General features: G+C 48.1%; 3 protein-coding genes across 5 annotated transcripts in view; 1 reads left to right on the forward strand and 2 right to left on the reverse strand.

Moving 5' to 3' along the window:
• The window catches only part of RAB3IL1 (RAB3A interacting protein like 1), a 21,652-nt gene extending 19,581 nt beyond the window's left edge, over positions 1 to 2,071 (reverse strand). The window contains exon 1 of one of the 2 annotated variants that reach the window (XM_018043058.1): positions 1,822 to 2,071. In XM_018043058.1, the coding sequence (XP_017898547.1) occupies positions 1,822 to 1,973 (152 nt within the window). In that variant the 5' untranslated portion in view covers positions 1,974 to 2,071. The remainder of the gene's footprint in view (positions 1 to 1,821) is intronic. The other variant, XM_018043060.1, reaches the window with a different exon arrangement.
• BEST1 (bestrophin 1) lies at positions 32,557 to 43,562 on the forward strand. Of its 2 annotated transcripts, XM_018043337.1 has the most exons (11): positions 32,557 to 33,182; positions 34,135 to 34,322; positions 35,737 to 35,831; positions 36,309 to 36,542; positions 37,146 to 37,300; positions 37,688 to 37,765; positions 38,256 to 38,408; positions 38,625 to 38,705; positions 39,170 to 39,321; positions 41,419 to 42,057; positions 43,036 to 43,562. In XM_018043337.1, the coding sequence occupies exons 2-11, from the start codon at positions 34,171 to 34,173 to the stop codon at positions 43,052 to 43,054; spliced, it is 1,758 nt and encodes a 585-aa protein (XP_017898826.1). In that variant the 5' UTR covers positions 32,557 to 33,182; positions 34,135 to 34,170; the 3' UTR covers positions 43,055 to 43,562. The 2 variants fall into 2 exon arrangements, with proteins under 2 accessions (XP_017898826.1, XP_017898825.1); XM_018043336.1 differs by having other exon boundaries at positions 41,419 to 43,562.
• On the reverse strand, positions 43,518 to 45,992 carry FTH1 (ferritin heavy chain 1). The gene is made up of 4 exons (NM_001285609.1): positions 45,879 to 45,992; positions 44,320 to 44,466; positions 43,905 to 44,030; positions 43,518 to 43,808 (listed from the first exon to the last, which is right to left on the reverse strand). Exons 1-4 carry the CDS (start codon positions 45,990 to 45,992, stop codon positions 43,650 to 43,652), a joined length of 546 nt encoding a protein of 181 aa, NP_001272538.1. The 3' UTR covers positions 43,518 to 43,649.

The raw sequence follows: 70,676 nt of genomic DNA on the forward strand, positions 1-70,676 counted from the left end.
TACTTTGCGACTGAACGACAACAATGCGTTCAGCCACCCCTTCTGAACACAAACCATGGGCCGGGGATCCAAAAGGAAGCTGCATAGACACAGGCTCTGTCCTCCCGGGGCTCCAGTATTGTGGCAAGATAGATAGCGGGGACCTCCACTCCCAGGGCACACCTTGCAAAGTGCATAGTGTCTTACTTCAAAATAGAGAGCGATGGGCCAGTGGTTAAGATGCTGTACTTCCACTGCAGGGGTCATGGGTTCCATCCCTGGTCAGGGAACTAGGATCCTGCATGTTGTCTGACTGGGCCAAAATGAAAAAAAAAAAAAAAGAGAGAGAGAGAGAGAGCAGTCTTCCTTTCCTAGGTGGGCAGGACTAGGAAGGAACAGGAACAGGACTTGGTGAGTGGAGGGCAAACCAGACTTGATGCCTTGCTCTCATGCCCCCTGGCACCTCGTGCAGTGAACCTGACTTGTGCAGTCCTCCGTGACTTTTTCATCCTGCCCAGATCTCTCTCCTTCACTCTGTAGGGCATTCGTTTCCACAACTGTGGTTTCCCAAGGGCAGCGACCTCCTTGGGTCTGTGTTTCTCCACCCACTGCAGTCCAGCCCAGGGTCTCGCCCAAAGCAGTTGTCATTATGTTTGTTGACAAATCCTTCACCAAATAAGTCTTGAGCAACTGCTGTCTTCCTGGACCTTGCTCTGCTCACTCTTTGGGGGAGCGGGAAGAAGGACACAAAAGGAGCTCAGGACAGGGAGCTTACCCTCCAAGTCTTCACAAGCCCCAGCAGGAGATAAGACCTGGTCCAAGTCCTGGTAACCCAGACTGGTGGGAGTTAATGGGTGGAAGGGGTGTCAGCCCAGGGCTACAGCCCCAGGGGAAGAGTCTTCAGCCGGGGAGACCCTTGAGCGAGGTTTTGAAGGACAAGTGAGGAGTCACTGTCACCACCCTAATTACTAACCAAAAATATCCCATGATCTACGCAGCTGCTTAGGACTCCCAAGGCCTCACTAGCTCCTCCCACAAATGCTCCTCGGTTGCAAACCATGGGCTCAGAGAAGTTAAGGAAACTTCTGGATGTCACATAGCCAGGGAAGGAAGGGCTGTGGCCCCTTAGGCCAGTTTCCTGAAAAGACAGCCCAGAAACCAGAGGGCTCTCTGGAAGCAGCAGCTCCATGGGGTCGGGCAATGAAGGGAGCCCATTAGATGCCTGGCAGCTAGTGGAGAAGGAAAATAAAAGGCGTGTCCTCTGCCCCCCAAGTCACCGCCTTCCCCAAACGCCCCCTCTCACCCCTGCCATCGCCAGCCTGGCAGCGCTGGCCACAGACCCCATCTGGGAGAGACTTGCCAGCCCGGATGACCTAGGCCCTGGATCTAGACTTCCGTTCACTGTGTGACCAAAGATGAGTGTCTTGCCCTCTCTGAGCCTCAGATGCTACATCTGTACAACCACCAAGTTGGAGGAGACAAATCAGGGCCCTCCCTGGTGGCTGACCTTGTAGAAGGCTCCTGAAATTCCTCCTAGTTCTGTGCTTCCCAGGTGGCACTAGTGGTAAAGAGCCCGGCTGCCAGTGTAAGAGATGGGGGTTCATTCCCCGGGTCGGGTCGGGAAGATCCCCTGGAGGAGGAGGTGGCAACCCACTCCAGTATTCTTGCCTGGAAAATCCCATGGACAGAGGAGCCTGGCGGGCTACAGTCTATAGTGTCGCAAAGAGTCAGACACAACTGAAGCGGCTTAGCAGCAGCCCCGATCTGGAGCCCCGCCTCTCCCCCTCCCCCAAGGCCCCTGCTGAGTGGTGAGACTCCCCCTTCCCCAGGTCTCTAGCTCACCTGTCTGTGTCCGAAGGCTGCTCTCCCAAGTTCCCCTCGAGTGCAGGGCCCAGACCTGATGGAGCATAGCGGACAGTCCCTGAGCTCACTGCCAGGAACACAGGACATTTTCCTCGGGCTGGGCACTCAGCAGGCTTCTCTGCGGGGTCCATGGCTGGAGGGCCAGACCCAGGGTCCCTCTGGAGTCAGCCAGGCCAGGGAGGTGGCAGGAGCCTTCTCCCCACCCCCAGGCTGAGGCTCACACTAACCTTTGCTATCTCTGAGGAGCAGCGGCCTGTGAGGGAGGCGCCTCTCCGACAGGCCTCTATCTCCTTAAACCCAGTAATTATTAACTCCCATGGCTCAGCGGGCAGCAGATGATGCCGGGCTCTCCTCCCAGGGAAGGTGAGATACCTCAAAGGGAGGCGGGAGCCTCGCTCTAGCGTGCCCAAGGCCTCAGGCTTTTCCAAGGCCCATAGTTCGGGCAGTCTGTCCTCTCCCTGCCCAGGTTGGCAAGTTGGAAAGAGCTTGTCCAGCCCTGGCCCTGTCACTGGCTGGCTCTGTGGCCTCATGTAACACCACTGCCACCCCGGCCTCCCTGTGGTCCCTGCCCTCAATATCCCCTTAAAACTTTTGTGTGTTAGTCACTCAGTTGTGACCCCGTGGACTGTTGCCCACCAGGCTCCTCAGTCCCTGGGATACTCCAGGCGAGAATACTGGAGTGGGTTGCCATTCCCTTCTCCAGGGGATCTTCCCAACCCAGAGATCAAACCCAGGATTACTGCATTCAGTTCAGTTCAGTTCAGTTCATTCGCTCAGTCGTGTCCAACTTTTTGTGACCCCATGGACTGCAGCATGCCAGACCTCCCTGTCCTTCACTGTCTCCTGAAGCTTGTTCAAACTCATGTCCATCAAGTCGGTGATGCCATCCAACCATCTTATCCTGTGTCATCCCCTTCTCCTCCCGCCTTCAATCTTTCCCAGCATCAGGGTCTTTTCCAATGAGTCAGTTCTTCGCATCAGGTGGCGAAAGTATTGGAGTTTCAGCTTCAGCATCGGTCCTTCCAATGAATATACAGGACTGATCTCCTTTAGGATTGACTGGTTGGATCTCCTTGCAGTCCAAGGCACTCTCAAGAGTCTTCTCCAACACCACAGTTCAAAAGCATCAGTTGTTTGATGCTCAGCTTTCTTTATAGTCCAACTCTCACATCCATACATGACTATTGGAAAAACCATAGCTTTGACTAGACGGACCTTTGTCAGCAAAGTAATGTCTCTGTTTTTCAATATGCTGTCTGGGCTGGTCATAGCTTTTCTTCCAAGGAGCAAGCGTCTTTTCATTTCATGGCTGCAGTCACCATCTGCAGTGATTTTGGAGCCCCCCAAGATAAAGTCTGCTAGTGTTTTCATTGTTTCCCTGTCTATTTGCCATGAAGTGATGGGACCGGATGATGCCATGTTCTTCGTTTTTTGAATGTTGAGTTTTAAGCCAACTTTTTCACTCTCCTCTTCCACTTTCATCAAGAGGCTCTTTAGTTCTGCTTCGCTTTCTACCATAAACATGGTGTCATCTGCATTGTGGGCAGATTTAACCACCAACAAAAGGGACCAGTCAATGTAGCAGTTAGGAGGAAGGCAGACCTAGAGTCAGACAGGTGGGATTCAACCACTGCCAGACGTTTGGGCACTGTAGGCTCACGGTGCCTCTGTTTCCCCAACTATGAAATGAACCATCGCCCTCTAAGGCACAACAGGCCAGCTGCTATTGCCTAGACCTGGCCCGTATGCCCCTCCTTCCCACTATCCTTACAGTATCCCCTTCTCTGCAGCCTCCACGCCATCACACTGCTCTCTGATAAACTTCTTTCTTTTGCTCATATCCCCTCCTCCAGGAAGCCTTCCCCTCTGGATTGCTTTTTCCTCTGCAGGCACTGGACTGAAGCCCTCAGTCACATGGTCCGCCTGGTGTCCTAACGAGTGTCCCAAAGCACCATCAGACGCCCCCACACGAGCTGAGTGACCCCATGGGCAGAGGCTGGGCTGCACTCATCACTAAATCCTCAGTGGCCTCTTGCCTGGCGCACAGTCAGCCTCAATCCACCCGTGTGATGGTGTGAATGTTCCATCTTATCTCATTTGGCCTGAATTCTAATCTGGAGTTCTGCCATTCCCTGGCTGTGTGACCTTGGGCAAGTCACTTAACCTCTCTGGGACTCAGTTCTCATAGCTATAAAATGAGGACAATTCTCCCCTGTGAAGTTGTGAATATCAATAAGATAACATTCAGACAACTTCCCTGGTGGTCCAGTGGCAAGCTTCCACTATGGGGGTGGGGGTGGGGGTGGGGGTGGGGGGGTGGGGGTGGGGGTGGGGGTGGGGGGGTGGGGGTGGGGGTGGGGGGGTGGGTTCAATCCCTGGTGGGGGAACTAAGATACTGCATGCTGTATGGTGCAGCCAAGAAAAAGAAGACGATAACATTCATGAGATGTCAGCCACAGTGGAGACTGAGTTTCCTGTTGCCTTCTTCCTTGCTTTCCCTCTTCTTTCCTGTTAGCCCCTGAGTTCCTGCGGGGAGAAGCTGCCAGTTCCTGACTAGCAGTCACACCCCGCCTGCCCTGTGGATGGATAACAATATCTCCCACTCAGGCTCTGGGATTCGAAGCTCTCTCGGCTTAATGCAAACCAGATGCTGGCCTTTCTTTCCTGGCAATGAATTTTCCATGGCCTGCTCCCAACCCCTTCCTGTTTTTGCTCCTCACTGATCCCCCTGCTAAATTCTCTGTGCCTCCACCTTCCTCTGCAGGGCAACCTCTGGGCCCACCTGGAAACAATTAATGAAAAACAGGATGTGTGAAGGAAGGGGAGGGGGTTGCCTCTCCATCACCCTGACCTGGCAGGGGACGAAGGGGCTGAGCCTGGCTGGTGACAAGAGTGTACAGGCAATGGTCCCGCTCTGCCATCCTCTCTGAGGGGAAACTGAGTCAGAGTTGTTCTGGGGATTGTCGAGAAATGTCTTTCCACTTTCTGGACTTGTAGGCACAGCTGGCACTGCAGGGAGGAGCTATGTGGACTTTGTCCTTGGCTGTGACTTAGGAAAATCAGAGGCAGAAGAAGCCCAAAAGCCTCTCCTGTTGGAAGTGAGGAAACTGAGGCTCGGAGACTCCTCCCGGGTCACTGGTGGGTCAGACACACAAGGCAGCCAGGTCTGCGGCTGCTTGCCCGGAAAAGCTGTTGTCCAAAGTCAGCTCTCGGTGTCATTACCGCCTGCCCTTCCCCCAGCGGCCTCGCCAAGCCCAGTCACGAGGGGACGCTCACGAGGCTGCCAGCGCCCACTGCCACCTCCCGGGGTGAGGCGGCCACACGCACCTGGACCCTCCCCACCCTGGGAAGACCGTTGCCTGACTTCTTCCTTCCAGTGTAGCAGGAGGGCATGTTGGGGGCTCTTGATCCTCTTGGTCCTGGTGAACCCCCTTAAAACAACCCACAGGCTGGCCCTCCAAGTGAGAATGCAGCCATTTCCATGAAAACAACCGCCCAAGGGCTCCCTGAGAGCAGGGCTCTGGCCCCTCCCTCCGCCAGCTGTGCAGAGTGTTTGGACAACTGGATGGAATATTTGGCAGGGAGAGTCCTCCCTGGATCTCTGAGCTCAGATTTCAAGAGGAGGGGAAAGAGAGGATGCTGGCTCCAGAAAGAGGCTCAAGAGGCCATTTGTGGGCTTGGAGGCCCCCCGCCCAGGCCTGACCAATACCGCCGCCTGCCCAGCCCCCTGTGTGGTGGTGAGCTGGAGTCAGGCCCCTGGGGGAAGGACAGGACAGAGGGTGGAGGGAGCAGAATGGTGTCAGAGGTTTGCGGGGGCCAGTTGGGTGAAGTCAGGCCCAGGGGACAGTCTGGGCTCCGGGAGTGGCCGGGCCAGGACAGCGTTTTGGTCCCACGACTGCGATCAATCCGTCTACCAACACTCCCACTTAACAGAGCAGTTGGGGCCCAAAGGGGGAGGCGCTCGTCCCAAGGGACTCAACATGCTGGGTACAGAACTGGGCTGGAACCCAGGGCTCCTGACCCTGAGCTTGCTCTTCTCACTGTCCAGATTATCCCCAACCTCACCCCCAGCCCCCAGCTCACACACACACCCCAGCCAGTGAATTGTCGTCCTTGCTCTCCCCAAACAACGCAGGCAAAATAACCTACTTGAGCACAGTCCTGTAGGTTGACGAAGAATACACAGAGCTCCCCATCAGCCGGGAGTGGCACTAACCCATTGTGAACAAGGGGTGGAGGCCTTGAGAGCCAGGGTTCCTGGGCCGCCTCCTGCTCTGGGGCTAGAGCTCCTCCCAGGTCTCCCACCGCAGCTGCCCAGTCTCCCAGAGCCCCTTGAGAAGACACACAAGTTCTAGACCCAACTGTCTGGAAGATAGTCTGAGCCTCAGTTTGAAAGTGAAAGTGAAGTCGCTCAGTCGAGCCCGACTCTTTGTGACCCCATGGATAGTAGCCTGCACCAAGCTCCTCCGTCCATGGGATTTTCAAGGCAAGAGTACTGGAGCGGGTTGCCATTTCCTTCTCCAGGGAATCTTCCCAACCCAGGGATCAAACCCAGGTCTCTCACATTATAGACAGACGCTTTACTGTCTGAGTCAGTTTACCCACCTTAAAATTGGGAGGATTGCCCTTGCTCTGCTTGACCCAGCATCATCTCAGGTGCTGATGGTGAGGGGCAGGGTGCACTGGCAGGGTCTCTTTGGAGACTTAAACATTTCCCAGGGATAAAGCCACTAAAATTCACAAGTCCTACCAAAGTGCCTGGAGGCCTGAGCTGGATTACTTGAAGTGGAACCTGTTTGCCCACTCTATGCTCCAGAGCAGGAAAGCTCAGGCTACCTAATGGAATTAAAACCAGCCAAACCTTGAGGGCTTCCCCACTGGCTCAGCGGTAAAGAATCCACATGCAATCAATGCAGGAGATGCTGGTTTGATCCTTGGGTTGGGAAGATCCCCTGGAGAAGGGAATGGCAACCCATTCCGGTATTCTTGCTGGGAAATCCCTTGGACAGAGGTGCCTGGCGGGCTACAGTCCAGGGGGTTGCAAGGGTCAGACACAACTTAGCGACTAAATCACCACCACTACTACCAAACTTGATGGACAAATATGATTGGGAGAGAGTATCACCCCAGGGCAGCTGGTGACTCCCTTCTGAAATGGCTGCATGTAAGATGGGGACAAGCTGGTTTTAGAAAAGGCAGAGGAAGCAGAGATCAAATCGCCAACATCTGCTGGATCGTGGAAAAAGCAAGAGAGTTCCAGAGAAACATCTGTTTCTGCTTTATTGACTATGCCAAAGCCTTTGACTGTGTGGATCACAATAAACTCTGGAAAATTCTGAAAGAGATGGGAATACCAGACCACCTGACCTGCCTCTTGAGAAACCTGTATGCAGGTCAGGAAGCAACAGTAGGAGCTGGACATGGAACAACAGACTGGTTCCAAATCGGGAAAGGAGTACGTCAAGGCTGTATATTGTCACCCTGCTTGTTTAACTTCTGTGCAGAGTACATCATGAGAAACGCTGGACTGGAAGAAACACAAGCTGGAATCAAGATTGCCGGGAGAAATACCAATAACCTCAGATATGCAAATGACACCACCCTTATGGCAGAAAGTGAAGAGGAACTAAAAAGCCTCTTGATGAAAGTAAAAGAGGAGAGTGAAAAAGTTGGCTGAAACCTCAACATTCAGAAAACAAAGATTATGGCATCCGGTCCCATCACTCCATGCGAAATAGATGGGGAAACAGTGGAAACAGCGTCAGACTTTATTTTTGGGGGGCTCCAAAATCACTGCAGATGGTGATTGCAGCCATGAAATTAAAAGATGCTTACTCCTTGGAAGAAAAGTTATGACCAACCTAGATAGCATATTCAAAAGCAGAGACATTACTTTGCCGACTAAGGTCTGTCGAATCAAGGCTATGGTTTCTCCTGTGGTCATGTATGGATGTGAGAGTTGGACTGTGAAGAAGGCTGAGCATTGAAGAATTGATGGTTTTGAACTGTGGTGTTGGAGAAGACTCTTGAGAGTCCCTTGGACTGCAAGGAGATCCAACCAGTCCATTCTAAAGGAGATCAACCCTGGGATTTCTTTGGAAAGAATGATGCTAAAGCTGAAACTCCAATACTTTGGCCACCTCATGCGAAGAGTTGACTCATTGGAAAGAGTTTGATGCTGGGAGGGATTAGGGGCAGGAGAAGAAGGGGACGACAGAGGATGAGATGGCTGGATGGCATCACTGACTCAATGGATGCGGGTCTGAGTGAGCTCCGGGAGTTGGTGATGGACAGGGAGGCCTGGTGTGCTGCGATTCATGGGGTTGCAAAGAGTCGGACACGACTGAGCGACTGAACTGAACTGAAGATGGGGGCTATGCTTGGATCTTTGACTTCATGATATCAGACTTAGCTCATCCCGGCAGCCACCCTTGCAGTCCTTTCATTGCATTCTCTCTGCATTTTAAAGAGCACTGCCTGGTGGCTCAGACGGTAAAGAATCTTCCTGCAATGCTGGAGAGCCAGGTTTGATCCCTGGGTGGGGAAGAAGATCCTGGAGAAGGAAATGGCAACCCACTCCAGTATTCTTGCCTGGAGATCCCATGAACAGAGGAGCCTGGTGGGCTACAGTCCATGGGGTTGCAAAGAGTTGCATGTGACTGAGCAACTTTCACATTGTAAAGATGAGGAATCGAGATCTGGAAAGGTTAAAGGGTTTGGCCATAGTGAACAAGGGAAGGAGCTAGGGTTTTCATCCAAATTTGTCTGATTCCAAAAGCTCATGATCTGAGACTTCCCTGGTGGTCCAATGGTTAAGACTCTGAGCTCCCCACGTATTGGGCACAGGCTCGCTCGTCGGGGTTCTAAGATCCCATATGCCTTGCAACCAAAAAACCAAACCAAACCAAAACATAAAACAGAAGCAATATTGTAGCAAATTCCATAAAGACATTAAAAACTGTCCACACTGTACAGCAACTGAGTGCATGTGTCGCAACTGCTGAGTCTGCGTGACACAACTCCTGAAACCCACGCACTCTAGAGGCTGTGCTCCATAGCAAGAGAAGCCACCGCAATGAGAAGCCCCAGCACAGCAGCAAAGAGTAGCCCCTACTCGCTTCAACTGAGAAAGCTCGCACAAAGCAACGAAGACCCAGCGCAGCCAAAGAAAATAAACAAACTTTTTAAGTTTAAAAACTGTCTACATCCCAAAAAACGTAAAGAAAAACACTGGGAACCCGGTAAATGTGTTCATCCACTTCAACAAATATTTAATGAGCACTTCTGCTGGATACTGGGGAGATATTAGTGGATGTATAAAGTTTCTGCACTCATGCAGAGTGTACAGTTTGGGGAGGGTGTGTAGGGTGATTCACATGTCTCAGTTTTTTAGACACTATGTGACAGGTACAAGGACAGGAAGTACATTGAAGAACTCCTAGACTTGGGGCTTGGGAAAGAGTTTACAAATGGGAGTGAGGGCTATTAAAAGAGATGAATCTGGTAAGGGAGTCAGAGGCCAGATCACAGAGGGCCTTGTAAGCTGGGCAAGGAGTTCAAACTTTATGGGTTTTTTTTGACCTCACCAAGGAGCTTGTGTTATTTTAGTTCCCTGACCAAGGATTGAACCCAGGCCCTGGCAGTGAAAGCACCAAGTCCTAATCACTAGACCACCAAGGAATTCCTAAGGAGTTCAAGCTTTATACTTTAGGAAAAAAGGGAGTCATCAAAGGGTTTAAGCAAGAGTGTGATGTGATCAGATCTACAAGTCCAAAAGATGGTTCCTATTGATGTGTGTGGAATGGATTGGAGGATTTCTGCTTCTTCTCATATGGTGGACTTAGAGCAGCGAGGAACTTTCTTGCTACAGAAGAATATTCCGCAAAGAGAGGCCATGATTCCTTGAGGCCCTGTTCTCTTCCACGATCTCCAAAATCCACTCCCTGACCCCAAAGAAAGTTAAAGTAAGGAGAGTCAGGGGAGCTGGATCCCAGACAAAGAGGACTGAAGTTGGTGGCACCCTCTGGCTCCTGGCAGAAGCAGACGCAAATCCCCTTCGGAGGAAAGTGTCCAGTTTTAAGTATGAACGATCCATTGGTTAATATCAAGCAATGAGCCCAGGATCAGCGATCACCAGCACAGGAGGCTAGTGCTAAGAGTGAGACTCAGAAGAAACAACGCAACAGAGTTAAATACTATGGAACTCCAGATATTGAGGTCTTACATACAGTATAGAAAGGTTCTGTATGAACCTCAGATAAACAAGAGATTGTGGGGCCCTAAATGGGAAACCTTGAAAACAGAAGGGCTAGCTTTGCGGTTTAGAGCTAAGATGGCGCCTGGCAGAGGAGATGAGGGCGTGGTGTAAGTTGTTTGTCAAAACTTTTGATTGGCTTTCTTGATTTCAGTGCACGTGAACAGCGGGTGATCACCATGGACTCTTGTTACAATGAAGTGCATGAAGACTTGACCTTTAATGTGATTGGTGCAACTATGGTATATTAAGATTTGACCTTTAACGTGATTGGTGCAACTATGGCATATTACAATTTGACCTTTAACGTGATTGGTCCAACCCTTGGAAAAAACCCCTTGCTTGCCTATATAAACCAAGAGTTTGTGGCGATAAAGTGGAACTTCTTCGCCCGAACCCTGTCGGGTCTGATTGTCACTTGCTCGCAGAGGGGCTGGGTTGGCAGACAGCAGGCTCACCTCTCCTTGGGACCCCTCGGCTTTGCTGAGGGAAGTTCCACTGCCTCTCTCTTTCTTCGGAGTGCCCCCCCGCCCATCGCAAGAGATCATCAAAGAGAGCTAAACAGATTTTTGAATGACGAGAGGAAGTCTAGATATATATGCGGTCATACTAAGTCGCTTCAATCATGTCTGACTGCAACCCTATGAACTATAGCCCACCAGGCTCCTCTGTCCATGGGATTCTCCAGGCAAGAATACTGGAGTGGGTTGCCATGCCCTCCTCCAGGGAATATTCCCCACACAGGAATCAAACCCACTTCTCTTAGTTTCCTGCGTTGGCAGGCGGGTTTCTTTACCACTAGCACCACCTGGGAAGCCCCCTAGCGTTGGTAGTAAAGGCTAAAACATGAAGCTCTAGAACAAAGCTGATTGAGAAGCAATTAGGTGGCTGTATCCCCTCCCTTACTTCATGCCACTGGGCAAATTCTCCTTTCTATGTCTAGCTAAGACTGGAAATTTGTTTTCTAGAGAGGATAAAACAGAGACACTGCATGAGTAACTAACGGGATTAAGTGACTGCATAGAAGTTGAAAACTGACACTCCACCCCCCACCTCCCCAATCCTCTTCCCTTACCTGGCAGAACCGTGGCAGTCAGATTTTTACCCTCCAGGCAGCAGGTTGGATAAGCCTCCCCTGGGAACTCAGGCCAACCTAAAAGAGGACTAAAGACCCTAAGATTAGTTGTTATCCATGAACTGCCCCATCAGAACACCATACTGGGAAGGTCAAAGTCAACATGCTTAGAGCTTCCCATCAATTTTTAAGCTCTCATTCTTAATAATGAGCAGACGACAGCCAAGAACTCTTAGACAATGAAGGAGAACCTCCAACATGAAGGAAATCAAACCTGATAAGCAAAAAAAAAAAAACGCTTGCAAGAAACAGAGATTCTGAGAAGGAAAACAAAACAAACAAAAACATAGAAAAATTAATATCCCTCAGAGAAAGAAAAAGGTATTGCATTCATGAGACAAGAACACAAATTTATAGAAATGAACATTGAGAGAACAAAAAGAAATCTTGGGAATTAATAGTGTTTTAAAAATACGATGGCAGAAATTAAAAATTCTGAAGAAGAGTTGAATAATAAAGAAGATAAAAATATTAGAAAATTCAGGGAGAAATTTAGGAAGCTCAACATCTGCCTTATGAGGATTCCAAAAAGAGAGAATAGAAGAAAATGGAGATAAAGAATGAAATGAATAATTTAAAATCATTTCCCAAACTGAAGTATATGATTTTTCAAAAAGGCCCGCATTGTGCCTAGTAGAGTCAATGAAAATACTAAGATACATCAGTGTACATTTTCAGGAAACTGAGGACAAAAAGAAAATCTTACAAATTTCCAGAAACACAAAAATAATCCCAACAAAGAACCTAGACTCAGAATGGATTTTGACTTCTCAATGGCAATACCAGAAGCGAGGAAACAAGGGAGAAAAATACCTTCAAAAGTCTATGCGTGCTTAGTCGCTCAGTTGTGTCTGGCTCTTTGCGACCCTACGGACTGTAGTCTGCCAGGTTCCTCTGTCCTTGGGGACTCTCCAGGCACGAATATTGGAATGGGTTGCCATTCCCTCCTCCAGGGGATCTTCCCAACCCAGGAATCGAACCCAGGTCTCCACATTGCAGGCCGATTCTTTATCATCTGAGCCACCAGGGAAGCCCTCAAAAGTCTGAAGGAATATTACTTCCAACTTAGAATTCTATGCCAACTAAATTATCATTCCGCATATACAAGGTCTCAAAAAATTTAACGTTCACGTACTCTTTCTCAAGAACCACTGAAGGGGACTTCCCTGGTGGTCCAGTGGCTAACACTCCACACTCCCAATGCAGGGGGCCCAGGTTCAATCCCTGATCAGGGAACTGAGCCCACATACTGCAAGAAAGGTTGAACATCTTGTGTGCTGAAGACCTGGCACAGCCAAATAGACATTTTTTTTTTAAAAGAAAAAACCACTGAAGGATGCACTCCAATAAAATGAGGGGGAAACCAAGAAAAAAGTCCTATAGGTCAGGAGACTGGAAAGCCAGCACAGGGCTGAAGGGAAGAGAATCTTCAGGTGATCTTGAGGACAGATGCGGGGATCTTGTGAAAGCAAAGATGGCAATCAGACCAAACTGGAAGAAAGAAGATCCCAAACTGGTATGTTAAAAGTAGTCATTACATGCCTTCTGCCACTGTCTCACCACTTTGAACTCAAGAACTCTTACGGGGTATGTGCCATTAAAACAGAAGAGTAAAACCATAAGAAGGAAATACAGAGGATACAGGAAAACAAGGACCCCAACCAGGAGAATGCGTAAGACTATTCCAAGGACAACAGCAAGGTCCCAGGACAACGGCTATGGGGCGATATGGAGAGTAACCAGCCTAGGAAGAGGTGAAAAACGGTCACTAGGAATAACGTCTCCAGGGAAAAATCATTGGAATGGATAGATTAACTGATGTGATTGAAAATACTGAAAGGTGTAGGAAGAATTAGCAATAGCTACACAGAAATCTGAAAAAAAATTTTTTTAATGACAACTACTAACTTTAGGGAAAACTAACAGCACTAAATATAATTGTTTTAGTGCTCAGCTATGAATAATATTTGAGTAGGCATAAAAATATTAATGCCAAATCTTCATCTAAATACTATTTTTTTAACCCATGGTGATATCAAAGAATTAAATTCTTCTGTATTAAATAAGGGGGCTTCTCAGGTGGCTTAGTGGTAAAGAATCCTCCAGCCAATATAGGAGATGTGGGAGACGTGGTTTCCATCCTGGGTCGGGAAGATTCCCTGGAAGAGGAAATGTCAACCTACTTCAGTGTTCTTTCCTGGAAAATCCCATGGACAGAGCAGCCTGGCGGTCTACAGTCCATGGGGCTGCAGAGTCAGACACGGCTGAGCAGGCACACACCAAGCACTATCAAATAAGAAGTCAAAAGATTAAACAATTAATAAAAAGCTGTCAGGATACACATGTTATTTAGCAGTATGAAAATATGTAAATTCCAGAAGTAACAGCTAGTAAAAAGACAATACATAAAATCATTTCTTAGAAAAATAAGAAAGACATGAACGTGCCTTTCAAGGAAGAGGTACAAATGGCCAATAAGACTTTGAAAAGATACTCAAGCCAAATCATCAGTAATCAGGGAAATTCAAATAAAATCACGATTAAGCACTACCTTATACTCAATAGGATTGGTAACAATGAAGAAATCTAATTCTACCAAATGATGAACAAAATGTGAATCCACAGAAACTATAGTGTTCATAGGAGTGTACACTGGTACCACTCAAACACATTTGCACCAGGAAACATGTATCTATACAAGACTGTTCATAATAGCAATCCAAATGCCCAATGAGCAGAGGCTGGATAAACGCATTGTGTTATCATATTAGCATCCTATAGCAACTATAACAAGCTCCAGAGGCTTAAAATAACAGAAATTTGTTATTCCACCATTCTGGATGCAGGAAGCCCAAAATTAGTATCTGTGGACCAAAATCAAGATGGCAGTAGGTCTGTGCTTCCTCTGGAGGTTGTAGGGGAGAACTTACTCCTTACTTCTTCTGGCTTCTGGCTATTGTTGTTCAGTTGCTCAGTCGTGTCCAACACTTTGCGACCCCATGGACTGCAGCACCCCAGGCTCCTCTGTCCTTCACTATCTCCTGGAGTTTGCTCAGACTCATGTCCATTGAGCCGGTGATGCCATCCAACCATCTCATCCTCTGTTGCCCTCTTCTCCTCCTGCCCTCCATCTTTCCCAGCATCAGGATCTTTTCCAATGAGTCTGCTCTTTGCATGAGGTTGCCAAAGTATTGGAGTTTTAGTCCTTGCGATGAATATTCGGTGTTGACTTCCTTTAGGATTGACTGGTTTGATCTCCTTGCTGTCCAAGGGACTCACAAGAGTTTTCTCCAGCTCCACAATTTGAAAGTTTATGGGCGTGGCTGGCATTTCTTCTCTTGCAACCTCACCATTTCTCCATCATCTTCTCATTGCCTTCTCTTGCCTGTGTCAAGCCTCCTTCTTCCTCCCTCTTATGACACACATGATTGCATTTAGAGCTCACCTTGATAACCCAAGATAATCTTCACCTCTCAAGATCCTTAACTGAATCACATTCGTAAAGACTCATTATATGTTACTTCACATAATGTAACACTAATAAGTTTCAGGAACTAGAATCTTTGGGGAAAGGGAGGCATTTATGACCCTTGCAGAATCTGCCCTCTGGCCCCAAAAGATTCTTGTTTTACACAAGCAAATTACATTTACCCCATCTCAACATCTTCAAAAGTCTTAACCCATCAAAATATCAACTCAAATCCAAATTCTAGATATACAATCAGTTCAAAATCCCTAATCTCATCATCTAAACCAGGCACAGGTGAGTCTCTGGGTATGCTCTATTGTGGGGAGAAAATTCCTCTCCATCTCTGAAAATATGAAACTAGAAATAAGTTGTCTGTTCCCAAAGTATGGTAGTGGGCCAGGCACAGTATAACAGCTATAGGCATTCCTATTCCAAAAGAGAGGAAATGGAAGAGACAAAGGGCAAATTTCATTCGTTTTTCCCAAGGCTTAGGACATCCTTGGTTCAGATTTCTCAGCCTGAGGCTCTTCTTTTTGAGTCATTCTTCCTTTTTCTTAATGGTAAGTGCATGCCTGAAACTGAGTTGTCCTGTAAACCTATTTCCTGCAAGTAGAATTTGGGGAGTACAATAGCCTTCCTTTATTTCATTGTTCCTTCCAGTTCAAGCTGGGAGCATTTCTGCTGGTATAACATTCTTCAGGGACTTGTGTGTCTCCTTTGTATGTCACAGAGACTCACATCATTAAATAAGGGTCCCCCACGGATCTTTCCTGGAAAATATCATCTCTTATTTCTGACTTCTGCTGAGATTATTGAGAGGATCCATGGGTCATAAACCTAATATTCTCAACACTAGCAGAAAGCTGTCCAACCATATCTATGGCCTGCTCTCTAGAGCAGTTTTCTAACAGTAAATCACCTAATTTTAGCATTTTTTGTAACCTGGATAGGCTCCAAGTTTCCAAAAATCATGATATACTGGTTCCTTTTTGCGTAACAGTTCTCTTCTCAGTATCTTTTTCTTGTCACATTTTACTATAACCAGAAAAAAGAAACCAGGCCACATCTTTAAAGTTTTGCTTCAAGATGGCCTCAGCTCAAATTCAAGTTCATCACTTAAAAGTGCTGCTTTCCACCACTGCCAGACACAATTCATCTAGACTTTTGCTACTGTATAGCAGAGATCACCTCTCCTTCAGCTGCCAGTTACATTTCCCTCATTGTGTAAAGAATCCGCCTGCCAGTTCAGGAGACATAAGAGACAAAAGAGACATGGGTTCAATCCCTGGGTTGGGAAGGTCCCCTGGAAGAGAGCATGGAAACCTACTGCAGTATTCTTGCCTGGAGAATCCCCATGGACAGAGGAGCCTGGTGGGCTACAGTCCTTGGGGTGGCAAAGAGCTGGACATGAGCGAAGTGACAGCACGCACTGGCAGAGCCTCCAACATTCATCCTTCTACCAACAGTTTGCTCAAGGCGATCTAGGCTCTTTTCTATCATGCTTCTCAAAATCCTCCCGGTCTCTACCCATTATCCAATTCCAAGGCCATCTCCACATGTTTAGTTGTCTGTTACAGCAGGCAGCACCCCACTCTCAGTTCCAGAAATCTGTATTAGTTTCTATGGTAACTGTAACAAATTACCACAAACTAGGTGGCTTTAAGCAACAGAAATTTATTTTTCACCATTTTGGAGGCCAAAATTCCAAAATTAGCATGAGTGGGCCAAAATCAAAATGTTGCTAGGTCTGTGTTTCTCTGGAGGATCTAGAGGAGAATCTGTTCCTTACTTCTTGCAGCTTCTGGAAGTGGCTGCAGGCACTTGTTGGCTTCACTCCAATTTCTGCCTCCATTATCACATTGCCTTGTCCTCTTCCACGCAAGTCAAATTCCCCCTTACTCCCTCTTATTTATTTATTTGGCTGGGTGGAGTGTTAGTTGAATCACATGAGGTTTCTTTAGTTGCCCCAAGGCAGATGGGATCTTAGACTCCCGACCAGGGATCAAACCCCACATCCCCTGCATTGCAAGGTGGATTCTTAACCACTGGACCACCAGGGAAAACCCTCTTCCTCCCTCTTAAAAGGACACATTTGATTGCATTTAAGGCCCACTCTGATAATCCTGATAACCTCCACACACCAAAATCCTTACCTTAATCATATCTGCAAAGATCCTATTTCCATGTAAGATAACATTCTGGAATTAGGACTCAATATCTCGGGAGGGATATTTTTCATCCTATCAAAGTTATATTCTTATGCTGGAATATTATACAGTAGTAAAAAGGAATGGATATTTATGTGACTCTCATTTCTCTACCTTCTAGAATGTAAACTCCTTAAGGCCAGAGTCTTGTTTTATTCATTGCTATATACTCAGTCTCTGTAGAGTGACCACCAGGTAAATGGTATCCAATAAATATTTGCTAAATGAACTATTAAAATGGATAATTATGAAGAATATGGAGGCAAATAGAAATGCTTATTGTATAATATTAAGTGAAAAAATGCAAAGTTTATATATGAAATAATTATTATGTTAAAAAATTCTGTGTTTAAAAAAAAAAAAATCTGAGGATGTCAGTGAAAATGAAGTAGGGAACTCCAAGAATCCATTCCTTCACAAAAACAGCTAATACACTGGCAAAACTATCAGAATCAGTTTTATCTGAACTCTGGAAATAAACTGTTTGGAGTTTATCATAATAGGGGTTAATTGAGCTTCTTGGATGTGTAGATTTTATCTTGCATTGAACTGAGATTTTCATCCATTTTTCCCTTCAAATATTCTTTTCCCCAGTTTCTCTTCTACCTCTCCTTCCGGGATTTCCATTATGCATATGTTAGTATTCTTGGTGATGTTTCTCAGATTAGGCTCTATTCATGGTAAAAGGCCCAAACCAAAAAGAGAATCCTTAAAGCAGCAATAGAAAAGTGACTGATCACATGCAAGGGAATCTCAATAAGACTCATATTTTTCATCAGGAACCTTGGAGGTCAGAAGGTAGTGGGATAAGTTTTGGAAGGAGGGGTGAAAAGGTTAATGAGGAATTCTGTATCTTGTGAAACTATCCTTCAGGAATTAAGAACACATTCCCAGGACTTCCCTAGTGGTTCAATGGTTAAGAATCCACCTATCAATGCAAAGGACATGAGTTCGATCCTTACTCCAGGAAGATCACAAATACCTTGGGGCAACTAAGCCTGTGTGCCTTAACTACCGAGCCCGTGCTCCACAAATACTAAAGCCTGTGCACCCTAGCCTGTGTTCCACAATGAGAGAAGCCACCGAAATGAGAAGCCCATGCATAGCAAAGAAGAGTAGCCCTGTTCATCATAACTAAAGAAAGGCCACACAGCTTTCTGCTGGTCCAGTGGATAGGACTTTGTGCTTTCACTACTGAGGGTCCACGTTCAGTCTCTAGTCAGGGAACTGAAATCCCACAAGCTGTGTGGTATGGCCAAATAAATAAATTAATTAAATAAAAACACATATAATCTAACAATATGCTGTCTATAAGACTTTCTCTAGCTCAAGTAGGTTGAAAGTGAAAGGAAAGAAAATATATTCCAGAGACTAACAACAACAACAAAAAAAGAGATGAAGTGACTGTAATAGAAAAAATAGACTCTACGGCCAAAATTATTATGAGAGACATCATATAAAGAAAGAAGGCTCAATCCACCAAAAAATATAATAATTATAAACATATATTCATTTAACTTCAGAGCCTCAAAATATCTGAGGCAAAACTTGACGGAATTAAAGGGAGAAATAGTTCAACAATAATAAAGACTTCAGTATTTCACTTTCAATAATGGGTAGAACTACAGTTGATCCATAAACAATATGGGTTTGTAGTGCATGGGTCCACTGTGTGTGGACTCTTTTAAATAAATGCATACTATGGTACTACACAACATATGTTGGTTTTATCTGTGGATACAATTGTTGTGGTTCAATTGGAAGTCATTCCAACTCTTTGCAACCCCATGGACTACAGCACACCAGGCTTCCCTATCCTTCACTATCTCCCAGAGTTTGCTCAAACTCATGTCCATGGAGTCTTTGATGCCATCCAACCATCTCATCTTTTGTCGCCGCCTTCTCCTCCTGCCTTCAATCTTTCCCAACACAGGGGCTTTTCTAATGAGTCTGCTCTCAGCATCAGATGGCCAAATATTGGAGTTTCAGCTTCAGTATCAGTCCTTCCAGTGAATATTCAGGGTTGATCTCCTTGCAGTCCCAGGGACTCTCAAGAGTCTTCTCCAGCACCACAGTTCGAAAGCCTCAGTTCTCAGAGCCAGCGCTGACCTTCTTTTTGGTCCAGCTCTTACACCTATACATGACTACCGGCAAAACTACAGCTTTGTTTATACGGACCTTCGTTGGCAAAGTGATGTTTCTGGTTTTACAGAGGCCCAACTATATATTTACAAACTGCATGGAGAATTGGTGCCCCAACCCTAGCATTGTCCAAGGGTCAACTGTACTATACAAAAGACAAACAAGAAAATAGAAGATCTGAACAATGCTACAAACCAAATAGACCTAACTCTACCCCAAGAAAGCAGAATACGCATTCTTTTCAAGAGTACAAGAAACATTCCCTCAAAGAGACCATATTTATAAAACAAAACAAGTCTCAGTAAATTTAAAAATACCGAACTCATATGAAGTATTTTCTCTGACCAGAATGAAATTAAGCTAGAAATTAATAAGAAGGAAAACTGGAAATTTTGTGGAATATATGTGGAAATTATTATTAATATCTTTTGCAACCCTGGCAGTCCAGCGGTTAAGACTTCACACTTTCACTGCAGGGGGTATGGGTTCAATCCCTGGTCAAACGTCTCATATGCTGCACAGCACAGAAAAAAAACAAAAACACAAAACAAACTAAAAAACCTTTCTTAAAAGCCCAATGGATAAAAATGAAATCACACGGGAAATTATATGGGATAAGTGAAAACTCAGCATACCGAAACTTACAAGAACTGCAGTAAAAGCAGTTCTCAGAGGGAAAGTTATAGCTGTAAATAAACATCTATATTAAAAAGAAGAAGATTTCAGTTCAGTGATCTGAACTTCCAACATTTTTTTAATGAGCACAAGGGAAATTTACTGAATCATGTAACTGAGTGTCTGGCAACAGAACTTGCTTCAGACGTGGATGATTCAGGGGCTAAGCGCTGTCCTTAAGATCTAGTGTCTTTCTTGTCTGCATCTTGGCTTGACTATATTCTCAGATTGGTGCTCCTTCTTGGCAGCAAGATGGCTATGGAGTCTCCAACCTCATATCTCTTACTCAAGTCCAGCCCTAAATTTCCAAGTTAAGGAACTAGAAAGGGAAGAACAAAACAACACCAAAGTGAGCAAAAGGAAAGTGAAAGTCACTCAGTCGTGTCCGACTCTTTGCGACCCCCATGCACTGAATTCTCTAAGCTGGAATACTGGAGTGGGTAGCCTATCCCTTCTCCAGCAGATCTTCATGACCCAGGAATCAAATTGGGGTCTCCTGCATTGCAGGCGGGTTCTTTACCAGCTGAACTACCAGGGAAGAAAATAATAAAGATTAGAGTGGAAATAAAGGAAATACAGAATAGAAAAGCAGCCGAGAGAACCAGTGAAAACAGAAGCACTTCTTTGAAAAGAGCAACGAAATTAATGAAACTTTTGTTAGAGCAAGGGAAAAAAACCTCAAATCACTAAGATCAGAAATACATGGAGGTACATTACTATCACCCTTATGGATATAAAAAGGATTATAACAGAATACTCTGAATAATTGTTTATCAACAAATCAGATTACCTAGATGAAAAGGACAAATTCCTAGGTACAAATGAACTACTAATACTGACTCAAGAAGAAATAAAAAATCGGAAGAAGCCTATAACAAGAGATTAAATCAGTAAGCAAAAAAAGAAAGTCCAATAAAGAAGAAATAAAAAATCAGAAGAAGCCTATAATAAGAGATTAAATCAGTAAGCAAAAAAAGAAAGTCCAATAAAGAAGAAATAAAAAATCAGAAGAAGCCTATAATAAGAGATTAAATCAGTAACCAAAAAAAGAAAGTCCAATAAAGAAAAGCACAAGACCAGACTCCTTTATTGGTGAATTCTCTCAAACATTTAAAAAAGAATTAATACCAATCCTTCTCAAACTCTTCCAAAAAAATAAAGGAGTGTGTTTCCTAGTTTATGCCAGTATTACTTTGATACTAAAGCCAAAGACCTCATAAGGAAAGAAATTTATAAGCAAATATCCCTTATGAATATAGATTTAAAACTCCTCAACAAAATACTAGAAAAAAATTTTTCCCTCTTTTTTTAAAATTAAACAAAAGATTCCTTAAATACTAAAGTGTGTTACAGTTTTCAAAACTTTCACACTAATGGTTTCTTATAATTCCACAGTACCTCCTTTTTTCCCCAGCCCCATATTGTCCCAAATAACCAACTGATACTAATCCCAGGAAAACAAGTGTGGTTCAATATATGAAAATTAATCAATGTAATATACCATATTAATAAGATGAAGAAATCAATTAATTCGGCTGTGTCAGGACTTACTTGTGGTACAGGGGGTCTTTCTTATTTTTTTAGATCATATTTTTCATTTTTGAAAAAAATTTACTTATTTTTGGTTGCACTGCATCTTCACTGCAGTACGCAGGCGCTTTCGTCTGCAGTGCCTGGGCCTGTCTCTAGTTGTGGTGCAGGAGTTCCGCAGTGCCTGGGCTTGGTAGTTGCAGCACTGGGACACCAGGGAAGTCCTTTGAATTCGTTTTTGGCTGAACCATGAGGCATGCGGGATGCAGGATTGCAGCTTTTTTCCCCAGCCAGGGGTTGAACCCTCACCCTCCGCAGTGGATGCATGAAGTCTTAACTACTGGACTGCCAGGAAAGTCCCTAAGGGTAAATTTTTATAATCTTGGATTTAGCCATGGTTTCTTAGACACGACACCAAACACACAAGCAACAAAAGAAAAAATAGGTAAACTAGACTTCCCCACAGAGAAGGCGATGGCATCCCACTCCAGGACTCTTGCCTGGAAAATCCCATGGACAGAGGAGCCTGGTAGGCTGCAGTCCATGGGGTCGCTACTAGTCGGACACGACTGAGCGACTTCACTTTCACTTTTCACTTTCATGCATTGGAGAAGGAAATGGCAACCCACTCCAGTGTTCTTGCCTGGAGAATCCCAGGGAAGGGGGAGCCTGGTGGGCTGCTGTCTATGGGGTCACACAGAATTGGACACGACTGAAGCAACTTAGCAGCAGCAGCAGACTTCCCCAGGTCGGTAGGTGCCCAATATGCTACTGGAGATCAGTGGAGAAATAACTCCAAAAAGACTGAAGAGATGGAGCCAAAGCAAAAACAACACCCAGCTGTGGATGTGACTGGTGATGGAAACAAAGTCTGATGCTGTAAACAGCAATATTGCATAGGAACCTGGAATGTTAGATCCGTGAATCAAGGCAAATTGGAAGTGGTCAAACAGCAGATGGCAAGAGTGAACATCGACATTTTAGGAATAAGTGAACTAAAATGGACCAGAATGGGTGAATTTAACTCAGATGACCATTATGTCTACTACTGTGGGCAAGAATCCCTTAGAAGAAATGGAGTAGCCATCATAGTCAACCAAAGAGCCCAAAATGCAGTACTTGGATGCAATCTCAAAAACGACAGAATGATCTCTGTTCATTTCCAAGGCAAACCATTCAATATCACAGTAATCCAAGTCTATGCCCCGACCAGTAATGCTGAAGAAGCTGAATTTGAATGGTTCTATGAAGACCTACAAGACTTTCTAGAGCTAACACCCCAAAAAGATGTCCTTTTCATTATAGGGGACTGGAATGCAAAAGTAGGAAGTCAAGAGATACCTGGAGTAACAGGCAAATTTGGCCTTGGAGTACGGAATGAAGCAGGGCAAAGGCTAACAGAGTTCTGCAAAGCGAATGCACTGGTCATAGCAAACACCCTCTTCCAACAACACAAGAGAAGACTCTACACATGAACATCATGAGATGGTCAATACTGAAATCAGATTGATTATATTCTTTGCAGCCAAAGATGGAGAAGCTCTATACAGTCAGTGAAAACAAGACCGGGAGCTGACTGTGGCTCAGATCATGAATTATTTATTGCCAAATTCAGACTTAAATTGAAGAAAGTAGGGAAAATCACTAGACCACTCAGGTATGACCTAAATCAAATCCCTTATGATTAAACAGTGGAAGTGAGAAATAGATTTAAGGGACTAGATCTGATAGACAGAGTGCCTAATGAACTATGGAGGGAGGTTCATGACATTGTACAGAAGACAGGGATCAAGACCATCCCAAAGAAAAAGAAATGCAAAAACGCAAAATGGTTGTCCAAGGAGGCTTTATAAATAGCTGTGAAAAGAAAAGAAGTGAAAGGCAAAGGACAAAAGGAAAGATATACCCATGTGAATGCACAGTTCCAAAGAATAGCAAGGAGAGATAAGCAAGCCTTCCTCAGTGATCAATGCAAAGAAATAGAGGAAAACAACAGAATGGGAAAGACCAGAAATCTCTTCAAGAAAATTAGAGATACCAAGGGAATATTTCATGCAAAGATGGGATCAGTAAAGGACAGAAATGATATAGACCTAACAGAAGCAGAAGATATTAAGAAGAGGTGGCAAGAATACACAGAAGAACTGTACAAAAAAGATCATCATAACCCAGATAATCACGATGGTGTGATCACTCACCTAGAGCCAGACATCCTGGGATGTGAAGTCAAGTGGGCCTTAGGAAGCATCACTATGAACAAAGCTAGTAGAGGTATAGAATTCCAGTTGAGCTATTTCAAGTCCTAAAAGATGACGCTGTGAAAGAATGCTTTATTCAATATGCCAGGAAATTTGGAAAACTCAGCAATGGCCACAGGACTGGAAAAGATCAGTTTTCATTCCAATCCCAAAGAAAAGCAATGCCAAAGAATGCTCAAACTACCGCACAATTGCACTCATCTCACATGCTAGTAAAGTAATGCTCAAAATTCTCCAAGCCAGGCTTCAACAGTATGTGAACCATGAACTTCCAGATGTTCAAGCTGGATTTAGAAAAGGCAGAGGAACCAGAGATCAAATTGCCAGCATCCGATGGATCATCGAAAAGACAAGAGAGTTCCAGAAAAACATCTATTTCTGCTTTATTGACTATGCCAAAGCTTTTGACTGTGTGGATCACAACAAACTGTGGAAAATTCTGAAAGAGTTGGGAATACCAGACCACCTGACCTGTCTTCTGAGAAACCTGTATGCAGGTCAGGAAGCAACAGTTAGAACTGGACATGGAACAACAGACTGGTTCCAAATCGGGAAAGGAGTACATCAAGGCTGTATATTGTCACCCTCTTATTTAACTTCTATGCAGAGTACATCATGTGAAATGCTGGGCTGGAAGAAGCACAAGCTGGAATCAAGATTGCCGGGAGAAATATCAATAACCTCAGATATGCAGATGACACCACCCATATGGCAGAAAGTGAAGAAGAACTAAAGAGCCTCTTGATGAATATGAAAGAAGAGTGAAAAAGTTGGCTTAAAGCTCAACATTCAGAAAACTAAGATCATGACATCTGGTCCCATCACTTCACGGGAAATAGATGGGGAAACAGTGGAAACAGTGACAGACTTTATTTTGAGGGGGTCCAATATCACTGCAGATGGTAACTGCAGCCATGAAATGAAAAGATGCTTGCTCCTTGGAAGAAAAGTTATGACCAACCTAGACAGCATATTAGAAACCAGAGGCATTACTTTGCCAACAAAGGTCCATCTAGTCAAAGCTATGGTTTTTTTCAGTAGTCATTTATAGCTGTGAGGGTTGGACTATAAAGAAAGCTGAGCACCAAATAATTGATGCTTCTGAACTGTAGTGTTGGAGAAGACTCTTGAGAGTCCCTTGGACTGCAATGAGATCTAACCAGTCCATCCTAAAGGAAATCAGTCCTGAATATTCATTGGAAGGACTGACACTGAAGCTGAAACTCCAATACTTTGGCCACCTGATGTAAAGAATTGACTCATTTGAAAAGACCCTGATGCTGGGAAAGATTGAAGGCGGGAGGAGAAGGGGACGACAGAGGATGAGATGGTTGAATGGCATCACCAACTCAATGGACATGAGTTTGAATAAACGCAGGGAGTTGGTATTGGACAGGGAGGCCTGGCATGCTGCAGTCCATGGGGTTGCAAAGAGTCAGACACGACTGAGGAACTGAACTGAACTGAGACTTGCTCAAAATTTTAAAAATTTTGTGCCTCAGAGGAAGCTCTCATGAAGGTGAAAAGACAACCAAGAGTGGGAGAATGAGATGTTCAACGTCATTTGTCTTTAAAGAAGTGCGAACCAAAACCACAGTAAGGTACCGCTGCACACCCACTAGTATATACACATTTCTTCTAAAATAGTCAGTAGTCCAGTAGTCATGTACAGATGTGAGAGCTGGACCATCAAGAAGGCTGAGCACTGCACAATTGATGCTTTTGAATTTTGGTGCTGGAGAAGACTCTTGAGAGTCCCTTGGACAGCAAGGAGATGAAATCAATCAATCCTAAAGGAAATCAATCCTGAATATTCACTGGAAGGACTGATGCTGGATCTGAAGTTTGAATACTTTGGCCGCCTGATGTGAAGAGTAAACTCTTTGGAAAAGAACTCTGATGCTAGGAAAGATGGAAGGCAAAAGGAGAATGCGGACAGAGGATGAGATGGTTAGCTAGTACCACCGACTTCTCAAGATGAATCTGAGAAAACTCCAGGAGATAGTGAAGGACAGGGGAGCCTTGGCATACTGCAGTCCCTGGGGTCACAAAAAATCGGACACGACTTAGCGACCAAACAACAACAACAAAAGAAAATACAGTGTTGGAGAGGATGTGGGGAAGTTAGAGTCCTCACGCAGTGCTGGCAGGGGTGAGAAACGGCACAGTCACTGTGGAAAACAGTTTGGTAGTTCCTTGAAAAGGTAACCATGGAATTGTCATATGACCCATCAGTTTCACTCGTGGGTCCACAGAAGACAGAAGTAACAACAACAAAAAAAGCTTGTATATGAATATGCATAACAGACAAAGAATCAGAACCATTCAAATATCCATCAAGTGATGAATGAGTAAAAAAACTGTGGAACATCCATACAATTAAATACTACTCAACCCAAAAAGGACTGTACTGATCCATGCAACAAAATGGATGAGTCTTGAAAACATTATACTAAGTGAAAGAAAAGTGAGAGTGAAAAGTGAAAAGTGAAGTTGTGTCCGACTCTTTGCGACCCTGTGGACTGTAGCCCACCAGGATCCTCCATCCATGGGACTCTCCAGGCAAGAGTACTGGAGTGGGGTGCCATTTCCTCCTCCAGGGATCTTCCCACCGCAGGGACTGAACCCAAGTCTCCCGCATTGCAGGCAGACGCTTTACCCTCTGAGCCACCAGGGTAAGTGAAAGAAGCCAAGGATAAAAGAACAAGCGCTATTATGATTCCATTTATATAACATGTCAAGAATAGGCAAATCCATAGAGATAGAAAGCAGATTAATGGTTGCTAGGGTTTGGTTGCTAATGAACGGGAAGTGACTGTGTAATAAGAATAAATTTCCATTAGGGATGACAGAAATGTTCTGGAATTAGATACTGGTAATGGTTGAATAAACTAAAAGCTGCTGGAAAGACTGGAATGAAATACATCAAAATGATACTTTTGGCGATCTTTGTGTTTTTGCTGCTCTATATTTTCCTGTTTACAATAAGCACGTACCTACTCCAGTATTCTTGCCTAGAGAATTCATGGACAGAGGAGCCTGGTGGGCTACAGTCCATGGGGTCACAAAGAGTTGGATACGACTTCGCCTGTGTGTACTGAACTGTAACTTCCTCCAATTTTAAAGGAAAACTGGAGAAGGAAATGGCAGCCCACTCCAGTGTTCTTGCCTGGAGAATCCCAGAGACGGGGGAGCCTGGTGGGCTGCCGTCTATGGGGTTGCACAGAGTCAGACACGACTGAAGCGACTTAGTAGTAGTAGTAGTACAGTAATAATTCTCCCTTATCTCTCTCGTCATCGTCTGAAGCTAGCCTCTCAAACTTTCATGTCCACACAGATCTCTTGTGACCCTGTTCAAATACTGATTCGAATTGAATAGGTCTAGGATGGGGCCTTGGAGAAGGCAATGGCACCCCACTCCAGTACTCTTGCCTGGAAAATCCAATGGACGGAGGAGCCTTGTAGGCTGCAATCCATGGGGTCACGAAGAGTTGGACACGACTGAGCGACTTCACTTTCACTTTTCACTTTCATGCATTGGAGAAGGAAATGGCAACCCACTCCAGTGTTCTTGCCTGGAGAATCCCAGGGATGGGGGAGCCTGATGGTCTGCCGTCTATGGGGTCGCACAGAGTTGGACACGACTGAAGAGACTTAGCAGCAGCAGGATGGGGCCTGGGAGTCTGCATTTCTAAAAAAAACCTTCCAGGGCTTCCCCGGTGGCTCAGTGGTAAAGAATCGGTCTGTCAATGCAAGAGACGCAGGTTTGATTCCTGATCCGGGAGGATCCCACGTGCCACGGAGCCACGAAGCCCGTGTGCCACAACTATTGAGCCTACGCTCTAGAGCCTGGGAACTGAGACCCCTGAAGCCCACACGCCCCAGATCACGTGCTCCACAAGTGAAGTCACTGCGATGAGAAGCCCGTGCACCACAACCAGAGAATAGCTGCTGCTCCCTGCAATAAGGGGCTTCCCTGATAACTCAGTTGGTAAAGAATCCGCCTGCAATGCAGGTGAGACCCTGGTTTGATTCCTGGGTCTGGAAGATCTGCTGGAGAAGGGACAGGCTACCCACTTGAGTATTCTTGGGCTTCCCTTGTGGATAATAATAATAATTCCCTGTAATAAGAGAAAAACCCACACAGCAGCAAAGAATCAGCACAGCCAAAAATAAATAAAAGCTAATCTCATCTAGAAAAATATCTTCAAAAAAAATAATAAAACTTCTAAATGATATTGTTACACCTGGACTGCAGACAACCCCTCCTTCCTTTGAGCAGCCAGGCTCCAGAAGTCAATAGTAGGAAGGAGGGGGCGATGGATAGAGCAATTCACTGCAGCTGAGATGCTAGCAGAGAAAGGGCCATTGCTTCCAGATGCCCTCCCCCAGGAACCTATGTAGTGCAGGACATATTTACACTAAAAAGTTATTCACTGTTTATCCAACATTCATATGCCACTGACTGTCCTGTAGTTTTACCTGCTGACTCTGGAGGCCTGGCCTGCGTTGGAGATGGAATGGACCTGGGGTTGCCAGGCAACCTGCGTCTGAGGCCGGTCAAGGCTACTCAAGGCAGCTCGCTCGGTGGTCCTGATGGCCCCCATGGCTTACTCTTACGTGCCCTTGTGTTATCCACTCCCACTCTTCTTGGGTCTGGCCACCTCCTGAGGAAGGCTTGCCTCGAAGCCTTACGCAGACTCAGAGCAGGCTGGTCCAAACAGGAGGCAGCTTACCCAGGCATCACCGCAAGGGCTTGGGACCAGGCAGGCTGGGGTTTGAATGGAGACAGGCAGGTTACTTACCTTCTCTCTGGGCTTGACATCCACCTGTCACGGGTGGACAATGCTTCCTATTCCCCAGTTCCGATGATGAGCTGAGATCATTGTTAAAAAAGTGTTTTAGGGCACTGACTGGGAAGATCCCCCTGGAGCAGGGCGTGGCAACCCATTCCAGTGTTCTTGCCTGGAGAATCCCATGGACAAAGGAGCCTGGTAAGGCTTCCTACAGTCCATGGGGTCACAAAGGGTTGGACACAACTGAGGGGACAGCGCACACACACACTGCCTGGCACCCAGTAAGTGCTGAAGACATGGAAGGAACCGTCGTTCCCTGTTCTTCTTACCTCCTACAATGCCCAGCACAACACCAGTTTCAGCCAACAGTTAGTGCTGGCTTGCAGAGCTGAACCTCAGGAATCTGCTGGAACAGTGGAGACACACTGCTCTGACCTGCCCATACATCTCAGCTCTGACTCTAATTCTCTATGACTCAAGGCAAGTCAGTTTCTGCCTCTACACTTTGATTTCTTTGTCTATAGCCTGTGAAACTGCTTACATGCCCATTTGACAGATGAGAAAACTGAGGCTCCTGACTCGTGGGGAATGCCTAACAGCACCTTGTGCTCTCACACCCAGTGCAGTCCCCCTGCGAGGCCCCTCTTCCCCCTCCCCTGCCAATTAGCCCCAATCCTGAGCTGGTGGGTTGGGAGGTGTGGATGGGGTCTGTGCCTCACCTGGCTGACCTCAGGGGGACAGAGTCCATGGGAATGGGGTAACTCGGAGATCCCAGCGTTCTCCCCAAGGCGGTGATGAGTCCTCTCGATTTGCATCAGTGGTTGGGCCGGCTCTGGCCTGTTCCACGCTATTCCATTGTCATTGGCAGGACGGGGCTTGGTAAAGCTGGATCTGAGCCTCTCTGCCTCTCCTGGTCCCTGTTGTCTTCCTGCAGTAGCCAGAGCTCATGTGTTCATATCTGTGACTGTGGAGTCTGTTTGACCCTTCAGGGATGAGGGCTGCTGGCTTCAGGGTAGAGGTGTTGTCAACTGTCTTGCTTCCAGGCCCCAGGCTGGCAGGATCCCTCTGCTCCCCTGCCCGGCTGTGCCAAGACCTCTCCTTTCCTTTCTTGGCTTCTGCCCTGTTCATACAGTGATTGGCCCAAGAGAGGGGTATGGGCTGGCAGGTGCCCTACACAGAGCCTGGAGGCAGCATCCAGGCCTGGCTGACCCACCTCAGGGCCCCCTGCCAGTGCCCCCAGCCAAGCTGGGTCCCCTTCTTCCTGCCCAGCTGAGACAGGGCCTGGAAGGGCACAGTGGCAGGCCCTCTGTGATGCTCCTGTTGCCATGGTGACCCTAGATGAGAAAGCCATGGCATTCCACCTCTGGAATCTCCATGCATCTGCCCAGCTCTGCTACGTCTGCCCCCAGAGATGGCTCTCTGCTGGGGGGTTCAAAGGCATGATCTCTATTGCCGTTAGAGTCCCCCTCTGTGTGCCCCTCTGTGCATCCCCCATCCCTCAGACCTCTTTTCAACCCCACTACCCTAACCAGTGAGACCTCACCGCTCAGAAACCGACCTCCACTGGAAAGATGACAACAGGTTGGTGGAAAAGGCACAGGATTTAAAATAAAAAGACCCAGTTTCCAATCCCAGCCTAGCTCTTCATAACCATGCTACCTTGGACAAAGCAGGCTTTGAACTTCGGTGTCCTCTTCTGTGTACAAGGTGGATAACAGTGCCTTACTTAACTACTCTCAGTAATGCCTGGGTGACTTTTCATGAGCTGTTCCCCTGATATGTAATGCATTTTCATTCTTCTCAACTCAGACAAGCTCCTACTCATACTTCAAGACCCAGCTCAAATGTTCCCATTTCTGTAAAAGTTTCCCTGAGCTCTATGCACATGGCATAGATATTAGGCCTTGTCCCTCTGTGTTAGAGCTACTTAAGCATTATCCTGGTTTTTATTAACCATGATTTTTTAAAAATTATTTGTTTATTTTTGGCTGTGCTGGGTCTTCATTGCTGCACGCAGGCTTTCTCTAGTTGCTGGAGCGGAGGCTACTCTTTGTCATGGTGCACGGGTTTCTTATTGTGGTGGCTTCTCTTGTTGAGGAGCATGGGCTCTAGGTTGTGTGGGCTCAGCGGTTGTGGCACTCGGGCTTAGTTGCCCCGTGGCATGGGGAATCTTCCCGGACCAGGGACTGAACTCATATCCCTTGCATTGGCCGGTGAATTCTTAACCACTGGGCCACCAGGGAAGTCCAGTCATGAATTCTTGAAGGCAGGAATCGGATTAGGCTCAGTTCTGGCTCCAGAAATGGTTTGTTGGCTGACTGTGGAAAGGAAGGCACAAGAGACTGCCACGGATGCGTTTGGGCCCCATCCTTGCAGGGGCCGATCCTGGGACCTTCGTCCAGGATGGCTTGGGTCAGTCAGTGCTCATGGTGGCCTTTCTGTGTGCCCAAGCCATGTCTGCCAGGCTGGAGACATTTACATGACTGAGACCCGGTGGGAAAGACCATGACTTATGCCTGGGGTGTGCCTGTCTTAGGAGTGGGGTGTGACCAAGAGCAGCTGCTCATGGGGTGTCTCTAGGTATGTCCTGGGGCAACTCCATCAGCTGGTCCTGCTGGGATCTGGGACACATTGCCAAGGAACCCGAGGTTCAGGGAAAGGAAGGGAGGACTCCAGTGTCTCCCGACTGCCTCTCCTGGCTCTGTGGCTGCTGGTCAGGGTCAAGGAGATGAAAGTGCCATCCAGCTCCAGTTTCACCATCCACACAGACCAGTGAACCAGCCTTCCCGAGCCAAAGCCAGCTGGTCAAGGGCGCCCTCCAGTGGCCACCACAGTTAGAGGCAGGAACCTGATTGCACAAAGGCAAATGGTTCATTTTATCCCAACACCGAGAGAGCGTCCGCAGGCCAAGTGTGGTGGCAGGCATATGTTTCTATTTTACTTTTAAATGTTTACTAATCATGTGTTAAATGGAAAGCTCTCCCTCTTGAGTGTTGTCATGTGTTGGTGGGGGAAGAGGGAAAAAAATTCTCTCAAAGCAGTGATCCTCAACCCACCCCATACACTAGACTCACCAGGGGACCTTGGAAAATGCCACCCACTGGACCCCGCCCAGACCAGCTGACTCTGGAGGGCGGGACAGAGGCGCCAGGGATTTGTGGATGTTCCTCAGGGAGAGTTAACAGACACAAGGACTCTCTTTCGCATCCAACATTCTCACCTGGCTGCTGAGGTCGGCATTATTGTCCCACTTCACAGGTGGGGAGATTGAGGCTCAGGTAAACCTACCCCTTTCCCCAGTTCAGTTAAGGACAGTGATGAGAAAGATGTCTCCCACAGCACAGGAAGCAGAGATGCAGCAAACACTCCTGGAAGATGGTCCCTGAACTCTGAAGAGACTCCCTTATAATAGTAATGGCACGATTGTTTGCTGTGATTAGAAGAGCACCCAAGGTCGCTGTGGAATTGTTTCTTTTTCCAGGCAGAGAATTATAAAGGCCAGAATGCCGTGCACAAAAATCACCTGCAGTCTCAGCAGCGTTAACACTGGGGCGGGGTGCGGGGTGGGGAGGGAAGGGGAAAGTGAAGGAGAGAGGGAGGGGGCAGGAAGGAGTGGGTTTATTTTAAGGCTCAAGGTCACATTGTAAATCAGGGCTTCCGAATGTGTGGTTGGGAGCCCACTGGCATGATAATTCCCCCAGTGCTTGTTAGACATACAGCATCCCTCAGGACTCAGAATCAGGCTCTGGAGAAAGATCCTGAGAAGCCACATATTTAACAAACATTCCAGATTATTCTTACAGCCACCGAAGACCAAGAGCCACGGCTGCTTCAAGCTTTCACTTAATACAAGAGGAGATACCTCCTAGACCCCATCACTTCCAGCAGCTTAGAGTTCCCACGTATGGATTGATGTATTAAAATGCACAGAACCAGCTGTTGAGATATTAAGCAGCCTTCCTTGGGGACCTGGGCACGCACTCCCCTATTGCACGGGCTGGCTGGGAGCCAACAGCATGAGCACTGCTGTGTCATCCCGCACCAGGCCCTGTCCCCACACAGCAGCCCCCTTGCCCCGCCTTCTCCTACCATGGCTCTAAAGCAACCTACTAACTGGGCCCTGACAGCCAATCACAGCCCGAATAATCTATGATGTCACCAGCAGCCAATCAGAGCTCCTCACGAGTACATGCAGAATTTTGTCATCTCCCTGAGGGGATGGAGTTCTAAAGCAACGCCATCCTTTTCAGAGAGGGACACTGAGGCCTAGGGAGGAGCAGAGGGCCACCCAGGGTCACCTCCTCAGGTGGCAGAGCCAGGGCTAGAAGCCAGAACTTCTGACTGTGGTCCAGCGTTCTTTCTGGTACCCAAAGGGCTGCACAAGCCCCCAGGGCCTGGGCAAAGTCTCCCTTCTCTTGACGGCTCCTGGCATTGGAGATAAGGCCCAAGGCCCCCTCTTCCCCACAAGATCTTGCTCTCCCTGTAAGACCTCAAGGATCAGAAACAGACCCCTCAGTTTAGGGCCCAGAGGAAATGGCAGGATCATCAGGGCCCAAGGTGGAAGGGGTTGCCCTCAATTCCAGCCCTGGTCTCAACCCAACCCCCACCCCTCCATCCTCCGGAAGGAATTAGAGAGGCCCTGGCTGGACTGTGATGCTTGCTGTTTAAGGGGAGATTACGAGGAGGGGGCCAAGACAAGGGCTCCTTTGTGGAGGGCCTCTGGCTTAGGGAGTCAAGTGACCATATAACACACACATGGGCAGTGCCAACCCCTAAGTGTGGGCAGGGGCACTGGCCCTAGGAACCCAGAGAGTCCCAACAGTCCTGTGGCCAGACCTTTTGTGGGATCGCCTGACCAGCCAGGAGCCCCAACTGTAAGTAAGGGGTTATCCCAGCAGGCTGGGCTGGGGCTCTGAGGGCCACTGGGGTGGCTGACGCTGCACATGTGCACATGGTGGGTACACACAGGTGTGTGGGCACCTGTGTGTCTGTGCAAAGGCCCTGAGGTGGGAGGGAGTAACTTAGGGAACACCAGGCACAGAGATGGCCAGTGCGGCTGCACCAGAACAGATAGCGGGATGGTGGCCGATCATTGCTTCAGAAAATTCTTTTTGAGCACCTCCTATGAGAACTTCCATTCCCAGGAGGGAATAAGCAGTAAACATCAGATAGCCTGCAAAATATAACCACGAGTGTAACACAATAAGTGTTATGTAGAAAAATCGAGCAAGGTGAGAAGAGAGGGCTGGTGGTACTAGGGTGTTATTTCCAGGTAGGGTGGCTGGGGACATCCTTTCTGAGGAAATGATCTAAAGTGGGAGTGGGCCGTACAGTTAGATTAGGAAGAGCATCCCCCAGGAACGAGGATCAGCATGTGGAAAGGCCCTGGGGTCACCATTCAGTAACGTCTCTACCATCCAAGCTCTGTTCTGGGCACTGGGGACAGGGTGGTGGCCATGACAGGGGCTGATCATGCCCCTTACCAGTTCTCACTCCAGGGTGGCTGGCAGAGCTTGGGGGGTGGGCACTGAACATGATGGGCTTAGAACACAGGAAGGAGCCCACACTTAGGTTTTTGGACACTTGTGTTGCTGCCTTTGTACCACAATTAAAGCGTACAGACTTCTGTGTGCCCTCCATGCCAAGGCTAAGGACAGCACCTGAGCTCAATTCCCTAGCTTCTTGGAGGGTATTTCCCAGGGTCCAGATGAGAAAACTGAGGCCCAGAGCAGGGAAGGGTCACTCATGAGTCCTGGACAGACTCTGAAGAGGTCCCTGCTCCCTCCTGCCCACCTCTACCAGCATCCCGCCCTGTCTGTCCACCAGGACCCAAGCCCACCTGCTGCAGCCCAGTGCCTGGCCATGACCGTCACCTACTCGAGCCAAGTGGCCAACGCCCGTTTAGGCTCCTTCTCCCGCCTGCTGCTGTGCTGGCGAGGCAGCATCTACAAACTGCTCTATGGCGAGTTTCTCATCTTTCTGCTCTGCTACTATATCATCCGCTTCATTTACAGGTTCGGAGGAACAGGGGGGACAGCTCCAAGGCTTGGAGCGCCGAGGGCCTCAGTGATCTAGGAGCCCAATGCACAGAGACCTATAAGGCTGCGCTAAGCTTGTGGAAAAGCCCTAGAGCCGGGGGCTGGGGACCTGGGGGCTGGGGAGAAGAAAGGAGACAGCCTGGGAGGGAAATGCAGTACAGGTCGGAGCGTCTCAGAAACCCTTTCCTCCACCCCAGCGAGGGCCCTTCTCTGGTCCCATCCAGTTAGCCTGTTTTCCTGAACCCCACATGGTTTCTCTCACAGACCATGCCGTTTCTTTTCCCCAATACAAACGTTTATTTAAGCAATATAGCAATATATTCTGTGGTCAATAAAACTATAGAATATATAATAGCATTTTTAATGAAAATGCATTAATGATGACAATGAATTGAAAAATATCAAATACATAAATTTCTCGAGTCCATAAGGATAATACTAATAACAGAACACATTTGTTTTCTTTGGTTGTTACTAGGGCACCAATATACTTTAGAAAATTAGGCTTTATTTTTTAGAGCAGCTTTACGGTAGTAGCAAGACTGAGCAGAAGGTACAGAGAATTCCCATGTACCCCACCCCCTCCTGCCACACACACAGCCTTCCCCACTATCAACATCCTACCAGACAGTGGGATGTCTGTGATAATAGATGAACCCACACTGACACCTCATTATCACCCAAAGTCCATAGTTTATGTTAGGGTTCCTCCTTGGTGATGTATACTCTTGGTTTGGACAAATGTGTAATGACTTGCATCCACCATTACGGTGTCGTACAGAATAATTTCATTGCCCTAAACCCTAAAACCCCCTCTGTGTTCTACTGATTCATCCCCTCACCAAACATTTTTTTAAATGACAAAACACTTTATTTCAACATTTTTAATATATTATTTTTATTCATTTGGCTGCACTGGGCCTTGGTTGTGGCATGCTATATCTTTAGCTGTGGCATGTGGGATCTAGTTCCCTGACCAGGGATCGAACCCGGGCCCCTGTATTGGGAGTGGAAGTCTTAGCCACTGGACCACCAGGGAAGTCCCTCAACCTGCTTTCAAACAACTGTCTTTTGGATCCTTTAAAAGGGTCGGCAGTGCCTAAAACGGACTCCTTCAGCAGGACCTGCCTTCCTTGACCTCACAGAAAACCCCCTGAGGGTTTCTCCTCCAGGCATGGAGCAGAGGCCCCTTTGGGGTTTGGGGGCTGTGGGAGAAAGAAGAGGGACCTGGCTCAGGCCAGAGGAGGGGCCCCAGGCAGGCCAATGAGAGACAGGGAGGAAATGAGGCTATCACTCTCTTCTTACCCTGGGACTGGCTGGACCTGGGACAGGTCTCAGCCATCTCCTCCTAGTGTCTACACATCTTTACTCCAACCCCTCCCTCCCCCAGGATGGCCCTCACGGAGGAACAGCAGGTGATTTTTGAGAAGCTGACTCTGTATTGCGATAGCTACATCCAGCTCATCCCCATCTCCTTCGTGCTGGGTGAGCCCCCCTTTCTGCGCGTGGGGGTCCTGGTGGCTTCTCCAGGCTCCAGACAGGCAGATCACGAGGAGCTCCTGGGAAGGCCAGTTGTACATCAGTGCCTCTCGGTGGTTCAGGGAAATGGAGAGCCTGCAGCCAGAGCGACTGACATTAGGCATTAGGAAGGATGTCCGGCTAAGAGCACTTGAGATCCCACTTTCTGAGGGCAGTGCTGACATTATAGTAGTCTCTGGAGCCTTACGCAGGAGGGGAGGGATCTGGCGGATTTCCGGGAAAGCCAGTGGGGCCACAGAGAGAACTCCTGGCTCTCGTGCCTTCACACAAGGCTCTGATGGTCTCTCCTTCCCGAGCACCTTCCAGCAGGGTTGGGGCTGGGTTCAGCCAATTAGAAGGATGGAGAAACCGAGGCATCGCCCTCGCTGGGCTTCGGCCGCAGCGTGGGCCTTCGCCCCTCGCCCCCCACACCCCTCTGCCCAGGCTTCTACGTGACGCTAGTCGTGACACGCTGGTGGAACCAGTATGAGAACCTACCGTGGCCCGACCGCCTCATGAACCTGGTGTCGTCCTTCGTTGAGGGAAAGGATGAGCAAGGCCGGATGCTGCGGCGCACGCTCATGCGCTATGTCAACCTAGGCAACGTGCTCATCCTGCGCAGCGTCAGCGCTGCGGTCTACAAACGCTTTCCCAGCCCGCAGCACCTGGTGAAAGCAGGTGGGCGGGGCCAAAGGGTGATGGGGCGGAGCCGCAGCTGAAGATGGGTGGAGTCAGAGGTCCCTGGGCTGAGGATTGGGTGAGACCAGGGGTGGGATGGGGTCGAGATCTGGTAGGCGGGGACCTGAATTGGGCGGGGCGGAGTCAGGGGTCTGAAAGTGGGTATAGGCCAGGAACAGACTCTCAGAGGACAGGGGTTTGAGACAGGGCTAAGGACTCATGGAGGGATGAAGCTTCGAAGAGTGAGGGTTGAGGGCCCCAGCGGGGCTTTGGGAACTAGTGAGGAAGCAGAGTCTACCTCCGTCTGCTCTTTCGCTTCCTGGGGTCCAGTGTCCAGCCTGTATGTCAGCAACCTTTGTCTCTGGCTTGCCTGACCAGATCCTGGTTAATAAGACAGATCCTTCTCACGTCTTCAGCCCAGAGTATCACAGAGTAGAATTCAGTGATTATTTGTTGAAAGAAAGAGGATGGCAAAGAAGCTCTGAGGTCGCTGTGGGCTCAGCAGGGACTTGGCCTTGAACTCTGGACCCACCAGGCAGGGCCTGGCCAGCCACCCCTTCTGCATCTTCTCCTACCCACTGTCTTCTCCACTTTCTCCTGCAGGCTTCATGACACCCTCGGAACACAAGCACTTGCAAAAACTGAGCTTGCCACACAACTCATTCTGGATGCCCTGGGTGTGGTTTGCCAACTTGTCAACAAAGGCATGGATTGGAGGTCGAATTCGGGACCCTATCCTGCTCCAGAGCCTGCTCAATGTGAGCCCATTACATTGATGGGGCTGCTGCAGAGCGGGCAGGGTCCTGCCCCATGAGGAACAAGTTTCCTACAAAGAGAAGGCTTGAGCCCCTGAGGGTCTTCCCAGAGCCTGCCTTGGGACTGTAAGATCTCTTCCAACAGGATTCCATAGCCCAAGGTGGCCCCTTTTCAATTTCCCCTCCCATCCTCTCTCTAAAGTGGACCTCCAAGATCCTGGTTCCTTTTTGATAGTTGAGGAGGCTGAGGCACAGAGAGGTTAAGTGAGCTGTCCATGACCACACAGCCAGGGTCTGAGCTCCAGGCCCTGGTATCTGGGGACGAGCTGGGGGCTGAGCCTGGAGAGCAGGTGGTGGTCTAGACTCCAGCCCTTCTTCCTGCTCCCCTAGGAAATGAACACCTTGCGTACTCAGTGTGGACAGCTGTATGCCTACGACTGGATCAGTATCCCACTGGTGTACACTCAGGTGAGGACTGGACTGGTGAAGCTGCGCCTTTGGGAAACTGAGAAGACCCAGGGAGCAGCCTATGATGGGAAGGGCTCACTTAGAGCCTGAAGGAGACACTTTCTCTGGGAGTCACGCCTGGACTCTGCAGGGTCTTTTTAGCACCAAGTTCAAAGAGTTCGGGCCCCTGCCTGGTCCAGGCAATGGAGGCAATGTGATTACCCCCATTTGATTTAATTAATTTAAAAAAAATTTTTGACTGTGCTGCGAGGACTGTGGGATATTAGTTTCCTGTCCAGGAATGAACCCAGCCCCTTGGCAGTAAGAGCGTGGAGTTCTCACCACTGGACTGCCAGGGAATCCCGTCCCCATTTTAAAGAGGAGATCACGGAAACCCAAAGTCACAGGAGTGTGCACGTCAGGGCGAGGCCTGTCCTCCCAGCCTAGGGAGCCGCCTGATCCCACAGTCCCCACCCAGCCCATATCTGCCGCTCCCTCCCTCCCCCACCAGGTGGTGACCGTGGCGGTATACAGCTTCTTCCTGGCTTGCCTGATTGGGCGGCAGTTTCTGAACCCAGCCAAGGCCTACCCTGGCCACGAGATGGACCTTGTCGTGCCCCTCTTCACGTTCCTGCAGTTCTTCTTCTATGCTGGCTGGTTGAAAGTGAGCCTCCCTGGGACAAGGCTGGCTGTGGCCCAAGGCTCATGGCCAACTAGGAGAGGAGGGCCCCTACATTGTGGCTTTGGAGACAGTAGTCAGGCAGGAAGGACATCACTGAGGGGATGGAGGGGTGGAAATGGCAGGAGCCCACGTTTAGGGTGGGAGCAAGGCAGCAGGGGGCTCTACCTGAGGATTTCCGGAACCTCATTTACCCTTGAGGTGGCAGAGCAGCTCATCAACCCATTCGGAGAGGATGACGATGACTTTGAGACCAACTGGATTGTCGACAGGAGCTTGCAGGTATGAGGGGAGGGAGAGAACCTGTCCCCTGGACCCAGGGAGGGGGCCCCACAGTTCTGTGAATTGCCCTGCAACCATTCACTCCCAGGACTCTCAGTCTAACTTCTGAGGCTATAGGTAGCATCAGTCTCTTCATTTCAGAAGAAGGGCATCTGAGGCCCAAAGAGAGAGAAGTGACCCCTCCAAACTGTTAGTTGCTCACTTGTGTCTGACTCTGCAACCCCAAGGACTGTAGGCCACCAGGCTCCTCTGTCCATGGAATTCTCCAGGCAAGAATACTGGAGTGGATTGCCATTCCCTTCTCCAGGGGATCTTCCCAACCCAGGGATCAAACCTGGGTCTCCCACATTGCAGGCAGATTCTTTACCATCTGAGCCACCAGTGACCTCTCCGAGTCACCTGACAAATTCATGGTCAGTTAGGGCTTACCTCTCAGTTGGACTTCTTCTGTCCCTCATGACCAGGTGTCCCTGTTGGCTGTAGACGAGATGCACCAGGACTTGCCACCGATGGAGAGAGATATGTACTGGAATGAGCCAGAACCACATCCCCCCTACACAGCTGCCTCTGCCCAGTCTCGTCGACCCTCCTTTTTTGGCTCCACCTTCAACATCAGGTGGGAAGTGCCAGGGAGCCACTTCAGTGGGTGTAAAACCCCAAATGCAAGTGTCTGCTTAATGTAGAACTTTCCGTTAATACATGTGCATGCTCAGTTGCTCAGTCATGCCCAACTCTGTGATCCCATGGACTGTAGCCCGCCAAGCTCCTCTGTCCATGGCATTTTCCAGGCAAGAATACTGGAGTGGATTGCCATTTCCTCCTCCAGGGGATCTTCCAGACCCAGGGATTGAACCCATGTCTCCTGCACTGGCTCTTTACCACTGAGCTACCAGGGAAGCCACTTTATGCATATTGGGTGTCTTACTAAGTGCTGGGCATTGTACTATGCTCTTTATATATATATATATATATATATATATATATATATATATATGCTATTTTGTTGTTGTTCCACTAACCTTGGTTTGTTATCTCTAGTTTTTAGATGATTAAGTCCAGGTTGGTGGCTCAGACGGTTAAGCGTCTGTCTACAATGCAGGAGACCCGGGTTCGATCCCTGGGTCGGGAAGATCCCCTGGAGAAGGAAATGGCAACCCACTCCAGTACTATTGCCTAGAAAATCCCATGGACAGAGGAGCCTAGTAGGCTACATGTAGTCTGTGGGGTCGCAAAGAGTCGGACATGACTGAGCGACTTCACTTCGCTTCTTCACTTCACTTCAGAGAGTTTAAATCAGTTGCCCCACCCAAGGTCACATAGCTAGCAAGCAGCACAGGTGAGCCAGGTATGTCTGGTTCCAACTCCACACCCTTAGCACTTATCTTGTGCTGTGTAAGGACTCTTAAAGCTATAAGGGTCCTTAGGTAACTCCAATCAAACCCCTCTGTGTCCAGAGTTGAAAACTGAGGCTCAGAGAGAGAAGAGACTTACTCAAGGGCATTCAGTGGTTAGTGATGCAGCTATGTCAGGGCCTGGTTGCTGACTCTGGCTTAGAACTCTTGTTTTCTAATAAGCTGGGGTGGAATGAAGAGTGGGAGTGGGGTTCCCTGGGCAAGGGAGCAAGCAGGAGGTTGGGTCATCACAGGCACCTTCTGAGTAGACTTCTTGCTACAGAATATAGGCCTCATGTCATCCACAGTAGCCACACTTCACCCTGCATGGGTCCTGTTTCCCTGATTTGGTTAGAACCTCTAGAGTTGTACCTGGGCCACAGTGGGCCAAGGGGCCGCCCCAGACAGCTCTGTCTCCCCAGAATGACAGAGTGTGTGTGTCGGGGGGTGGGGGGCACTTTGGAGTGTTTGCTGCATCTCAGGGTCCATCCCATCAAGGTTTTCTGCCACAGGATTAAAAGCATTGTTCTCTTTCTAAGAACTGAATATCCTGTTAAGCTGTCAGTAGAATTAGCTAGAGTCCAGTTTGTGTAAGGAAGGTTTGGATAAGTGATCAAATGATTAAGGATGGAGGCTTGCTTAGGTCAGAAATGTTGCTGGAGGTCGCCTCTGAGTTCTCCATGGACTGTACTCCAGCAGCTGGGGAAGGTGGATAACAGACTAATAACACATAGACTTGCCTACAAGAAGCAGTTTAGTGAGGGAGCTCAAATCCAGGGCCCAGTCTCTGATACAAGGTACAAAGTACTGGATGCCTGGGTAAGGGACAGAGTGTAGAACAGAGATCACCTTTGGCCACCTGAGAGGTGGCCTCCAGCTGGACTAGGAGCTGGACCATGAAGCATGGGGAGAATCTGGACATGGGCCAGGGCAGCCACATTCTGGGGTAGGTAGGTTTTCCCTTGCAGAGTAAAGGCTTTGGGTTCCCAGGAAGTCAGGTTTTTACCCATACCTGGGGACTGGCAGTTGATTGCCTGGAGTGATGGGTTTTAAAAGGAAAACGTGGGTGCTGAAGAGGAAGTCCTTAAATTCCTGGCTGGGAAGTTTGGATGTTAACAGGGACAAGAGGTGAGCTCAGCCAGGAGGGATTAATTGAGAGGCACAGGATGGATCAGCAGAGAGGTGAGTCTAAGGTGAGGTGAGGAAGACTGTGTTCTGGGCCTGGGGCCAGAGGGAGGGAGATGGGAGGTTAAAGGAGAAGTCACATCAGGCTTCAGGCCATTGACCCTCCACTAACTCTTGAGTCTTCTGTTTCTTTCCAGTCTGGATAAGGAAGACATGGAGTTTCAGCCAGATCTAGAGGAGCAAGAGGGTGCTCACTCTGGCATCATTGGCCGCTTCCTAGGGCTGCAATCCCACGACCGCCAGTCCCCTAGGACAAACTCAAAGACCAAACTCCTGTGTCCCAAGAAAGAAGTCCTTTCACATGAGAACCAGCCCAAGAACCTTGGAGGGGCCGGGCAGAACACTAGTGACCAGGAAGACAGCAAGGCCTGGAAGGGGGAAGATGTTTTCAAGTCCGTGGTGCTCTACGCAAGGTCAGGCTACCACAGTGCCCCACAGACACCCCTCAGCCACACCCCTATGGTCTTTCCACCTGGACAGTCAGCACCCTCAAGTCTTCGCAGAATCTCAGGCATAGATGACCCTGTCAAAGATCAAAGCCTTCAGCCTGCAACCCCCAGGTCCAAGAAGAGTTTTGAATTGCTCCCAGAGAATGCTGGGGCCTCAACAGAGCACCCAGAAGTTACTCACATGAGAAGGAAAACTGTCGAGTTTAACCTGATGGACATGTCAGAGGCCCCTGAACATCTCAGAGAACCGCATTTGGGACAATCGACAAGCAACATACACACTATACTCAAAGATCATGGAGATCCTTATTGGGACTTGGAAGACAGGTCTGTCCTCTACTCAAACCAGGGTCACTAACCCCCCAGCTCCCCAGGGGTGACCCTCACCAGCTTCCCTTGCTCTGAATCCCACCTTTCGTTCACAATTCTCTTGTGGTCCCGTGGTGGCCAGGGCATGCTGGCCTTACGCCCAGCACTGGCTTGGGATACACACTGGGCTGCCACAGCAGGCCCATGGAAAAGTGTTGGGCGACTTTTGCTTACTTTACCCAAGAGGTTGGCATCACCAGGACTTCTCTGGGGCCCAGGTATAGGAAGGTGAGGTGGTACTAACAGGAATGATGTCGAAAGGCCATGAGGCCAGGTTTAGGCAGGTAGATGTTACCAATGGACCTAGCTCACTTTAAGCAGGGGTGGCAAACACATGTAAGGGGCAGAATTCAGGACTCAAGCTGTAGCCCAAGAACTCAACTTACTGCCCAGGCTTAGCTGGGAAGTCACATGAGCTCTGCCCCCTAACCATTAACAGGGGTCCTGAAGCACTTCTGAGTATACCATCCACAAACCTGGGAAATGGCAGATAAGGTGGGGGCATCTTATGCTTTGGGGACCTCACTAAAGACTTCTGAACTTAAATGAGTTCTTCCTGTTTTGAGGTCAACCTTAAGCTGTTGCAACACCACCAGAGGTTTCCCTTTATTCCAGATTTCCTGGACATCCACTCACCCAGTTAGACCCACACTTCCCCACCCCCAATCACCATGTGAGAGGAAGTATAACTTCCCATTTCTGGATTCTGAGCAGTTCTTCTGTGGTCATAATACATAGCTTTGAAAACATTTTAACAAATCACTGCAGCTGGTTGAGAGGATAATATAGCTGGCTAGCAAGGACTCTGCTGTCTTCCAACACTATTCACTGGTGAATATTTAAGATGTCAGTTTTTGCCCTCCGATTGCAGCTACTATCGTACTGAAATGAAGGTATCTTTCTGTACTCATGTAAACTTTCTCAAATTCTCACTAGGGATGAAGCACATTCCTAGCCTGCTTCCTCCAAAGGGGATGCTCCACCAGCCTGGTCCTACCTGCGTGTACACCAGCAGGACACTGATCCAGTCATAGGCATACAGCTGTCCACACCGAAGAGTATGTTTCTATGACAGCCTGAAATAAATGGTTAGCTGCATGGATAACACAAATCAGTAGTTGCAATTCTACTTTAATAAACTGCGAAAGCTAGAGATGCCGGAAACATATAACACCTAATTCAGAATCAGGAGTCCTTAAGTTCTGTGTGAATTCAATACACTCAAGCCTTGGTATCTTTCCCAAACTAAGGAATTTAATAAATAAATACAAATCCTCCTCGGTGTTCCATTTTGATTAGCATGACTAAACCATGGTGGTACTTACACATTCAATCAAGCTGACCTAGATACTTTTCCAGCCCATCCCCAAAACTCAAGAGACAACAACTGGGTACCAAATTACTTTATTTGAAGGAATGGTACTAAAGAAAGAACTTAAGTAGATGTTTTGTTACAGCTTATAGAAAAGATGAAGGTAACCCAAATATGCATGCACTGCCTTGGTGACCAGGGAAGTCACCCGTGTGGCTGTGGGGAGCCAGCCTGAGGCTTAGCTGTCACTGTGTCCCAGGGTGTGCTTGTCAAAGAGGTACTCTGCCATGCCCGATCCAGGGGCCCCCATCTTGCGCAGGTTGGTTATGTGGTCACCCAATTCTTTGATGGCTTCCACCTGCTCATTCAGGTAATGAGTCTCAATGAAATCACACAGCTAAAAAAGAGAACAGGCAAGAAAGTTATTGGTAAGCCTCCCCAGCCCCTCAGGCAATTATTTCCTCCATCTGCTCCCAGGTGTCAGTGTACTCACATGGGGATCATTTTTTTCAGTGGCCAGTTTGTGCAGTTCCAGTAGCGACTGATTCACACTTCTTTCCAAGCACAGCGCACATTCCATTGCATTCAGCCCGTTCTCCCAGTCATCACGGTCTGGTTTCTGAACGAGAGGAGCTTAGGTCAGTGTACCTGCAACCTCTACATAAAAATGCCAAGCCAGCAAGCATCTAGTGTGTAACAAACAACTGCGACTGGCAAAACGAAGAGCGCCGAGGTCCCCCTGACAACAGCTTCCAATTTAATATCCTGGCCCACTTTAGCTTAAATGCTAAGCTTGAAAAAGCGCAAAAGACTAAAGCCCAATGTCTCATCTAACAGTGACAACTGCTGGCATCAGGGATTTCTGATACGTGAGGATTACCAAGACAACCCAAGGATCTTTCGTTTACCTTGATATCCTGAAGGAAGATTCGGCCGCCTCGCTGGTTCTGCAGCTTCATCAGTCTCTCAGCATGTTCCCTCTCCTCATGAGATTGGTGAAGAAAGTATTTGGCAAAGTTCTTCAAAGCCACATCATCACGGTCAAAATAGTACGACTGAAAGCAGAACATGAACATGTTAGGCAGTCCCCAAAGAAGGCAGTCTGCCAGCTGGTTTCTCAAAACCCAGCAAGGGTCTGAGCCTACGGAGACTGGAGTAGGGTGTGTTCCCTGATTGAACAATAATTCATTTTTACCCTGAAACACAAAAATGAAACTTGGTCCTTGAAACTGGAAGTTAGCTTCCTGTAGAATATCATGGGAACCGTCTCTACTATGGAACTCTTTAAACATTTCTGTTAGTGCAAAGTAAGGTTTTTACAACCAGTGTCAAATTTGCTCAAAGAGACGTTGGAGTATTTACCCTGCACTATTAGTGCCTTCTCTTTGAACAATCCTTGTTCAAACCTGAGCTGTCAGCTTACAGCAGGCTGATGGATTTCTAAAATTATCCCTGGTAGGCAAGGTAACAGTTACCGGAAACGCTACCGCACATTCAATGTTAAATGTATTACCAGTAGAAAACAAAAATTTGATTCCGTTTTACATCCTTGCTGTATTCAGGTGTTCCTAAAATGGAATGACAGTCACAGAGATCCAGGTCTCTTCCAAACCCATCTGCAACATGTCTGTTCTTGGATGATTTGCACAACGCTGGCGGTTAAGACAATTCTAACTAAAACTCCTATCACACCGCCTAAAACAAAGATTTTGGAAAACCGATTCCACGCATTACTGCGTGGAAAAATATCTGGCCCCGTAACTGTTGGTGGACTTTATTCAAGAACTAAGGGTTCAATTACGCCACAACCCTTACACACAAAAAAGGTAAATTAACTAGCCGGGCGCAAGGACGGGTGACTTAGAAAGCGCCAGTGTCGGCAGAAGGGGAGATTTCTAGATATGCTTCCATTTAAGTGGGACTTAAGAGATAAGCAGAGAAGAGAGGTGCGGCCGGTTCTTCGGCCCAAGAGATAAACCACTTCGCGCCAGCCCCCAGAGCTGGCTGGACACCATTACCCAGAAGGCTCCGCCGCGCTCAGAAGGGTGGGAGCTTAACCTCCTAACGCCACCCAACCCACCCCTCCTCCCCCGATCACGTGGCCGGAGGCACAAGAAGGGATGGAAATGCTGAAGTCCACTTTCCAAACTGCAGGATCGTACTGGTGGCAAGCGTAGCAACCCAGCAAGGAAACTCGGCTCCCTTTAAACAAAAAACGGTGCGCAGAAGCTACCCTGGCCTATGAGGGAGCACTCCCAGGAGACAACTGCTCAGAATTTCTGCGCAGAAGTCCTCGGGGATTTGAAGCAACCTCCATTTTCCAGGAAGGGCGCAAGGAGGCGGGAGACTGGAGGCGGGAAGCTAGCTGGAGACGCGAGGGCCCGCCCGGGAGCCACACCCCCACCCCCACCCCGCCCCGCCGCCCGGGGAGGCCGCGCCCGCCGCCCGCCGGCCAGCCCGCGCTCACCATGGACAGGTAGACATAGGAGGCGTACAGCTCCAGGTTGATCTGGCGGTTGATGGCGGCCTCCGAGTCCTGGTGGTAGTTCTGGCGCACCTGCGAGGGGGATGCGGTCGTCATGGTGGGCGGCTGAAAAGGGGCGGTGGTGGTGGTGGCGGCGGCGATGGCTGGGCGGCGCTGGAGTGGCGGCGAGGACCTTGGGCCGGTCGGAGGGCGCTGTCAAGTGGTGACGAGGGCTGGCTCTGAGTGGCCGGCCGGGGTGAGGGGGGGACGAGCAGCCGGGTTCCGTTCAAGCACTGTTGAAGCAGGAAACCGCGGCGACTCTCCGCGAAGACTGTGGCGCAGGTGGCCGTCGCCCGCCTCTTATAGCCGGAGCGGGCGTCAGCCCCGCCGCGGCCAATCACGCTGCCCGCCCGCCGAGCCCCGCCCCTTCCGGTGCAAGCGCGGCTCCGACCAGCTGGGATGTTGGGCTGGGGGAGGGGAGGGACGGAGGCGGGGTAGGGGGGGCGAAGTGGGGGGCGGCGGTGGTGGGGCCTGGGGGCCCTGAAGGGAGCTGCTTGTTGTTTGCAGCGTTGGGCACGTTTCAAGGGGTTGGAGAAGACCTAAGTGGGGCGGGGGGCAGGAAGCCCAGCTCGGAGTCCTGACCCCGATGGCGTCCTGGGGTCTAGGAAACGACGGGAAACTGCCACTGATCAATCCCAGGGGCGTCGGGGCGAATCCGAGGTCCCAAAGGGCTCCCCGAGACTCTTGGCCAAGGGCACCTGAAAATTCCGAGCCCTAGAGCCGCAGTTGGCACCCGCACAGCCCGAGGTGGTTACCTTTTAATGCGAATAGGGAACCTGGAGGGTGACCGTGGGCCCAGGGAGGCCGAGTGAGTGGGGCTCGCTTTCTCTTCCTCAAAGCCTAGAAAGGCGCCGAATGCAGGCGGGGTGGGGGTCCAACGCCCTTCGCAGGTCGGCCTCCCACCCCCCGCCCGGTTTTGGCTCCGGAGACCCTGTCAGCCTTTTGCTGAAAGCAAACATGGCTCCTCGTGCATTTGATACAACAAAGACTGGGCGGGCTGTGTTTCCTGAGAGACGGCGGAGACCGCCTTCCCGAGAGAACGGTGGGGCTGAGCCACTGTTGTTCAATTTTTAAGTTGTGTCCGACCCTGTGACCCCGTGCTCTGGTCTCTGAGAAAATCTCTGGTAACTTAAAACACAAACGCCGGGGTTAGAAGAAAGGGACGAAGCCACTTGGATCTTGAAAGGATACCTCGAGGCCATTTTGAAGTGGCCTGTTTTATCGGCCCCAGTCCCAGGAGCCTCCGGCTGAGGAGGCCCTACAGGGAGCCACCCCCGGGTTGTCCTTGGAGAGAAGCTGATGGCACTGCGTGACAGATGCCAGGGACGCTGGGGGAGGGGGCAATGGGTGTGGCTTGCAGCTGTGCACGGAGTGGGTGTGAGTTCGTGGATGGCAGAGATGGAGCCCCGCCAAGCACCTGCTCCCAGTCGGCTACCCTCCGGTAGCCAGGGTCTGAAACAGGGTTGGAGGACCTACCCAAGAACCTTTGCAGGATATTAACAAACGTGAAACTAGAAGTTTAACCTACAAACTTTTTTAAAAAAATCCTTAAAAAATTTTTTTTAATTAAAAAGACAAAAAAAAAGATATGTCTCTGTAACTGAATCACTTTGCTATGCAGCAGAGATTAGCACAATATTGTAAATCAACTGTTTCCATCATAGTGTTTTTTTAAGAAGTTTACTAAAATACTAAGTTGCTGATTAAATTATAAGGGTTTCTCTTGAGTATTCATTTCAAAATGAACATATGTTCAGTTCAATTCAGTCAGTCGTGTCTGACTCTTTGCGACTCCATGAACCGCAGCACGCCAGGCCTCCCTGTCCATCACAAACTCCCGGAGTTCACGCAGACTCACGTCCATCGAGTCGGTGATGCCATCAAGCCATCTCATCCTCGGTCGTCCCCTTCTCCTCCTGCCCCCAATCCCTCCCAGCATTAGAGTCTTTTCCAATGAGTCAACTCTTCGCATGAGGTGGCCAGAGTACTGGAGTTTCAGCTTTAGCATCATTCGCTAGTTTCACGAGAAAAGTTTTCAATGGGACAAGAGCCCGGTACAATAAGGTAAGCAGAAGGATAGTGGGAGATTACAGACGAGGGGGGCTTTACCCAGTCTGGGATAAGAAGTCAGGGAAAGCTTCCCTAAGAAAGTGACACAGGAGCAAAGTCTGAAGGAAAGGTAAAGAGGGAGGTGGGGAGAGAATTCCAAGCAGTTGTTGAGTTGCTGAGCTGTGACCAACTCTTTTGAGACTCCATGGACTGACTGTAGCTTGCCAGCCTCCTCTATGAGATTTCCCAGGCAAGAATACTGGAGTGGGTTGCCATTTCCTTTTCCAGAGCATCTTCCCAATCCAGATGCTTCCCAAACCAGAATATCCTTTGTTGGCAGGCGAATTTCTTTACCACTAAGCCACCTGGGAAGCCTCTATATTCAAGGGTATAAGGTGTGGAAATGCATGGCCTGTCCAAGGCACCTTAAGGAAATACCTTGGCCTGAGAGTCAGTGTTGGAGAAGGCTGGAAGGGTAGGATAGGGGCCAAGTTAGGAAAGGTGGTGTGCTGTAAAAAGGGGTTCAATTTTATCTTGAAGAACATGGAGACACTAAAGGGTTTCTGTCCAGAGAAATAATGTGTTAATTTTAAGAAAACTTACACTGAATTAACAGAAAAACTAGTAGGCTAAGAGTATGGTTAAGCCACCAGATGCAGTTTTCCTATGTAACAGTCACCACCAGTTAGAAAACATAGTGAAGGAAAAGCATTGCTTTCATTTATAGTGGCAACAAAAGCTCAAAGTACCTAGGAATAAAATGATCAAATATGTGAAGAAAACTATGTATGTTTACTGCTGGACAGAAAATAAAACTTCATAAATGAAAAGACACCATGTTTCTAGATAGCCAACCTCAGTTTTGTAAAGCTGTCAATTCTCCCCCAAATAAACCTATAAATTCAGGGCAGTTTCTGTAAAACTCAGGGGCTTCCCTGGTGGCTCAGAGGTTAAAGCGTCTGCCTCCAATGCGGGAGACCTGGGTTCAATCCCTGGGTCAGGAAGATCCCCTGGAGAAGGAAATAGCAACCGACTCCAGTGTTCTTGCCTGGAGAATCCCATGGACGGAGAAGCCTGGTAAGCTACAGTCCACAGGGTCAGACACGACTGAGTGACTACACTTCACTTCACTTCTGTAAAACTCAGTAGTCTTTTGGAACCTTGACAAAATGATTCTAAAGTTCATTTGGAAGAGTGTATAGAAAAGCTGACAAGCATTTTAGGGGGGAAATGTTACAAGGTTAGATTTGCCCTCCCTGATATATAAAAAAAGTAGTATAATATACTATAAACGAGTTGGTACTAGAGCAGGAAGAGATGCGTAGATCAACACTACTAAACGGTCCTACCTCATAGGAATGGGAATTGATGGCACCCCACTCCAGTACTCTTGCCTGGAAAATCCCATGGACGGAGGAGCCTGGTGGGCTGCAGTCCATGGGGTCGCTGAGTCAGACACGACTGAGCGACTTCACTTTCACTTTTCACTTTCATGCACTGGAGAAGGAAATGGCAACCCACTCCAGTGTTCTTGCCTGGAGAATCCCAGGGAAGGGGGAGCCTGGTGGGCTGCTGTCTACGGGGTTGCACAGAGTCAGACACGACTGAAGCAACTTAGCAGCAAAGTGGCATTTCAATTGGGAGCGAGGGCAAGAATGGGTTCAAATGATGTTGAAACAATTGATAGTCATGTGGGGGAAAATGACTCAGTATTTCAAAATATGTTCTTGATGGATTAAAGATCCAAGCCTTAAACAAAACAAAACAAACCCTATAACGTTACCAGAAGACTATATAGAGGATTATCATTTAGAACTTGGACGTACAGAGTGTTCTTCGGAGGCTGTCATAAAAAAGAAGCCAGTTGCCAGATTTGACTACTTAAAAATGAAAATCTGGGCGGCTGGCTGGTTTGGTGACGTGGATGGTGGGATATTCTGGGCTATAGGGGGGCCGAGGTCACCCCCACTCTCACCGCACCTCACCCCAGCCTCCACAGAGAGGCGATGACAGAGGAAGAAGGACCAACTGTTGAACCCAAAGCAAAAAGACCAAGTCTTTAGAAAAGAAAGAATCTGCCAAACTAGAGAAAAATCAATGACACTCAAGTTCCCAAAAGAGCTTCAAAAAGTAACAGGGTTGCAAAGCAGAATGTTACAAGAGTACCTTGGTTATCAGGTGCATTGAATTACAGGAAAGAGATTAATTCAGATCCCAATTGGCCTCTGCAAGCAGGAGAGAAGGGGAAGGAAGCAATTCCAAAATTTCTGGGACTTGTAGTATTTAAGATAGATCTCTGTCTTTCAATTAGCAAAAAACAAAATCAAGAAATACTTTGAGTAACAAAGGCTGATTAAGATGAATCCTCCTGGCAGTGACCAAATCAAGGTCATGGCTGTCACATAGTTTGGTAAAATGTCTTGACTGGATTAAGGTAGCTGCAGGGAGGAGAAGGCAATGGCACCCCACTCCAGTACTCTTGCCTGGAAAATCCCATGGATAGAGCAGCCTGGTAGGCTGCAGTCCATGGTGTCACTAAGAGTCGGACACGACTGAGTGACTTCATTTTCACTTTTCATTTTCATGCATTGGAGAAGGAAATGGCAACCCACTCCAGTGTTCTTGCCTGGAGAATCCCAGGGATGGGGGAGCCTGGTGGGCTGCCGTCTCTGGGGTTGCACAGAGTCGGACATGACTGAAGTGACTTAGCAAGCAAGCAAGCTGCAGGGAAGTTCTTTCAGTCGGACCAAGTGCCCAGGGAAAGAGAACAAAGGGTGTGATCCCACCAAAGCTTGATGAATTCAAAATATGTGGAGTTATATCTTTGAGGAGGCATACCTAGAAAAATATTCTGAGTCTAGGAATATGAAGCTGACTGGTACCAAGCAGGTAGCCAACAAAATTCTTTTCTTTGCAAAAATGAGTGATTTTTCATTTTTTAAAAATTAAGGTATAATTAACATAAATAAAATGTAGAATCTTAGGTGTTTCATTAAATGTGTTTTGACATTTGAATACAGCTGAAACAAGATGCAGAACATTTTCATTATCCCAGAAATTCCCTTTGAACCCCTTTCTGGTAGATTTCCTCCACTTCCCTCAAAACCACCACTCTTCTGAAATTGTCCAATAATTAACTTTGCATGTTCTAGAATTTCACTTAAATGAAATCATACAATTATAAAAATGAAAAGCTATAAGACAAAAGATGCCATGTTGTTGTTGTATAGTCACTAAGTCATGTCAGACTCAGGGGCCTGCAGCTCACCTGGCTCCTCTGTCCATAGGATTTCCTAGGCAAGAATATTGGAGTGGGTTGCCATTTCCTTCTCCAGGAGATCTTCCAGACCCAGGGATTGAACCCATGTCTCCTCCACTGGAGGCAGATTCTTTATCACTGAGCCACCAGGAAAGCCCAAAGATGCCATAAACAAAATGCAAATATAAATTAAGTTGATACTTGTAGCTTGTTAAATAGTGAAGATTAACAACCATACTATGAAATATATATTCGTATGTTTGACTGTATATTGCAGACACGTAAATCATTTTTGGATCGTCTTGCCTGTTAACTCTATACTGTAAGCTCCTGGAAGGCAGGCATTGGTCCTGTCTTCTCCATCCTACACTTCAGGCATTTTGCAAGATGCTTGGAACTTGGTCCTCAGTATGCACTGAATGGATGGATACATGCACGATTGAAGGTGGAGGATGGATTAAAGTCAGACAAGAGGGCTGAGTACCTACTTGGAGGTAACAGCCCTAGCTTTCGGTGAGCAGAGGAGACGGAAAGCAGAGTTGAGAGATACGGAGCAGACAGAACAGACAGGATGAGGTGGCTGATTTGATAGCGTCTCCGGGGTGAAGGGGTGGGAGTGGGCGCGAGAGCCCCCAGCTTCCTGGCCTGGGGAGCTGGGTTACTGCTGCCATTTACTGAGGATGGGAGCACAGAAGGAAATGCAGTTTTGGGGGAAGGCTGTTGAAGAAGGCCAGCGTGGTTTTGTACTAGCTGTGCCAAGTTTCAGGGCCTCTGGGACATCCAGGTGGACACAGCCAACGTTAAGTTGGACCTACCAGAAGTTGTTCCAGTGCAAAACAGAGGTTTCTTGGCTCTGTGCTTGCTTCAACACATGCAGCTACAGTGACCATCATGGCAAAACAGAATCAGCTCGGAATATGTAGAAGGTCCCGCTGGGGGAGGCTGGCTGGGAGAAATGAAAGGGGACTCTTGTGCTGGTGTGTGTGTGTGTCTGCGGGTGATGCAGGTAGGGGGTATGTGTGTGTGTGTGTGTGTGTGTGTGTGTGTGTGTTTGCTTGGGCCTGTTCCACACTTTCTGGGAGCCCTGGGGTGTCAGAACTGCCATCTCCAAGCTTCTAGAGTCTTCCGAAGCCCTGGCCTGATCTTTGGACCTTTGTTGACCAGGTTTCCCCCACTCCCTCTCCTCCAGTTCCTCGTGACTCTGTGGAGGAGGGGAGTTTGGCAGGCCTCCCGGGACAGCCGCCTAGGCAGGAGGAGGCTCAGAGGAGGGAAGAGCCAGTCCTGTAGTTTCTGGAGAACAACCGCTAATCCGCTAATCCGGGAACTGGAGGGGAGGGAGGGCGGGAGGGCGGGAGGGCGGGGGGAGGGGTAGAGAGCTGCTGTCCCACCATGACTCAGCACTCTGCTGGGCTGGAGGGGTTGGGCTTGGGCTCCAAAAGTGCTTTGTCATGGAGGGAAGGAGCCCGATGGAGGATTTTATTGTAGGGTGAGCCACATTCCCTAGTGTGATTAGGTGTCCAGGCTGGAAGGAACAAAGGGGTCTAGTTCACCCAGCCAGGCCTCAGATGGTGTTTCTGCAGGAAAGAGGAGGTGTCACTTTTTGTTTGTTTTTCTTCTTTTTTAAAAAATTTTTTCCCTTTTTTTTTGGCCTCACTGCGTGGCTTGCAGGATCTTATTGAATCCAGAACCTCCACAGTGAAAACACAGAATCCTAACCACCGACCACCAGGGAATTCTCTTTTCTTTTTTTTTTTGTACCCATTTTCTTTCTCATTGCTTTTCTGCCTCACACTGAGTTCTCAACAGATATTGGAGCTCTCTCCTTTCTAGGGATTGTTGCTATGAGGCTATGATTCCACAGCGGGGAACATAGACCTCAGAATATTAAGGCTTAGAAAGGACCTTAGAGTTTCCAGATCAGCCTATTTTACAGAAAAAGAAGTGAGAGGCCCATAAAACGCTGGGGCTTGCCTAAAGCCATTGTCACTGGCAGAAACACAATCTGAAAATGAAGGACAAGACACTTGAGGGTGTGGTCATTAAAATGGATAAATGTGTTGCTGGAAAGTGTATTTGAAACGATGTTATGTGAAAAAGCAGAGCCCAGCATAGTTTGTGCAAAGCTGAGGGCCATGAAGAGGATCACCCGGACCTGAAGCATGGCTGAGGATTGGGCAAGAATGGGTTAAATGATGTTTTCACTGACCAGCCGGTGTTTTTAAGTATCTAGGATTTTCCCTGGAGTTAGTAAAGTGAAGTGTGAGGAAATCAGAGTTCAGAAATTGGAAACCATGATACTGAATCAGATTCTGGTACATTTCTGGATGTTGCAACCATGATTCAAGAGAGTTTGTCCTTAAACTGTTTCTTGAAAATCCATCCGGCAATGTAGACTTAGTCTAGGCACTCAGGTTCCCCCTTTCTCGGGAGATTAAGGTCAAGAGCCAAGACCTGGGATGTTAGAGGATAACTTGAAAATGGGACTCTTTTTTTTTTTTTTTAGGTCTTTACTGAATTTGTTGCAACATTGCTTCTGTTCCATGTTTTGGTTTTTTGGGGTGTGTGGGATCCTAGCTCCCCAGTGGGAGATCGAACCCTCATCCCCGTGCATTGGAAGGTGAAGTCTTAACCACTGGACTGCCAAGGAAGTCCTAGAAGGCTCACTTTTTAAGGCAACTCAGGCCTTATGGCATCTTTGGAGCTCCCTCTGGAAGAGTCCACAATCGCACTTGTGGCAGAGACCTTATCCCACGGGCCCTGGCTGTCATTTACCTGTCTGACTTCCCACTGGACTTTGGGCTCCATCTTAACGGGTATCCAGACCCTAGCGCAGTCCAGGGGCCCTTCCAGTTCTGATAGACTTCAGCCCTAGGGCCCTTCTCTGAAATCATCAGGCCCAGTGGAATACCCTGTCTCTGCCTGGTCTCTTCCTATATCCTTCCAAAGGACCTGCTGGGTATGTGCCCACATTCTGAAAGCGTCAGTGAAGTCACCTGGCCTTTCTGAACTTTTTTTTGTTTGGCCACACCACATGGCATGTGGGATCTTGGTTCCCAGACCAGGGATCGAACCCTCCAGTGAAAGCTGGGAGTCTTAACAACTGAACCACCAGGGAAGTCTCCCTTTCTCAACTTTGATGCTTGTATTTATTTACAGTCTCTGGAGTCAACCCTCCCCCATGCTACCCTGGGTGCCCACCCCTCCACACACACACTTTGGGTGCTCTTGTCACCATGATTCATGTTGCACCCCATGAGCTTATGCCCAGCCACATGGCATACCCATGTCACCCAGTCCAGGCTCAGTCACGCCCACCTTGGCCAAATCAGCAGAGGCCTGGTTCCACCAAAGGCAGCCTTGGACAGGGGGCAAGAGTAGTGTGGAGCGCTTGTCTTGGCAAGGCTGGGCAGGCAGAGGCTGGGATTGCCTCCTTGTGGAAGTGGAGACTGGTGTCTGCTTTGCCTCTCGTGCCGTGGACGCTTGCTTCACCCACACCCAACGAGGCTGCATAAGCACACGGCTGTCTGCTGGGGGAGGTTGAGGCAGAAGCTTGAGTTTCAGGCTGCACTGAGTAGCGGGTGGGAGGGTCGGGGAGAGGACACAGAAGCTTGTTAGGAATCCTGTAGCCTGTAGTCCTGTAGCCTGGGGCAGAGGGGAGGCTGAAGTATAAAGAACAGCCCAGGGCTAACCAGGCTGGGAGTCAGTAGAAGGTGGAAGGATGATTCATTGACTTTCTGGGAAGGGCAGTAGGGGCAGTCCAGGCAAGCTGGTTTTTCTGGCTGAGCCAGCGGATGGGGCCTCAGTGATCAGCAGAGGGGAGTCCTACATGTCCCAGGAAGAGGGGCAGGACCCAGAATACCTCCTTGTTATGATGGAGATGGCCCTAGTCAACCTGGGTGGCTACCAGCGCCCCTGGCTCCTATTTCCTGCCTGTACTAAGATTTGCAGCCCTACCCCTCTCTAACTACCAGCATCCTCAGAACCCCTGGGGGTACCAAAATCCAAAGATGCCCAGTTCAGTTCAATCTCTCAGTAGTGTCCAACTCTTTGTAACCCCATGAACCACAACACGCCAGGCCTCTCTGTCCATCACCAACTCCCGGACTTTACTCAAACTCATGTCCATTGAGTCGGTGATGCTATCCAACCATCTCATCCTCTGTTGTCCCCTTCTCCTCTCACCTTCAATCTTTCCCAAGTCCCTTATATAAAATGATGTAGTATTGGGACTTCCCTCCGGTCCAGTGGTTAAGACTCTGCACTTCCACTGCAGGGCATGGGTTCCATCCTTCATGGGGGAACTAAGATCTCACATGCTGTGTGGCACTGCCAAAAAATAAAATGAAAGAAAATAAAGTGGTAAGGTATTTGCATGTAACCTATGCACATCTTCCTGTGTACCTTAAATTGTCTCTAGGTTACTTATGATACCTAATGCAATGTAAATGTTATGTAAATATGCCAGGCACGTGGCAATTTCATGTTTTGCGTCTTGGAACTTTCTAGAGTTTTCTTCAAAAATAATCTTGATCCGTTGGTTGAATCTGTGGCCGAGGAAGCCACAGATATGGATGACTGTAGTCTCTTTTCTGTCTGTCTCAGCTTTGTGAAATGCAAAGGTAAGCACTTTACTCCTCCGCTTATAACACCTGCCAGGCTCTACTCTGCCCTCGGGATAAAAGTCCAGGTCTACCGTGGAGGGAGAGGCCCTGCCCATCTGCCACCCACTCTCCCCCCGGGTCCTCCTCTTCAGCTATTCCCTGCTGCCCAGGAGCAGTCCCCTGCACCTTGGGGCTTCTGACAGCTGGTACCTCTGTCCAGGCTGGGTGCTGCCCTGACTTTTCTGTCTGAAGATAACCCAGCCTTTGACACCCAGCTCACATAGCTTCCATGACGCTTCCCTATACCCCTGCAGAGCTGAGAATTTCCATTCTTTGTGCCCTCCTGTGCTCTGAACGTTTCTCCAGGGCCACAGGCAGTGACCTGCTCTGTACCTACCTCCCGCAGCAGAAGAGGAGCTCCTGCCCTGCTCACCCGGGCAGGGCCACCCATTCCTCCCTACAAGACCCTTAACGCGCCAGGCTCCCAGGCCACCAAGAACTGAGTGTTAGATTCATTTAAGAGGCCAGCTCTTACTCACCTGTCCTGTTATTGACAGACCTCCCACCTCTTGCCTCGTGGGTTTGCTTTTTCCATCTTAAGTAAGACCAGCTCTTCCTACTCTCCACGAGGAAGATGCAGAGAGTACGTGAGCTTCTGTGGGGTCTGAGGATTATTTCCTGGCAGAGACTTGAGAACACTGCAGGGCGGAGTGGTCTGTGACCACCTGGACCATGGGGACACTGACGGCATGTGGGATCAGGGGCTCCCTGCTCTGTGGACCTGTTCCCTTTGCCTGTGGTGGTGGCCACAGAGAGTTTCCTCGACTGGAGGAATTTGTGGGAGGTCACTAGGGGCCAGGGAGGAAAACTAGAAGGATGGATTCTCTCTGCGTGGAATCCCCTGACAGTCCAGTGGTTAAGATCTGGAGCTTTCACTGCTGGGGCATGCGTGCACGTGTGTTCAGCTGTGTCTGACTCTTTGCAACCCCTTGGACTATAGCTTACCAGGTTCTTCTGTTCATAAGATTCTCCAGCCAAGAATACTGGAGTAGGTTTCCATTTCCTTCTCCAGGGAATCTTCCCAATCCAGGGATTGAACCTGTGTCTCCTGCATAGGTGGATTCTTTACCAGCTGCACCATCTAGGAATCAGCCTCACTGCTGGGGACCAAGGTTTAATCCCTGGTTAAGAAACTAAGATGCAGCAAGCTGCATGGTGCAGCCAAAAAAAAAAAAAAAAAGCCACATGCTTCCTGGAGATGAGATTAGAGCATTCTCAGAATCGTTATATTCTACAAACATAACATGCCCAGAGAGTTTACATAAAGTAAGTTGACACCTTATTATTGCTGAAACCAGCTGCATCTCTTGAGGAGGAGGTGGGGCAGGTCGTGGCACTAGAAGCAGTCTCTGCTTTTCGGAGGAGGAAACTGACTGTCAGAGTGGTTTGGTTCACTGGCTGCTGGGCTGGACGTCGCACAGCTGGGTAAGAGGCAAGGCTGTGTGACTGGAACTCAGTCTAACTGTGGGATAATTTTCCAGATCTGCGACCCTGATTGTTGTTCAGTCGCTAAGTCATATCTGACTCTTTGCAGCTCCATGGTCTGCACCATGTCAGGCTTCTCTGTCCTTCACTGTCTCTTGAGTTCGCTCAAATTTATGTCGATTGAGTTGGTGATGCTATCTAACTATCTCATCTGACATCCCCTTCTCCTTTTGCCATCAATCTTTCCCAGCATCAGGGTCTTTTTCAATGAATTGGCTCTTTGAATCAGGTGGCCAAAGTATTAGAGCTTCAGCTTCAGCATCGGTCCTTCTAATGAATATTCAGGGTTGATTTCCTTGAGGATTGACAGGTTTGATCTCCTTGCTCTCCAAAGGACTCTCAAGAGTATTCTCCAGAATCACAGTTCAAAAGCATCAGTTCTTCAGCCCTCAGCCTTCTTTATGGTCCAGCTGTCACATTCATACATGACTACTGAAAAAACTATAACTTTGACTGTATGGCCCTTTGTTGGCAAAATGAAGTCTCTGCTTTTTAATATGCTATCTAACTTTGTCATAGCTTTTCTTCTAAGGAGCAAGTACATAGTACAATTCTTATGGTCCATGACCCTGGACCATGAAGCACAAAGAAAGAAGACCTTTGAGATTCCAGTTGCCTGGAGACTGAAATAGGCTTGTAGGTAGAGAGCAGTTCCTCAGCTCCAAATCCAGGCAAAGGTAAGCCAGCCCCCATTTTTGACCAGCTTTAAGATGCCCCAGTTGGCAGTTGACACTTGGCACTTTCAAAGCTGCAATTCCACTAGCAGCTATAACAGGCAGTTTTTAAAACCACTAAGCTGGTTTGGTTAGTAACCAGAGACTGCTTGGTGGGAGTTTTGTGATGCTTTAGAAGGCACCGTTGGGGACCCCATGACAAGGTTCAGGCTGTGCACTTGGTCTTGAGTTATCTCCCAAGCTTGGTGCTTGTGGCTGGCAGGCCTCTGAGGTGACTAGAAGGCCTGGGGACCCTTGGCTATTCCATGGCATCCCTGAGTGGGGCAGCTGGATCCAGACCCACTCCTGAGCCTTGAGAGTACTCCAGGCTTGTTGCTATTTAGTTACTAAGTCATATCCGACTCTTTGCAACCCTGGGCACTGTAGCCTGTCAGGCTCCTCTGTCCACAGGATTTCCCAGGCAAGAATATTGGAGTGGGTTGCCATTTCCTTCTCCCAGGGATCTTCCCGACCCAGGGATCAAACTCACATCTCCTCCTGGAATCTACTGTTCACAGGGACCAAGGCTGGCTCCTCGCATGCCTGTGCTCCCCACGGGCCTGAGGCCTGTCTGTGAGCAGAGGTGGACACACCAAGGTTGGGGAGCTGCCAGCAATGCCTGTTCCCAGGGTTTGCAGCCCTCATTCCCGGGGGGAATCTGAGGATCGTGTGGACTTTCCCAAAAAAGTCTGGGTCCCTGCCACTGAGGCTGCCTACACATCAGGGCACGTAGGAACTGCTTCCCAACTGGGGCAATGCCAGTCCCTCAGCAGGGCCTCAGCCCACCCCTGGCCTTCTCAGCAGAGGATTCTCCCGTCATTCAGACGGAGCTCGTGGTCTAGGGCAGATGCCTGTGCCAGACCCAGGGGAACCTTCCCAAGGGAGGGTACAACGCACTCTTTCCCTTCCCTTCTTTTAGTTCTTGCTGCACGGGTGACATTCCAACCCCCTTTCACGCATCCCTGCCTTTTGTAATTCTTTGGAGTCAGTTGTAATTCAGCAGCTCTCTCTATTTTTTTTTCATACTTGCTCACGTGTCCAGCTGTCCTTTCAGTACTGTGGGTGTGTATGTGGTGGTAGTGGCAGCAATCCAGGTATTTTGCTGTTTCTGAAATTGATGATTTCCCCAAGATCCACGCCTACTTCCCCACATCCACCCCAACTTCTGGGTACTGGATCCAAATTTTCCTTCGGGGCAGCGTTCTGCCACCTGCCCCCCACCCCCATTCCAGTCCCTGCCCTGTGATTAGAATGGCCTCTGTCGCCACATTTGGAGAGAGACACACATTATCTGTCACTTGCAACACATTTTCCAGTCAATTTTCTTTTTTTTACATATATATATTTTTTTAATTTATTTTATTTTACCATGCTGGGCAGTAGGCAGGATGTTAGTTCTCCAGCCAGGAATCGCACCTGTGTTCTCTGCATTGAGAGCTCAGAGTCTTAACCATACGACTGCTGGGGAATTGCCCAATTTACTTTTTAGATCACCTAAAGGGCAACTAATTCCTTCATGAGTCACAGCATTTTCAAGCCAGGAAGTTCATTTATAGACTGTCTAATCTAATATAGTCATTCAGTCAACATTTTGAAATGCTGGTTTTGGGCCAGGCCTTAGATAAAGAAACTGAGGCCCACCAAGAGGAGGGGCCTGACTCAGGGCTTCACAGAAGGTGTGTCGTCGAGCCAATGACCAGGACCTAGGCCTCCTGACCCCCAAGCCAGCATTTTCTCATTATGTTTGTTTGCTTCCTGAGATTAAATCTCAATGCAGTGTGTGCAGATGGATATGCGAGCGTGAGAAAGATGGAGGGCTAGATGCTAAGCAGTGAGCATTGCTTCCTGGGCAAAGCAGACAAAGTGCTAAAGGCAGCAGAGAAAGGGACAGAGAAAAAGGAGAAAATACAGAGCTGTCCACTATCAAAACCGCATTTATGAAAAACTCAGCACACACACACACATAAAAATCACACACGCATACACACCCCTTGCCCTGTAGGGAACAACTAAAGAGGCAATCAGACAACTCAGCTATGCAGTCAATACTGGGTTGAGCCGTGGAGACGCAGTGACAAGTGAGTTCCAGTAGTGTCTGACCACAATCCCTTCGAGTGTCTCTAATGACTACCTTGCCGGCCATACCTGCTGGCTACAAGGGCTGCATTGAGCCCTGAAGTCAGCCCCCCATGGGGCCCTGGGGCAAGTGAGCAACAGTTAGCAACTGAGAGTGGGGCCTGTGGAAACACTGCCCAGAACTGGCCAGAACAGATTCCAGATGCCCTGTGCTTCTCTCCAGGAGTCAGAGGGAAACTGGAGCTGGAATCAAACCAACTGGGCACCTGTGGTGGGGCTGTCAAGGATCCTCGCTCCGCTGCCCCCCTCAAGCCCCGACCCTTGTCTTTTTTTTCCTTTTCTTGGGACTGCACTGCATGGCCCATGGGATCTTATTCCCTGACCAGAGATTGAACTTACACCCGCCTGCAGTGGAAGTGCAGGGTCTTAACCACTGGACTTCAAGGGAAGTCGCTCACTCTTGTCTTTCTGAACTTCACTGACCTTTCACCGCATTTGCTACCAGCAGCCACTCCCGAGTGCCAGGCACAGTTGTCTGACAGGTGGCCAAGCCAGCTGGGGCTGCAGGAGGCCTCAGTCCTGCTGGTGTCTCCCCTGGCATCCCACCTCACCCACTCCTGTCCTGACTGTGTCCAACAGGGCCATGTGGGCCCCACCTCTGTGCCTTTTCTTATGCCTTTCCTCCCCAGAGCCTTGCCCTTCAGCCTATCAAAGACCTGCCCTTCTTTCCAGCTCCCCTGGTCTGGATCCTGCTTCTGCTGAGGAGTCTTCCAGGATTCAGAGCTAATGTCTTTCTTCCCCTGACCTTGGTCCCTTCAGCCTTTATTGAATGACAGTGGGCACCTGTGTCATTCCATCATCATCGCTCCGTGGCCTCGAGACCGAGGGCTCAGTGGACTCAGGAACCTTGTTTTCCTCTCTGCTCCCGGAACGTGAGCCTGAACCCTGGCACACGGCAGGCGCTCGGTGCAAACTCTGGTTGCGTGTAATAGAATTGCTGTGAAAAGGAGGAATCCTTGTCCCAGGAAGGTCCTTCCTTCCCTCCAACATGGTTCTTTGCACTTAACTAAGAATTAGAGAGGACCCCTCCTGCATTTCTGCATAAAAGCCCAGAATGAGAACCTCAGAGGCAAAATTGGAATTGGTCTTATAGGATCTTAGTTCCCCAGGGATCAAATCCGTGCCTCTTGCAGTGGAAGCATGGAGTCCTGATCACTGGACTTTCAGGGAAGTCCCTGCCTAAAGCCCTTGAGCTGAAAACTCCTGTTTTCCAAGATCAGGGGTCCACAGGCCCAAGCTCTGCCCAGCTGGGTGGGTTAAAGTCAATTCTCCTTCTTAAAAATGAATCCAATAATAATACAATTAATGCTTAATAATAAAAACAAATAATAGTAAAAGTGAATACTTACAAGATATGTCAAACATTTGCCAGATAAGAAGACTGAGGCACCGAATTACAGAGTAACTTGTCCAAGGACACCTGCACTTCAGATCCAAAGCCCACACGCTTTTTTGTTTAATTTTTCATTTTTTGCCACACAGCTTGTGGGATCCTAGTTCCTCAACCAGGGATTGAACCCGAGCCCCAGCAGTGAAAGCTCAGTCCTAACCACTGGACCACAAGGGAATTTCTAGACCCCACACTCTGACTCCTCTTAGTCCCCCTCCCATTGCCCAGGGTACTCAGCCCTCTGAGGCAGCCTGTCCTCTGCTCACCGCTCCTCTCTCTTTGCCTAGGACCCATTATGGGGTGTCTTATGGTGGGGTAGTAAGTGCTTATGCAATGGAAGAGTGGGGTTTGGGCATTCTGTCTGCTTACCCAGCTTATTGGCGTGGAGGGCATGAGAGGGAGAAACAAAAATGCTGCACCCAGCAGCACAGACACTCCCACCCCAAGCCCAGCTTCCAGGACACCCTGATCCTCTTGGCCACGTCTAGGGAAAGGAATGTTTCTGTAAAGCTCTCGGATTTCAGGTTGGCTCTGTCACAGTGAGAGTAAGGTCAGAGGGCCTGAGTTGCCTCTTGGCCAACCCCCAAGAAAGTACTCGAGGGGAAGACTCCTGAGGTTGTGCCCGAGGAGGATGTGAGGCAGGAGACAGGTGGGCCCCAGGGGCTGGACAGCTGGAGTTTGTCAAGTGGAGTAAAACTGTAGCTTTGTTCTCACCCAGACACTCCAAGGACAAAGCTAGTGGCAGAAGCTAAGCTCTGTTCGGATAGAGATACAATGACCCCTCCTGAGGTCAAGGAAAGCTTCTCTGTCTGCACACATGCAGGAAGGCTCCTTGGGGATCAAAAAGAGAGGGGCTCCACCCCATAAGTGTGGGCACGCACCTACAAGCCTCTGAGGTGAGATCCATCTTAGCAAAAAGTTGAGCACGTATGTTGGGGAGGGTCCTAGGACAGGTCAAGTGTGAAAAAAGAAACAAGTTGGGACTTCCCTGGGGGTCCAGTGGCTAAGACTCTGCGTCCTCAATGCAGGAACCCCAGGTTCCATCCCTGGTCAGGGAACTAGGTCCCACACACCATATGAATACTCGACAAAGCCAAATAAATAAATAAATAAATATTTACAAATTTTAAAACAAGCGAACAAAAGATAATCTGCCAAAGGTAAACAAAGACCCAGAAGGACTGCCCTATGGAAGTGATTCGTATCGCCTTTGTGGCGCTTTTTATGCTCTCCTCTCTGGGTGTGTATTTCCGCCTAACTTCTGACTTAAGTAAATATATTATTTCCCTGTGTGCTCTCCTAAATGTTTCGCTGTGTCTTAATAATAAATTTGATACCCATTTTTGCAGTTGTTGCTTCCTAGAAACATTCTTGCTTTCAAACAGGGGAAAGAGCCAAGACCATTTTTCTTCTAGCATCTAGCCCCTGGTGGTCTAGTGGTGAGGATGCCTGGTTTTAACCCAATCTACCCAGGTTTGATTCCTGGGCAGGGAGCTAAGATCTCTTTTCTGGATTGCTTGCTGCTTTCTCTCCTGGATCAGAGGGATGAGAGAGCTGGGAGGGCTACCTCAGTCAGGATGGTTTTGATTTCAGGCCACAAAACTCAACCCATACTAGCGGAGCAACAAAGGGGATTTGTTGGCTCTTGTAGCTGAGAAATCAAGTGGGCTTCAGGCATGGTTCCATCAGGGCTCTGCTTCTGTCTCTCTGTGATTCTCTCTGGGATCTGCTCCCATTCATGAAGCTTCTCCCTCAGGCTATCTTTCAGCAGCCTCCAGGGTTGCAGTTCTCCTTCTTCTTCCAGAGGTAACATTAGATGTATCACTCTCACCCCTTCATTTCCCAGGCATTGTCTCATCAGGTCTTTTATCAGTCAGTACTGGAGAAGGAAATGGCAACCCACTCCAGTGTTCTTGCCTGGAGAATCCCAGGGACGGGGGAGCCTGGTGGGCTGCCATCTATGGGGTCGCACAGAGTCAGACACGACTAAAGCGACTTAGCAGCAGCAGCAGCAACGGCCTCTCAGAGTGTCTGATTTTAGATGACTGCTTAAGTAAACCTAGAAGATGGAGCTGATGAGTGATTCAAAGTGGCATTTGGGCCCCAGGGCTCACTGGAGACAGGAGGAGTTTCTGCCAAGCGCTCTCTTGTCTGGCTTGCTGGTATCCTTTTACCAAATAATACAGTTATCTCAGAGGCAGGACATTGGAGCTGGGGCGCCTAGACCTGTGCCTTACAGAGTTCTACTACCAAGTGTCTGTCTGAAGACCTCTGAGGAGCCCAGCACTCTGATTTTGGAGGTGCCACTGTGCATCATAGAAAATACATTAAAATGTAGGTACACACCTCATTCAACTTAATGGAAAGTAACTAAAAATAGTTGAGCTCAGTTGCAGTTGAATAGGTGACAGTGTCGCAGTTTATAAACACATCCTTAAAATTTTTTTTTAATTTTTTTTTTTTGCCAGGCCACGTGACTGGCAGGATCTTAGTTCTCTCCACAGGGATTGAACCCAGCCTCTCGGCAGTGGAAGTGCAGAGTCCTAACCACTGGACCACCAGGAAATTCTCAATATTTACTTTTATGCTTTTATTGTTTTTCTTTGTCTTTTTTTCCTTTACCATCACATCACCCCTTTGTTTTTGGCAATCACATACTTCAACCATCTCCAACCTTTCTTCCTCCTGGTTTCTTTTTAAAAATTAAAAAATATATATTATTTTGGTTGCACTGGGTTTTCGTTGCTGCACTTGGCCTTCTCTAGTTGCAGGGAGCAGGGCCCACTCTGTTTTGCGGAGTCCAGGTTCTAGGCACACAGGCTTCAGTAGTTACATCACGCGGGCTCAGTAGTGTGGCTCACGGGCTTTGTTGCTCGGCAACATGCGGGATCGTCCAGGACCAGGGTCCAACCTGTATCACCTGCGTTGGCAGGCAGATGCCTATCGTCTACCTCCAAGGAAGTCCTGCTATTCTCTTTTTGAATTTAGGGACCAACACGTTTTCTTGGGCCTTGGCAAAGCTTGTGAGCGCTAGGCCCAGGGCCTGCGGTGCTTATTATGGGGAACTGTCTGGGTGGAGGCTAGTAACGGTGATGGTGTGCACGTGTGCCTGATCCAACATCAGGCCTGAAGCCAGACCTGCGGAAGTTGGTCCCAACTCTGCTGCTAACTAAGTGGACTTGGGCAAGTTGCCAGTCTCTCTGGGGCTCCATGTAGTCAGTCGTCAACTGGAGATAAGGACGCTTGCACTTCTTCCCTGTTTACCTCCTAGAGGAGCATTCCTTCCAGCTGGCATTGCAAAGAGGATTAACTGGAAGTTACTTTCAGTTCAGTTCAGTTCACTCGCTCAGTTGTGTCCGACTCTTTGAAACCCCATGAATCGCAGCACACCAGGCCTCCCAGTCCATCACCAATTTCCGGAGTTCACTCAGACTCATCTGCATCGAGTCAGTGATGCCATCCAGCCATCTCATCCTCTGTCGTCCCCTTCTTCTCCTGCCCCTAATCCCTCCCAGCATCAGAATCTTTTCCAATGAGTCAACTCTTCGCATGAGGTGGCCAAAGTACTGGAGTTTCAGCTTTAGCATCATTCCTTCCAAAGAAATCCCAGGGCTGATCTCCTTCACAATGGACTGGTTGGATCTCCTTGTAGTCCAAGGGACTCTCAAGAGTCTTCTCCAACACCACAGTTCAAAAGCATCAATTCTTCAGCGCTCAGCCTTCCTTACAGTTCAACACTCACATCCATACATGACCACAGGAAACACCATAGCCTTGACTAGATGGACCTTTGTTGGCAAAGTAATGTCTCTGCTTTTGAATATGCTATCTAGGTTGGTCATAACTTTCCTTCCAAGGAGTAAGCGTCTTTTAATTTCATGGCTGCAATCACCATCTGCAGTGATTTGGGAGCCCCCCAAAATAAAGTCTGACACTGTTTCCACTGTTTCCCATCTATTTCCCATGAAGTGATGGGACTGGATGCCATGATCTTCGTTTTCTGAATGTTGAGCTTTAGGCCAACTTTTTCGCTTTCCACTTTCACTTTTATCAAGAGGCTTTTTAGTTCCTCTTCACTTTCTGCCATAAGGCTGGTGTCATCTGCATATCTGAGGTTATTGATATTTCTCCTGGCAATCTTGATTCCAGCTTGTGTTTCTTCCAGTCCAGCATTTCTCATGATGTACTCTGCATAGAAGTTAAATAAGCAGGGTGACAATATACAGCCTTGACGTACTCCTTTTCCTATTTGGAACCAGTCTGTTGTTCCATGTCCAGTTCTAACTGCTGCTTCCTGACCTGCATACAGATTTCTCAAGAGGCAGGTCAGGTGGTCTGGTATTCCCATCTCTTTCAGAATTTTCCAGAGTTTATTGTGATCCACACAGTCAAAGGCTTTGGCATAGTCAATAAAGCAGAAATAGATGTTTTTCTGGAACTCTTGCTTTTTCCATGATCCAGTGGATGTTGGCAATTTGATCTCTGGTTCCTCTGTCTTTTCTAAAACCAGCTTGAACATCAGGGAGTTCATGGTTCAGCTGAAGCCTGGCTTGGAGAATTTTGAGCATTACTTTACTAGCATGTGAGATGAGCGCAACTGTGCAGTAGTTTGAGCATTCTTTGGCATTGCCTTTCTTTGGGACTGGAATGAAAACTGACCTTTTCCAGTCCTGTGGCCACTGCTGAGTTTTCCAAATTTGCTGGCATATTGAGTGCAGCACTTTCACAGTTTCTTCTTTGAAACAGCTCAACTGGAATTCCATCACCTCCACTAGCTTTGTTCTTTCTAAGGCCCACTTGACTTTGCATTCCAGGATGTCTGGCTCTAGGTGAGTGATCACACCATCATGATTATCTGGGTCATGAAGATCTTTTTTGTACAGTTCTTCTGTGTATTCTTGTCACCTCTTCTTAATATCTTCGGCTTCTGTTAGGTCCAGACCATTTCTGTCCTTTATCGAGCCCATATTTGCATGAAATGTTCCCTTGGTATCTCTAATTTTCTTGAAGAGATCTCTAGTCTTTCCCATTCTGTTCTCTTCCTCTATTTCTTTGCATTGATCGCTGAAGAAGGCTTTCTTATCTCTTCTTGCTGTTTTCTGGAACTCTGCATTCAGATGCTTATATCTTTCCTTTTCTCCTTTGCTTTCCTCCTCTCTTCTTTTCACAGCTATTTGTAAGGCCTCCCCAGACAGCCATTTTGCTTTTTTACATTTCTTTTCCATGGGGATGGTCTTGATCCCTGTCTCCTGTACAATGTTACGAACCTCATTCCATAGTTCATCAGGAACTCTATCTATCAGATCTAGGTCCTTAAATCTATTTCTCACTTCCACTGTATAATGATAAGGGATTTTATTTAGGTCATACCTGAATAGTCTAGCGGTTTTCCCTACTTTTTTCAATTTGAGTCTGAATTTGGTAATAAGGAGTTCATGATCTGAGCCACAGTCAGCTCCTGGTCTTATTTTTGTTGACTGTATAGAGCTTCTCCATCTTTGGCTTCAGAGAATATAATCAATCTGATTTCGGTGTTGACCATCTGGTGATGTCCATGTGTAGAGTCTTCTCTTGTGTTGTTGGAAGAGGGTGAGCTATGTAAACTCAATTTCTTTGGGATCCATTTAACAGAGTTACTCTGGTGGCTCAGACCATAAAGAATCTGCCTGCAAGGCAGGAGACCCTGGTTCGATCCCTGGGTAAGGAAGATCCCTGGAGAATGGAATGGCTACCCACTCTGGTGTTCTTGCCTGGAGAATTCCCATAGACAGAGGGGCCTGGTGTACTACAGTCCATGGGGTCGCAGAGAGTCGGACATGACTGGAGCAACTAAGTACAGCACAGCATAAGCAGAATCATGCAGGAATTTTCCTTCGCTGACTGGCTTATTTCACTTAGTATGAAGTTCATCCACATTGTGCAGATGAGAGGGTTTTCTGCCTTTTTAAAGGCTGAATAATATTCCACTGTGTGTTTATGCCTCATTGTCTTCATCCATTCACCTATTGATAGGCATTTGTGTTGCTTCTACTTTGGGGCTATTTTGAATTAGGTTGCAGTGAGCATGGGAGCCCAGATGTCTCTTTGAGATCCTATATTTCAGTTGCCTAATGTCCCCAGTTTCATCCATGTAGCATATTGCAGATTTTCCTTTGTTTTGAAGGCTGAATAATGTTCCAGTGTATGTATAGATGACATTTCCCCTACTCATTCATCCATCAGTGGACATTTAGGTGGCTTCCATGTTTTAATTACTGTGAGTAATGCTGCTGTGAACATGGGGTCTCCTCTTGGAGACCCTGAGTTCAATTCTTTTTAGCATATACCAAGAAGTGAAATTGCTAGGTCAGATGGTAATTTTATTTTCAACTTTTTGAGGAAGATTGCTCATTCCTTTGATGGCTCCAAAGTACTCCATTGTGTGGATGTACTATTGTTTATTCTGCTTATTGATGGGCACTTGGCATTTTTTCCAGGCTTAGGCTATTGCAAATAAGGCTGCAATAAATAGCCTTGCCCCTGTGTCTTTTTGTATTGTTTGTGGTGAATCTTTAAGATAGATTCCTAGAAGTGGGATCACAAGATCAAAGGGCCAATACCCAAGCAGGTATTGCCAAATTCCCTTTCAACGGGACGGTTCCATTCCCACCAGCAAAGCGTGAGAATGTCTGTCTTCTCACAGCCTGGACAAGAGAGTGGTTTGTTAAACTTTTGGATTTTTGCCAATCTGATCAGCAAGAATTAGTTCCTTGGAGCAATTTGCATTTCTTTAACTACAAGCTTGGTTGAGCATCTTTTTATGTAGTTTTGAAATATTTATTTGCTTTTCTTTTTCTGTAAACTGTATTTGTAGTGCATCTTTCTCACAGTTGGTTGGCATTTCAACTTATATTAGAAGCACTTTGTGTTTATTCTAAGAATGTTAACTCTTTTGTGATGCAGTTGTAAATCTTTTTTTTTTTTTAAACCAGTCTGTCATTTGTCTTTTAAGATTTTATTTATTTAAGTTAATTTTGGGGCCATGACAAAAACTTCAGTTACATGAAACTTATTGATGTTTCCCTTTATTGCTTCTGGATGTTGAGTCAAAATTAGGAAAGATTTCCCTGGCCCAAGATTATAGAAGGATTTATTCATGTTTCCCTTTAATGCTTGGATGGTTTCCTTTTGTTGTTGTTTTTAATGTGGACCATTTTAAAAGACTTCATTGAATTGTTTACAATATTGCTTCTGTTTTAGGCTTTGATTTCTTGTCCCCAAGGCTAGGGGGATCTTAACTCCCTGACCAAGGATCGAACCCCCACCCCCTGCATTGGAAGGCAAAGTCTTAACCAATGGACCATCAGGGAAGTCCCAGGATGGTTTCGTTTGTTACACCCAATCTCCAGTTTCTTTGGAATGTATCCTGGAATACGAAAGGAACGCCTCCAGGTGTTTCTGATTACACAGGGCTCTCCAGTTATCCCAACACCAAGTGTTACATCAGCTATTCTTTCCCCACAGTTTGTGATGCTGCCTTCTCTGGTGGCTCAGACGGTAAAGAATCTGCCTGCAATGCGGAAGACCTGGGTTTGATCCCTGGGTTGGGAAGATCCTGTGGAGTAGGAAATGGCAACCGCTCCAGTATTCTTGCCTGGAGAGTTGCATGGACGGAGGAGCCTGGTGGGCTACAGTCCACGGGTCATATGACTCGTATGCTCAGTCCATACTGAGCGACTGAAAGTTTCAGTTCCTTTGTCGTGTATAAGCTCTCCATAGGCCATGGCGGCTGTTTCTGGATTTTGTACTCTGTTGTCCTGGGGACTCACTTCATCTCATTCAGCACTGCTCAGGACCCCGCTCTCCAAGAGCATCCCTGAGGATGGCCCCACCTGACCACAAGGCCCTTTCCTCCAGGCTCAGAGGTCAAGCTCTGCGAGGTCAAGCTCCCTTGGAGAGGGAGACCTGTGGGAGCCAAATTCACACCCACCCAGACTCTGCAGATGAGGAGGTGTTTCTGGAGAATGACCTTCAGAGAGGAGGGCTCTCTACCAGTAGGAGCACCTGTTCTGTCCCCAGGAAGGGAACAGTTCAGTTCAGTTCAGTCACTCAGTTGTATCCGACTCTTCACAACCCCATGGACTGCAGCACGCCAGGCTTCCCTCATCACCATCTTCCGGAGCCTACTCAAACTCATGTCAATTGCATCAGCGATGCCATCCAACCATCTCATCCTCTGTCACCCCCTTCTCCTCCCACCCTCAGTCTTTCCCAGCATCAGGGTCTTTTCCAATGAGTCAGTTCTTCGCATCAGGTGGCCCAAGTATTGGAGTTTCAACTTCAGCATCAGTCCTTCCAATGAATATTCAGGACTGATTTCCTTTAGGGTTGACAGGTTGGATCTTCTTGCAAGGAGGAAGGGATGGTGTGATGAAGTATTCTACCAGCGCTGGGGCCAGGGGAGAATCTAGTGCTTGGCTAATGATGGCTCTTGAAGGATCATTTCTTCCAAGAAAAGACAGAACAACCATTTCTCACCCACCCATCAATATTTACTTAAATTCTACTTCACAGTAAACATTATGCTTTGTGCTATGAGGAAAGAGAATCAATACACTGTTCTTGCTTCTCTGGGGAGATAAAAACAGATGCTCTGAGAGCTAAAAGCATCATGATGGGAAACATGGGCGGGGCGACTTCCAGGCCCCCAGTGTTTAGGACTCAGCCTTCCAATACAAGGGGTGAGGGTTCGAATCCTAGTTGCAGCAGAATCAGGCTGTTCCTTATTACAATCAAGTGACTTCAGATTGTTCCTTGAGCCCCAGGAAGTCACACCCATGTCATCTGAGTGTCCCCTGCCCTGACACCCACCAACTCCCACTGTCTCCATCTCTTTCACACTGAGTTCCGCTCCTTGTGTCCCCCGTGCCATGCTTTCTAGCCTGCTCTGTGTCATGGACCCTCACCAGTCTCACTCTCCTGCCTGCCAGAGGGGTGCCTGGGTGAAAGAACAGAGGACAGGCGTCTCCCTAACATGGGGTCTGGGTTTCCCTTCATGTCACCCACGGT

The sequence above is a fragment of the Capra hircus genome, chromosome 29 (genome assembly GCF_001704415.2).
Source record: "Capra hircus breed San Clemente chromosome 29, ASM170441v1, whole genome shotgun sequence".
NCBI lineage: Eukaryota > Metazoa > Chordata > Mammalia > Artiodactyla > Bovidae > Capra > Capra hircus.

Coding starts and splice junctions, on each gene's coding strand:
- BEST1 (XM_018043336.1), top strand. CDS start 34,171: ATGACCGTCACCTACTCGAGCCAAGTGGCCAACGCCCGTTTAGGCTCC. Junction 37,766..38,255: donor TCCCACTGGTGTACACTCAG/GTGAGGACTGGA, acceptor CTCCCCCACCAG/GTGGTGACCGTGGCGGTATA. Junction 39,322..41,418: donor GGCTCCACCTTCAACATCAG/GTGGGAAGTGCC, acceptor GTTTCTTTCCAG/TCTGGATAAGGAAGACATGG.
- FTH1 (NM_001285609.1), bottom strand. CDS start 45,992: ATGACGACCGCATCCCCCTCGCAGGTGCGCCAGAACTACCACCAGGAC. Junction 44,467..45,878: donor CCTATGTCTACCTGTCCATG/GTGAGCGCGGGC, acceptor TTCTGCTTTCAG/TCGTACTATTTTGACCGTGA. Junction 43,809..43,904: donor CTGAAAAAAATGATCCCCAT/GTGAGTACACTG, acceptor TCTCTTTTTTAG/CTGTGTGATTTCATTGAGAC.